General features: G+C 37.9%; 6 protein-coding genes across 11 annotated transcripts; 4 read left to right on the top strand and 2 right to left on the bottom strand.

The window, feature by feature from the left end:
* Window positions 1–12,990: 12,990 nt before the first annotated feature.
* On the top strand, window positions 12,991–17,198 carry LOC104421724 (putative receptor-like protein kinase At4g00960). 4 transcript variants are annotated; one of them, XR_005548000.1, is made up of 7 exons: window positions 12,991–13,364; window positions 13,971–14,181; window positions 14,302–14,539; window positions 14,687–14,837; window positions 15,565–15,947; window positions 16,726–16,797; window positions 16,880–17,197. XR_005548000.1 is itself a non-coding variant. In XM_018867752.2 (6 exons), the coding sequence occupies exons 1-5, from the start codon at window positions 13,116–13,118 to the stop codon at window positions 15,934–15,936; spliced, it is 1,221 nt and encodes a 406-aa protein (XP_018723297.1). In that variant the 5' UTR covers window positions 12,991–13,115; the 3' UTR covers window positions 15,937–15,947; window positions 16,726–17,198. The 4 variants fall into 4 exon arrangements, 3 of the variants coding, with proteins under 3 accessions (XP_018723297.1, XP_018723299.1, XP_010032095.1); XM_018867752.2 differs by having other exon boundaries at window positions 16,726–17,198; XM_018867754.2 differs by lacking the exons at window positions 16,726–16,797; window positions 16,880–17,197 and adding an exon at window positions 16,384–16,718.
* A 2,501-nt stretch (window positions 17,199–19,699) lies between these two features.
* Window positions 19,700–23,681, top strand: LOC104421712. The gene is made up of 10 exons (XM_010033773.3): window positions 19,700–20,218; window positions 20,835–20,930; window positions 21,079–21,163; window positions 21,382–21,503; window positions 21,852–21,876; window positions 21,977–22,060; window positions 22,173–22,202; window positions 22,281–22,383; window positions 22,521–22,585; window positions 23,330–23,681. The coding sequence occupies exons 1-9, from the start codon at window positions 20,126–20,128 to the stop codon at window positions 22,582–22,584; spliced, it is 702 nt and encodes a 233-aa protein (XP_010032075.1). The 5' UTR covers window positions 19,700–20,125; the 3' UTR covers window position 22,585; window positions 23,330–23,681.
* Window positions 23,682–24,543: 862 nt separating this feature from the next.
* LOC104421702 (40S ribosomal protein S7) lies at window positions 24,544–26,919 on the bottom strand. Its single transcript, XM_010033762.3, has 6 exons — window positions 26,819–26,919; window positions 26,072–26,156; window positions 25,881–25,954; window positions 25,617–25,740; window positions 25,131–25,313; window positions 24,544–24,956 (listed from the first exon to the last, which is right to left on the bottom strand). The coding sequence occupies exons 2-6, from the start codon at window positions 26,144–26,146 to the stop codon at window positions 24,837–24,839; spliced, it is 576 nt and encodes a 191-aa protein (XP_010032064.2). The 5' UTR covers window positions 26,147–26,156; window positions 26,819–26,919; the 3' UTR covers window positions 24,544–24,836.
* A 13,314-nt stretch (window positions 26,920–40,233) lies between these two features.
* Window positions 40,234–41,928, top strand: LOC104421695 (transcription factor BEE 1). Its single transcript, XM_010033749.3, has 6 exons — window positions 40,234–40,694; window positions 40,780–40,896; window positions 40,989–41,054; window positions 41,134–41,202; window positions 41,320–41,397; window positions 41,509–41,928. Exons 1-6 carry the CDS (start codon window positions 40,323–40,325, stop codon window positions 41,590–41,592), a joined length of 786 nt encoding a protein of 261 aa, XP_010032051.2. The 5' UTR covers window positions 40,234–40,322; the 3' UTR covers window positions 41,593–41,928.
* Window positions 41,929–47,082: 5,154 nt separating this feature from the next.
* Window positions 47,083–52,224, top strand: LOC104421683. 3 transcript variants are annotated; one of them, XM_010033726.3, is made up of 9 exons: window positions 47,083–47,840; window positions 48,338–48,575; window positions 48,678–48,847; window positions 49,405–49,547; window positions 49,789–49,966; window positions 50,109–50,685; window positions 50,832–50,944; window positions 51,290–51,533; window positions 51,664–52,224. In XM_010033726.3, the coding sequence occupies exons 1-9, from the start codon at window positions 47,650–47,652 to the stop codon at window positions 51,889–51,891; spliced, it is 2,082 nt and encodes a 693-aa protein (XP_010032028.2). In that variant the 5' UTR covers window positions 47,083–47,649; the 3' UTR covers window positions 51,892–52,224. The 3 variants fall into 3 exon arrangements, with proteins under 3 accessions (XP_010032028.2, XP_039163570.1, XP_010032038.2); XM_039307636.1 differs by having other exon boundaries at window positions 47,726–47,847; XM_010033736.3 differs by lacking the exon at window positions 47,083–47,840 and adding an exon at window positions 47,888–47,948.
* A 1,375-nt stretch (window positions 52,225–53,599) lies between these two features.
* On the bottom strand, window positions 53,600–54,389 carry LOC104434410 (VQ motif-containing protein 20). The gene is made up of 2 exons (XM_039306744.1): window positions 53,999–54,389; window positions 53,600–53,890 (listed from the first exon to the last, which is right to left on the bottom strand). Exons 1-2 carry the CDS (start codon window positions 54,374–54,376, stop codon window positions 53,600–53,602), a joined length of 669 nt encoding a protein of 222 aa, XP_039162678.1. The 5' UTR covers window positions 54,377–54,389.
* Between the last annotated feature and the right edge of the window lie 15,580 nt (window positions 54,390–69,969).

Here is a 69,969-nt window from a genome sequence, read left to right as displayed (position 1 = left end):
CGCCCTGGTGGTAGGTTTTGAAATTTCGCGTCCACACTGGGATTTACGTGGCGATTGTTGACCAAAACGGTTCCTCTAACACAACAAAAAAAAAACAAAATCCTCTTTTTGTCCTGCGGGTCACCCCGGATTTACGCCACTGGCTTCCGGCTATACGGCGGTTCCCGTATCACCAAAAAAAATAAAATCCTCTTCTCTGAATTTGAAAAACGAGTGTAATCTTTATGTGCCACGTACGACTCTTTATGCCGGTACGATGCCCCGTCTTCTTGACCACACCAATCATAATTATCACATTCCTTTGCCAAGTCAAATTTGTCTTTCAATGATGTATTCCTCCCTAATCAAGCGCGTCTTAGTCAAAATTCAAAATCCTCTCTATTGGTTTTCTTTAACAATAACGTGAATCTCATGTAAAATGCCTATTTTTAGGAGAGGGCGGCAGCTAGGTTCACGACCAGGTCAAACCTCGATCATAAAAGACAATGCCTGTTTTTCGTCGAATCCTCTGGTGTCTATGTTCAGGACAACCTTTAGTGGGAAAGTCAAAGTCGAGGGAAAAAATGAATTGTTAGTTTGACTTTGGCCTAGCTTTAAAAACCATGTTTTATTTAGGACCAGGGTTTGAATTGGTTGATTTGGAGTAGAAGTCGCGATCCTTGAAAGAACAGCTTGGGGTTGCTTTCGATTTGGAAACACCTACATTGACCCTGACCGAAAGCATTTTTGGTAGATCGAACGCCTTCTGAGTTTCAACCCCATAAAAAGTCAGGATCAAAACGACAGTAATTATAATTTATGATACGAAATTGGTTGAGATTATGTTTACCGCGGATTCATATGAAAGGAATTGAAGATACGGTATTAATTTAATGGAAATTAGGGTTTATTTGTTTCGTAAAAAATAGATGATTTGAAATATTTTTTTTAAAATGATCAATTATATTATTTACGAAAATATTTAAACATGCATTATTGTTGATAATGAAATCTTCAAATAATATAAGCGATTATTTCTAATAAAATATTTTTTAAATAATTTATTTTTCATGAAACAAACAAAATAGAATTCTAAGCCCGTCATCAACGCTATTGACCAAAAGCCCCGTTCATTTCATCATGTTTTTTATGCGCTCATAGTTTTCTTCCACGTGCTTCCTCCTTCAAAAGTGATCTTAATACGGTGTGTTTTACGACGGGGTGCAATTCAATTAGCCTTTTTGGTATACATTAAGCGAGAGGCCGTCAAGTCCGATGAAAATTAGTTGGGCACGAAGGTCTGCCGTCGGGGCATAAACAATTCCTAACTTCCTAATGAGATTGCTCATTTCATAGTTTAATTAATTCATCATAGAACTACGGACAACTCCATTAAATTATGTGATTTCTTTATAGCAATAGAGAACGAGTCCTGGAGAATTGGCGAGGGACGGCACAAATATTATACAATCTAAACTTATAATAAACTTATTCAATTTTTTTTTTTTGAGAAGGACACTAATGAGGATAATCATACAATCGATCCTGAACCTATTATATGGATGATAATTTAATCTCGAACTTTTCAATTTTACTAAAGTAGTCAAAAATAAATAGCCGACATGGTGTTGAGTCATCGTTGGTCGTCCTTCATGAACAATTTGTAGATTGTCACCTCAGCAATTTCTAACTCGGAATTTTGATAATTATTTAAGATTATATCAATGAAATTGAAAAAGCTTATTATTGATTTAGCATTTGTGTCACAAATTTATGACTAGATAGTAATTCTCCTTACGCTAATATGACGTAATATTTTCGTAATTTGATGGATGGGACCAAAAGATTTCCCTCATAGTTATTGATGTACTGTCACTGATCTTGGATTGAATGCGTTCTCATTCATGCCGGCTAGAGGTCGAAGATTTCCAGGAAGTCTGGAAAATTCCAATCCTACATAAGTCAAAGGGAATTGAAAAGCCCCACAACCATTTAGCTTTATGACGTGAAAATGATTGACACCATGTGCATCGCCAATTTATAGAAGAGACTCAAAGGTTCATAATGAATTCCGTGAAAATCAAGTTTGACCAAAACTTCCTCTTACACTTTTATCTTTTCTTTCGTGCATGAATTCATGCTTCGTGATTGCGGCTTTCCTTGATGTGCCCTCTCCACTGAAGGGTTGATTTTGATGGGACGCGAGTCCTTTTTCTCTCTTTACTCAGTGGCGTGTATCTTCTGTGTTCACATTGATGCGCAATCACGTTAATATTTTTTGTTTTTTTTATATGCATAAAGAGAGCCCGTCGTGTTTGTTGAAAATTGGGCATCGAGTATCCCATACGGCACCTAGATCATTTTTATTGGAAAAAAAATTCTAAATAAAGATATGAAGTATTCCTATTTTCCCAAAAATAGATTCAAAATAGGTATTATTTTAAAAAATACCTAAAGTGTCCAATCTTATTTTAGATAAGGGCCTCAACTTGTTGATTGACAAGAATATGATATTCCGGACAATCGAAACGAGGACATATTTATCCAAAAAAATATATATATGAACTAAAAGAAAAGGTCGAAACTCAAAATTAAAAATCTCAAAATCGTTAAACTTTTGTTAAATCATTAATAACTCTGTTAAATTAATGTATCGAGTTTAAATTAGATGAGGAAATTCGCTGGGCTTGTGAAGGAATTACAAAAAAAGAAGTAAAAGGAAAATGAAGTTTTTCCCTTCTTCCTGCACTTACGAATTCTTATTGTGAAGGGGAATCCGAACGTGGACCCAGGAGTCAAGTCAAAGTTGTTGACTCTGGGCACACCTGTAATAATGATTTAGGAATTTTCTTTCTTGGCGTGAAGTTGCTGCAAAGTCGCCGAAGTCTATGCCGTACAAGGAAAGAAGAGTCCGCACGCGTAACAAGCAAAACGGAGTGGGCCCTTGACGTGGGCACATATATATAAGAACAGAATCGTCCTTTTCATGTGCGCGTTGGATTGCCGAAAAAACCCTACGTAGCCGCACGTCTGACGATCAACGAAGCCGCGAGTCCTCTGCAAGAAGCTTGAAGAGATACGCGACTTCGTACGTAAGCGAACCAGGCGTACATAGAGAGTTGTGTTTTGAGTTTAAATGCGCGGTAATTTTGTACCGTGAGTTTATATCCAAATGACTTGTTTATTTATAAATACTTTGGGTTTTTTGTTAAATCTAGGTATGGGAAACATTTGAGTATTTTGAGTGATTATAAACTCTGATACTCTGATTATAGTGGATTATTTGTTGTTGGCTCTCCCTATGAACGTATATACCGATACTCGAACCAAACTATGTAAATTTCTGATGTCCTTATTTTTCGTTTATTTCTTTAGTAATTTCGCGTTAACATAAATTGTAAAATTCTATCGTTTCCGCATAAACCATCAGTCAACACTTTCTCACTAATCTCAGCTGAATCACATAAGCAAAATAAAAGACACAATGGAAACGATTTTGAATTTGAGAGGGTGAAGGTTCACTAAACTCGTCATCCGGCCGTCGCCCGATTCACACCGCCATTGGTTGCGCATCGCCAACACCCGCCCATGCTTGCTCTAGTGACACTTTGTCATTCAGGCATTTCTATTCTTTTAGGTTTGTTGATGAATAGGTTGGAGAACGGAAGAAAAGGAGAAGAGACTTTTTAATTTTGAGTTTTGGCCTTTTCTTTAAGTTTAAAAAATTTTTGTACAAAAATTTTGTTGTTCCAATCGCCAGAAATATCACGTCCTTGTTTGCCAGTGAGTTGAGGTTCTTATTTGAAATAAGGTTGAATGCTTCATGTTATTATTTAAAATAAGATCCATTTTGAATTATTTTTTGAGAAAATAATGGTATTTTAAATTCTTATTTTGAATTTTCTCTTGCTACGTAGAAGTTAACCATAGGAGACTACCCCATAACATGTATAGGGAGGCTATTTTTTTTCTTGGGAAAATTTCAAATAAGGATCCGAAATAAATTTATTTTCTCAAATAAGGACCCAAAGTGAACTATGTTTTAAATAATGACCCGAAGTAGACCCATTGTTTCAAATAAAGACCTAAAATGAATTTTGTTTCAAATAAGACCCGAAATAATCAAGTTAATCTCGATTAAGAACCTTAGCTTGTCAGCAAACATTTTCTGACGATTAAAATAGAGACAATTTTATCAGAAATTTGTCATTGGAAAAAATACAAAATTCTAAATTAATTAATTTTAAATTATTCATTTAGATGTTTACGTTTTCTTTTTTTTCTCCCCCACCGCTCCCCAACCAAATTGCTGCCTGGTCATTATCACAACTCAATTCTCATCTCCGCAAACAAAGAAAGAAACATCCGGTTTTCTTCTTGTTTTTGAATTCGTGTCTCAACCAGTGGAGAATTTGGGTATTCAACTTTGCGGATGATGGGTATAGTAAATGGGAATAACTTCGGTCTTTGACTTTGCAAGGGATTGGTACAGGGAACGGAGAGACCATAGAAAACCTAAGGTCTTTTTTGTTTCTATTTTAGGATTTATTAATTTTTCCTAGATTTTTTTTGGATAAAATTGCCCAAACTCCGATTGTCAGTCATATGCTTGATAGCCACCGAATATTTGGCTAACCAGCAAGCTCAGGTCCTTATTTGGAATTGATTTGATTATTTCGGATATTTGTTTAAGACAATGAGTCTATTTTAGGTTTTTATCTGATATAAAGTTCATTTCGAATCCTTATTTAAGAAAATTGGTCGACTTTGAATCCTTATTTTTTCTTTAACTTCTCTTGCTAAAAAATCATTCTCCTTCGAATGGTGGACCAAAACACGTTTCAATTGAAAATTCAACTTTCTAACTTTTTCTCTCTTTTATCTCCTCACTCGCCCGACTTTGATTAGTCGATGCTTTGGTCACGACTTGAAGTAACTTTTTTGATGCCTCAAAAGTTTCAACCAGACTCGTTCTTTCCCTTACCTCCATGCAATCGTCTTGTTGTGACGATAGACGTGAGTAGATGAACGATGATTTTGATATGACAGGAGAGGGGAGCGATCAAAGCATGGCAGACTCGACACGGAGCAGGGGCGAGGACGAGTCTGTCTGAATCTTTGAGGCGCCATCGAGGAGAGTGTATAATTATTTTGTGGGAAATTCTTTCAGTGGACCTCTTTGCTCATCTTGGTCAAGCCAAAAATAGGAAGAAACTTCAAGTTGAAGCAGAAACATCGGTTTGATTACGGCGGGATAGGAAGAACAATCAAAAAGGTTGAATTGTTTACTCGGAAATGGACATCTATATCTTACTCTAGTACGCCCATTTGAGAATTCAACAGGATGAAGATGGGACATCGACGGGGACAAATCAAAAAAACGACGGAAAGATTTGGACAAATCCAAGATTTGAGATCCTTGACAAAAGAACCTTAGACCATTTTTTTTTTTTTTTTTTTTTTTGATCGAAGAACTGGCGAAAATCACTCTTCGTGATCACACGACTCTTTGCTACTCGGTAGAACAGTCAAGTCTCGTCTCAAGTCGCTATTTAAACATAAATCTCGGAGGGCTGACTAGTAATCCACTCTTAGGACCCTCACTTAAGTCATGGAAATGCAACGAAAGAGTTCAAACTCCTAACCTCAGTGATGAGGGAGAGCACTCACGCCACCTGCGCTGCCCATGGGTATTCTTTATGAATGCCTTCGACCCAAATTAGCCACCTTGAATTTGTTTAGCCAATGTTATATCCCAGGTTAATTTTTAAAAAAAAAATGACCATGTTATTCAAGTCTTTGACTTTTCAAACTAACGTCCACTGAAGTGGAAAAAATTACCCAACAAATCATAAACCCTATTACGATTTTATTAATTCAATTCTAAAAACTTTCACTTTTTTATTAATTAAGTCCATTTGACTAATTTTGATTTGAAATTATTGATATGAACACCAATAGTATTACGTGTCACTGACATGAATAATTTTTTTTTTTTTAAGATCACATATCTTGCTTTGTTTATATCTCACAAATCTCTCATAGATTCAAAGTTGAAGATTGAATATTTTCTTATCATGCAAATATTTAAAATCGCAAAAATTTATTTCTTTAATAATCCTTTTTTTTTCATTTTTTTACGCGCACTCGCAAAACGTAGGCAATTTTTCGCTAGTGCACCATTAACCAAATGTTAAATTTTATGCACTAATTGAAGACATCATTGAACAAAAAGAGCAAGCAAACCTTTAAATCGAAATATATATAAAATATTTATGCGTTCGTAGTTTTCTTCCATGTGCTTCCTCCTTCAAAGGGTGATCTTAATACGACGTGTTTTACAACGGCGTCCAATTCAGTTAATCTTTCTGGTATACATAAAGCGAGAGGCCGTCTTGTCCGATGAAAATTAGTCGGACAACGAAGGTCTGCCGTCGGGGCATAAACAATTCCTAATTTCCTGATGAGATTGCTGATTTCATAGTTTAATTAATGCATCATAGGACTACGGGCAACTCCATTAAATTATGTGATTTCTCTATGGTAATAGAGAACAGGTCCGCAAGATTTGGTGAGGGACAGCACGGATATTATATAATCTAAACTTATAAGCTTATTCGATTTTTTTTTGGGAGGATGCTAACGGGGATAATTATATGATTAGTTCTAAATCTATTGTGCGGATGATAATTTAGTACAAAATTTTTCAATTTTGCTATATAGTCATAGAGCTTTACATGAAATTTTAATATAGTTTTTTTAGTCAATTACCACCGGAAATTGCTAAGGTGGCATCCAATCATCATCAATCATTCTATGTGAACAATTTGTTGATCGCCGCATCAGCAATTTCTAGCGACAATTTGCCAAAATGACCGAATGGGAATTTTGACAAAAGTTTAGGACTACAATGAAAAAATTGAAAAAAATATAGAATTGAATTAGTATTTTTACAACAACTTTACACTAACATGACGTAACATTTCGTAATTTGATGGACTGGACTAAAGGTTTTCCCTCATAATTATTGATGTACTTTCGTTGATCTTTGATCGAACGCGTTTTCAATCCTATTGGCTTGAAGTCGAAGGTTTCCATGCTTCGCGATTGTGGTTTTCCTTGACGTGCCCTGCCCATTGGAGGGTGATTTCGACGTGGGTCCTTTTTCTCTCCTACTCAATGACATGTATCTTCGATAATTATATCGATGTACAATCCCGTTAATTTTTTTTTTATGCGTAAAGAGGCCGTTGCGTTTGTTGAAAATTAGGTTGAGTACCCCATGTAGCACCTAGATTATTTTTATCGCTATTTAGAAGTTCACCATGAGGAAAAACTCGCCCTATAACATGCATGTTTTTACTACTCTTATTGCTAAATAATCACCTCCTTTGAGTCGTGGACCAAAATACCATTCAATTGAAAATCCCACTTTCTAAATTTTCTCTCTTTATCTCCTCATTCACCCAACTTCATTAGTTGATGTTTTTTTTTTTTTTTTTTTGAAAGATAATAAATATATTGACTTTAAATCAAAAGAGCTATATATAGCTATACCACAATAACTCAGTCCCAAAAACTTATACTCATGAAGACAACAAGTCAAAACGAGTGAAAGAGGGCAAGGTAAAAGAAAATCAAGCCGAGGGCAAGGTAAAAGAAAAAGGCCAAACAGTGGCACAAAACCAGCAAGTCTAAACCAACACAAACGTCAAAGAGAAAATTAGTTTGATGTTTTTGTTACGACTTGAAGCGGCTTTTTTTATGCCTCAAAAAAGTTTCAACCAGACTCGTTCTTTCCCTTAACCCTATGCAATGGTCTTGTTGTGACGATAGATGTGTGAGGAGATGAGCAACGATTTTGATATGACGGGAGAGGAGAGTGATCAAAGCATGGCAGACTCGATCTGGAGTGGGGGCGAGGACGAGTCTGTTTTAATCTTTGAGGCATCGTCGAGGAGAGTCTTTAATTATTTTATGAGAAAATTCTCTCAGTGGACCTCTTTGCTCATCTTGGTCAAGCAAAAAAAAAGAAAAAAACTTCAAGTTGAAGCAAAAACATCGGTTTGATTAGGGCGGCAGAATGAGATCCTACCACGACGAGGTAAAGGAAGAATAATTAAAAAGTTGAATTTCTTAATTAGGAAATGGATATTTAAATCCTACTCTAGTACGTACATCTAATAATTCAAAGGGATGTGGATGGGACATTTTTTTTTTTGGTCAAATGTGGATGGGACATTGACGGGGACAAATGAAAAACGACGAAAGCATCGGGACAAATCCGAGGTTTGAGATGGAAAAACAACCTTGACCAGAAAAAGAAAAAAACAATTGAGCATATATTTTGTTATTTAAGAAGGTCTCCAACCCAACCAAATTAGCCACCTTGAATTTGATTAACCTATGTTATATCCAACGTTAATTTTTAAAAATGACGATTCCATGCAAAAGGTTATATGGTCTTCTGACTTTTCAAACTAATGTTCATCGAAGTGTACATATTCATGAGAAAAAGAATATCAAAAATATCCTAAACATATTACTCATTTATTAATTAGCCCAAATTTGTTTTCACGTTTTATTAGCTGAGCTCGTCTAGCCAATTTTGACCGATTAACCAGCATTGACATGGACAATTCTAAGGTGGAATTTCAAAATCACATAAATAGCTTTGTTTATATCTCACAAATCTCTTGTAAATTTCAAGTTTAAGGTTGAATATTTTATTATTGAGCAGTTATTTACAATTGCACGATTTTATTTCTATAATAATTTTTTTTTCATTTTTAATGTGCACGCACAAAATGTGGGCGGTTTTTCACTGGTGCATCATTAAGCAAATGTTAAATTTTATGCACTAATGGAAAACATTGTTGAACAAAAATAGCGAGCAAACCATTATATCAAAATATTTATAGTATTTATCTTACAGTGACTCGTTAAATTTTTTTGGATAGATCGAAATTTGCAAGAAAATAGCAATGCAACCTACAATGCATGATGAAAAGATGATCAATTTTCAATATTTATAAGATAGCTTAAATCACAAGTCTTATAACTTTAGATCACGTGGTACTCAAATATAGAAAACTATAGCTAGATAATGGTTAAAAAAGAAAGAAATTGAGGACATTATATATATTGAATACCACACAGAAAGATAGGGAAAAAAAAGATTGCGAAAAGAAATTCAATGAAAAATAAACCGGGTCAGCCCTGTGTACGAGGGAGACTTTGTTACCCATTCTTCAATGACCTGGTTTTCGTCATTGCATACGTCACGTGCAACAGCCACCTTGGAATTTTCACCCAATAGACATAGAAAGCCTATGACCCAAAAAAAAGAAAGAGAGAGAGATAGAAAACGACACCTTAATATAACTTTTCGTTTTGGGTTAATATCCTGAAAAATCCAAACTGGTACATTTGTGACAAATTTATTTCAAACTATTTTTTTGACCACCAAAAACTCCAAACTGGTATATTTTTGATAAATTTACCTCAAACCGGTACACTTATGACAAATTTACCCTTTGTTATTTTTTATTAAATTTTACAGTTAAATTATTAAGTTAAATGACATGTGACAGTTAATTGGTATACCAATTTGGAATTTTACGCTCCGTTTGTCACAGTTTACAATTTTTGTGATTTTTTTGTGGTATTAATCCAATTTAGTGGAGGGTATATTTGTCACAGGTGTACCAGTTTGAGATTTTTTGCAGTCGAATAAATTAGTTAAGGGTAAAATTGTCATAAATGTACAAGTTTATGGTTTTTTATAGTTAGTTGGGGTAAATTTGTCGCGTATATACCAGGTTTGGAGTTTTTCATGATAAAAAAAAATAGTTTTGGGTAAATTTGTCACAGGTGTACCAGTATGGAGTTTTTCAGGGTATTAATCCTTTCGTTTTCCAAAAGAAAAAAGAGAATAATTCATCGATGCTACCGAAGTTAAAATATAAATAAGAAATTTATCTATTTTTGGTCGTGATAATTACGATTAATATTTTGCAAATTTATTATGTTTTATTAATAAAAAAATTTCCCTTATTCTTGTACTATCACGTAAATAAAATAAGGTACTCATTCATCATTATGGTTCTTTTAGGTACCATGAGTAAAAAAATGGGACCAGTACCAATTTTTAGCTGTCCTTTTTCTGAATCTATTCGTAATTTACATAAAACTATTGTAAGGTTGGTTACACTTGTAGGTAATATTTCAACTTTATGGCATTTAATTGTAATGGTAGTAACTCCTTTGTACTTGTGATTAATTATTACTTTTGAAAATGATAATATAATTATAGAATTCGTAAGGGCATAATATTACTACCCAATAATTAATCAACAATGTAGTATTTTGCCCTGATTCTAATTTTTCCTATAGGTCATTGAAAACGGCAAGTTAGTAACCATCCTTTTTGGACGTAATAATTCACATCGAAATCCTGTAACGTTGATTATTCTAACTTTATAACTTTTCCATAAAAAAAAATCTTCCTACCCAAGCTCTCCTTTTGTCTTATGATGTAATCTTTGCGTAACAGGTCTTGGGGTGAAAATCTCCATTAGGCCATAACCTTGCTTTTCGAGCAAGGACTTTTATAAATGCAATGCCCATTTTTCTTTTAGTGCGCTTTGCCGTATCATTTGGAAGAACATGAACAATATACTCTTCAAAGGGGAGCCGCTTTCCATTCCGACCATGAAGAAGCATCTTCTCAAAGTCGTCAAAAACAAGGTTGTCACCTTCAGAAATGTGGAGGACTCTAATAGGAATAGGAGGTTGCAGCGCAGTTGGGACATTGACCCAATCGTTTTCTCTTCTAGGGATCCTCAACTATCCGTCTAAGCTGCCTGGTGACCGTTCGTTTTGTTGGTCTTGTACCTCAGTGTGAGGCTGTCGTTGTCTGTGGTGGGAGGCAGTTGTTTATCATCTCCCTTGCCCTGGTGTTTGTGGTTGTTTGCTTCTGGTTGGCAGTTGTTTTCGCAATTCTTGTGCTTTCTTACTTCTAGTTTCTTGTTTTAGCTGCTTGCCTTTTTCCTCTCGGCTTCCTTCCACTTATAATGATTTTTTTCATCTTAAGTGCAAGTTTTTGAAGTCATGTTAGTTTGTATAGTTTGGCCTTTCCCCAATATAGTGCTTACTTTTACCCAAAAAAAAAAAAAAATGTAATCAGTATAATGTATTTTGAAGTTTCATTTGTTTTATGAAAAATGAATAATCTTGACGAGGTCGTCCCTCGCTTGTGGCTGACGAGGGTGACCTTTGCCCAGCCCTCCCCAGGCATTGCTAGTGGCCAACTATTGCTTGAGATTAGCCACTGACGAAAAGGAAAGAGCAAATCAAAAAAAAAAAAAAATCAAAAAAAGGTAAAATGACGAAATGTCTTTAACCAACTAAAAAGTCAACCTTTTATTAGAAACTCATGTCCTTCAACTCTTATTTAGACCAAAATCTACTTTAAACTCTTATTTGAAAAAAGGGTTGATACCTTGAAAAACTCCAAACTAGTACAACTGTGACAAATTTACTCAAAACTATTTTATTGACCACAAAAAACCCCAAACCGATATACTTGTAACGAATTTACCCTCTATTAATTTTCGTTAAATTTTATTGCCAAATTATTAAGTTAAATAACATGTGATAGTTGACTAGTATACCAATTCGAGATTTTACGCTCCATTTATCACGGTTACAATTTTTGTGATTTTTTTTTGTGGTATTAATTCAATTTAGCGAATGGTATATTTGTTACAAATTTATCGGTTTGGGGTTTTTTATGGTTAAATGAATTAGTTTTGGGTAAATTCGTCATAAATGTACCAAATTTAGGATTTTTTATGGTCGACGGGGTAAATTTGTCATAGGTGTACCGGTTTGGGGTTTTCATAATCAAAAAAAAATAGTTTATGGGTAAATTTGTTACAAGTGTACTAGTTTTGGGTTTTTCAGGATATTAACACTTGAAAAAATAAGAGCACTTTAAACCACCCGTGGTGGCGGCGAGGTGGTTGGGCGCTGGTTCCTCTCACGAAAGGTCCAAACGTTCGATCCACGGCGTCGTCTGCCTTACAGGAAAGAAACTCACGACTTACCCGACAGGCAAGGGTGGTCCTTAAACTTTGCCCAAAGTGATAAATTTACCCCAAATTTTTTTTTTTGTGACATGAACAACCCCAAATTTTACAAATCGTGACACATTTATCTCATTAAGGGCATTTTCATCTTTATTCTTTTTGTTTTTTCCTTTTTCTTATTTCTTTTTTTCTTTTTTTTTCTCTCTTCCCTTCGTCGGCTATGGCGAGCCGCGGAGGGAAGTCGGCGTCCGATGAGGGCTACCTTCGCCGGTGTCGAGCGAGGATGGCCCTTGCTAGATCTGGCGAGGGCGGCCTTCGTCGATGTCGAGCAAGGGCTGCCCTCGCTTGCGTCAGGTGAGGGTCGTCCTCACCCGCCCTTGCCTACGTCGGGCGAGGGCCCCACGAGGGGTGCCCTCGTTGGATGCCGGCTTCCTTCGTTGGCTACGCCATGGTCGGCAGAGGGGAGAGAGAAAATGAAGACAAAAATGAAAAGTAAAAGACAAAAATGTCATTTAATTTAGGATAAATGTGTTACTCGAATAAAAGTTCGGGTTTTTATTACGAAAAAAAGTTTTGGGTAAATATGTTACGGTTGGTAAATTTCAGAGTTTTTCATGTCACAAAAAGGTTTTAGGTAGATGTATCACTTTATACAAAATTTGGGTTTTTAGTAATTTTTTTCTTAATTAAACAAATCAAAATTAGTTAAAAAAAAAAAAAAAAAAGCGGCTTTGCCGGTGGGGATTGGGGAGTGTCCTTTTTTTCTGGAAAGTAATGAAGCGGCCGAGGTCAACCGTCAAGTCAACAGCCAACTATCTCTCTCCCTCTCTCGCGCCGACACGTGTCGCCTCGTCGAGGCCCTATTTATGCGAAAATCGAAGCTCCGCCAAACCTCGACTGCGAGCGACCATTCCCGCTGTAGACGATTCGCTCCGAAACTCAGCTCCGGCCGCCCGGACCGCGCCGCCACCCCCCGCCTCCCCCGCGCCCGCCGCCGTCTCCGCCTCCCGCCGGAAGGACCGCGGCGCCACACGATAGCCGCCGATGTCATGTCTTGCGCGAGCGGCGATGGCCATCTTCTCCAGCCTCCTCGCGTGCCTCAAGCGGCTCAAGGCGGCGGGCTGCGGCCTCCGTTGCGGCGGCAGGGGCGCCGCCGGGAGGGCCGCGGAGGACGAAGCCGAGGACGACTCCTCCTCCGGCCTCTTCTACGACCTCCGGTCGCTCCAGGTCGCCACCAACTTCTTCTCCGAGCTGAACCAGCTCGGTCACGGCGGCTTCGGTCCCGTCTTCAAGGTCAGGAGCAGTTCGCCGCCTCGATTTAGGTGTTTCGTCGCGATGTTTGCTTTTGCGTTCGCGGTCTTGAAGAACGTACGGATTAGTTCTGTATTCCGTCGCGGAATCGCTTTGGTTTTTCCGCTTGGTTAGCAGACGAGGACGCCGGAGAATCGCGTGCTTTCTTTCGTGGTGAAATTAGATCGATCTGCTTCGATTCGAGTCGTCCCGCCTGCTTTCAGGTTTATGGTGGGACCGGAAATTCTGTTTTGTGAGATGTTTTTCTCCTCAAGTTTCAATTTTTAATTGAGTGTTGTTCTGCATCGTGATGGCGTCTTCCTTTTCCGAATGTTTCTACCTGAACTTGATTGAGCGTGAGATTTTGGGGACGGCGATTCTAATGATGAGGGTTTCGCCGGTGCATGAGCTGTGGACTGCGAAAAGTCTTGCGTCTTCTTCTGAATTTGACGTTCTGCGTGGGGAAACTAGACTCCATTTAGCTGTTCAACGGGAGAAATCTAGGCAACGAATCGTTTTTTCAATTGAAGGGAACTGTGCTAGAAAGGCGGTTCCACGGTCCGATATGAATGCGTGCTGATGATTCCCTTGCCTTTTTCTTTTTTCCAGGGGTTGATGCCCGATGGCCAGGAAATAGCTGTAAAGAAGCTGTCTCAAACTTCAAGACAGGGGATGAGGGAATTCACCAACGAGGTGAAGCTGTTGCTGAAAATTCAACACAGAAACCTGGTCATGCTGATGGGCTGCTGTGTGGAAGGACAGGAAAAGATGCTGGTTTATGAGTATCTGTCGAACAGGAGCCTCGACTGTTTCCTTTTTGGTAATTCTTTTAGATACAAACTCCTAATCCAGCTGATCTAGGATTCGTAGATCTCTTGCCCGATTCACTGAGCATAGATCTGACCCAGAAGTAAAAGCTAATTCAGTTGTCTCCTTCCAGCTAAAGAAAAGTCTCCATTGCTGGATTGGATGACTCGGTTCCGAATAATTACTGGTGTGGCGAGAGGTCTGTTATACCTGCATGAAGAAGCCCCTGAAAGGATTATCCATAGAGACATTAAGGCTAGTAACATATTGCTTGACGATCAGTTGAATCCCAAAATTTCAGATTTTGGTTTGGCGAGGCTTTTTCCTGGTGAAGACACGCATCTGAATACAATGAAGGTATCCGGGACTTAGTAAGTAGTCACATTGCTCTCCTTCTGTATATTATTGTTAGCTTCTGCTTGTTAATGAAGTCAGGAAAAAGCTCATACTCTTTTGCTTCTACGAGACATGACTCGTGATGTAAGTAAAACTAAGGATCCTTTTGTTTTGAAATGCAGTGGTTACATGGCTCCTGAATATGCAATGCGTGGATATTTGTCCGTGAAAACTGACGTTTTCAGCTACGGAGTTCTGGTCTTAGAGATTGTAAGTGGGAGAAAGAATCATGACGGCCGACTGGGTGCGGAAAAAACAGACCTCCTGAGTTATGTAAGTTGCGTCATCGTGTAAAGTACTGTTACTCATTGTTATACTAGAGAATTAATATATGGTGACACTTCTCAGATTGCCTCGGTTTTGGTAGATTAAGTTCTTAATTTGGTTTTAGTTTTGGTTGGTTCCTGATGAGTTGCAGTGGTTTATATTGTCCATGTTTTAGTAGAAAGAAGGCAGGCGACATATTTTCATTACTTCAAATATAGTACATACTGCTTCTTTATATTTGCATTCCATTGCGGAAAATGCGAGTTAATATTGTTTGGTCAAGCTAAGCGCTGGATTCATCTTAGGTCTTACTTCTATTCAAAACTCTCTCTCTCTCTCTCTCTCTCTCTCTCTCTCTCAGGGTGTCTTAGGAAGTGGAAGATGCTTTAGGAAATAATCCACATAATCCTGGTATAAGCATTAGCAAACAGAGTGAAATGATCTGTTGTCGCTGAACAATGATGTGCTTTAGATGCATGTGATTCGAAGTAAATGCCAGATAAAATCGATGGCCCTCAGGAGCCGTATGAGGTGAAAATCTAGAGAAGTCTGGAAATCTGGACTTTTAGAACTTATTAAAGAAATCATGTTATGAGATAGACATCATTTGAATGAGTTGCCGAAACTTAATCTCCAAGTGCATATTGTTATCTTTCCTCTATGCATATGTAAAATGAGGACTGCATTTCTATGCATGAAGTCATTAAAACATTGCGCGCAATTCTTTTGGCAGGCATGGAAGCTCTTTCAAGAAGGGAAGTCATTGGATCTGGTGGACTCGAGCCTTGTCAAATACAACCCTGACGAGGCAGCAATGTCTATTCAACTAGGATTGCTGTGCTGTCAAGCAAGTTACGGAGACAGACCAGATATGAACTCGGTGCACCTCATGCTTTCCAGTGATTCATTCACATTGCCCAGACCAGGAAAACCCGGAATCCAAGGGCGAACAGCACGTTGGACAACGACTTCGTCTTCCGCATTCACCAAAACTAATCCAAGCAGTACACAAACTGGAGGTACTAAAGTTTCTACTGGTAGCAGCTTTGCCGAGGAGTATTCTAGAAATTCAATCTCCATTTCCTCCATAGATGAAGGCAGATGACCTTAAAGCATGTAAGATTCCTTTATTATTTATAGCAGGTCTAATATTCTTTTACAAATTCTTTTGTCGATATGCTTATAGAAAAAGAAAATAAAATCATGGGGTGCTCTAGGATCCATAGTATACTCATGTAACTTTTTCGGGAGGGACCAGGTACGTGCCCTGCGGATAGTCTTGAAGAGCTAGTCTAGAATGAATCCTGTTTCTACTACTAGTTCACTTCTAACTGATTGTCAACATGCGATTACTTCTGCCAACATTGAGAAAAATAGAACATTCTTTGTGGATTCTCTTGCATTATCATACCCTATTCAATTAATGTTCCTTCTTTTACATTTCAATGGAAACTAATGTTGACAAGAGCTGTTGTCGCTTTAAATTGAAGTGATTGACTAATAAATTTGCCAAGAAATGATTTCTTCTACTGTTGTGGAAGCCATTCATCAGTGAGGTTTTGCGAGAGCATGGTTGCCATCCCTATATACTCCAAATTCAGTCTGTCGGTTCGGTGGATTCTGTCGTTGGCCTTGATTCATGGGAATCAACTCACGGCCTTTAGATGGAGGTGTTGCCCGGGTCTTTGTGATCCAAAGATTAAAACGAGATCTCGTGGCGATACATTCTGTATTCGCAGAACAGGATGTCCACAGTCCAACTGCAAGTACACTTCATAGACACAGAATGGGTTCTCTAGACTGAATGTCCTTCCAGTTCCAATTTCTTGAGTTTCTGTCAGCTTTCTTACATGGTTCCTCAGTTTCACCTTAAACAAGCCCTATGTTTCGTAAGGTACATGAGGAGATGCTGGTCGCCGATGCACAGGGTTTGAACCGGGATCGTCATAGCTCATTCAATACATAGGTAAGAGTACCTACATGCATCGAACATGTGAGCTCACTTGATCTCGATCCTTGAATTTAAACACAGGATCTACATGATTCAGTAGTTGAGCTCGATTCCAGTCACATTCTCGAGAATGACCTGAATGTATTCTCGTCCTGTGCCACGGGGGACGCTCGAAACATAGTGATTTGCTTCATCAGGGAAAGGTTTTCTTTGAAATACTTCGTTTTCACTGGCCAAAAAGGCCTTGAGAGGTCGTATCCTCGTCGAAGATAGAGGTCATCATCGGCGGGTCCGAGGAGAATTAGTGATGCCCACTGCCTCTTCTATAACCGTTGGATAAGCGTAGAATTTATTTCATAAATTATTTAGCTGCATGTTTTAGGGAAAATTATAAGGCTCTCTTTATTTCATGAAAAATGATATGATTGAAAAATATTATTTTTCTTGAAATGATCTTTTATATTGCTTACATAACTAAATGAATGAAAAATATTTTGTTTTTATATTTAAATAAAAATTATTGTCGATAGTAAAACATTCTTTATTAACCAATTATTTCAAATACTATGGGCGATAATTTTTTGTAAAATATTTTCCAAATCTTTTATTTCTTACAAAACAAAATGAACCTAAATAAATATTCTTTTCCAACCCTCCTTAACTTATATTCATTTATCCTCTGACCTCATCTCTTGTTATCATTGTGCTTCGTGTGGTCTCGCTTATGCAATCCTCTAATTTCCTGCTACAATTCAAATTTAGACTTACCTATCCAAATTTTGTTCTCTCGAAACCGTCACATACCTCTACAAAGGAGTTATCTAATTCAACTGCCATATCCCAACAAGATGGAACACGCTAGTATTGGTGATATGTTTTTTTGAGAAAATTCTAAATAAAGACTTAAAGTGCTATTATTTTTTTAAATAAAAGTCTAAAGTGAACATTTTTTAAATAAGGATTTGAAGTGTTATTATTTTTTCAAATGGAAAAAATTTCAAATGAGACTTGAAGTGCTCTCATTTTTTCAAATAATAGCCTAAAGTGAACATTCTCCCAAGTAAGGATATGAAGTATCATTATTTTCTTAAATAAGAGTTTGGAATGGAACTTGTTTAAAGTAAAAGCTTGAAATGGGCAAACCTTATTGCTTGAAGGGCATTTTGGTCTTTTATTTATTCTTTTTCTTTCTTCTTGTCACTGGACTCAGGTGAGGGCCGCCATCACCCAACGCTAGCAAGGGCAACCCTTGCCCTTGCCCTTGCCCTTGCTAGCTTAGGTGAGGGCCATAGCCTTCATCGACATCAGGCAAGGGTGGCCCTCATTGGATCTAGCAAGGGTCGCCTCACCTAGGTTGGTGTTGCCCTCACTCACCCCACCTAAGCAAGGGTTGTCCGATGCCGGTGAGGGCAACCCTCACCCTTGCCAACCTAGTCAAGGGCGGCCTCACCCAGGCGAGGGCAACCCTCACTTGGGCCTTCACCTAAAGCCAACGAGGTCACCGGCCATCAACGAGGCATTGTGATGGCTAGGGGAGGAAGAGGAAAAAGAAAAAAAAAAAGAAAAGGAAAAGGAAAGGAAAGGAAAGGAAAAAAAAAAATGATTTTTTTTACTAAATTATCTCTTTTTTAATGGCCGATTCACTCGCTAAAAAATCCTCATTTGAGATGATTTGACTACCTCTGAGGCTCTTATTCAAGATAATTTGACTATTTCAAACCCCTTTGAACCATTATTTGAGAATTAAGGACATTTTAGGCTCTTATTTGAGATTTTTCATTTTTTTAATAAAAACTTGAAGTGAATCTTATTTCAAATAAGGATCTGAAGTGATTATATTAGTTTCAAAAAATGATTTAACTCTCCTAGGTTGATAAGGGCAATTTCTTTCTTTATTTTTTGATTTTTTTTTTTGCATTAGATGAAAAAATAAAAAATAAAATAAAAATGGAAGGGAATGGAAAATGGTGGTGGCGAGGGCTAAATTTCCTTCATTGTTGTTTTTAATTAATTAATTTTTATTATAATTAATTTATACCAAACAAAAATGCCCTTGATCGACTAGAACATTTAGTAGGGGCAAAGAGTCATGTTCTTATTTGAAATTGTTATGGCCACTTTAGGTACTGCTATGACCATTCCAAACTATTTTTTTTTTAAGAAAATGATGGCACTTCAAACTTTTATTTAAAATTTTTCATATTTTTTTATCATAATGTTAATATATCCAAAATTTTTACTTGACCAATTTTAGGAATGCATGTAAATCGACCAATCTATTTGCATAGGCAAGGCAAGTACCAAGTCTAATCCTCGAGATTATTTTGAGTGAAAGATGTGAATGAGATAATCAAATCTTAAATTCACAAATTACAAGGTCAAATTAAGAAGGTGAACAAGCACCGAAGGCATTCTAAACCCGGAAGTGGGCTTTGCCAATTGGTTCCAAAGATGTGGAACGATACCACAACTTATAACCGTTCCCTAAAGTTAATGGGTCCGATTAAACGCTCATTAAGGATCCGTGGCATCACTTTGAAAATCAATCTTCCCATCTGTGGCATTGCTCTGATGCTCTCACTTCTTGGTTTTCTCCTAAAAAAAAAAAAAAGGAATTGGCCTTAACCCTTAGAATTATGGATAAACGACTTCTCGCACATGGCGCCATAATTGCAGGAACCGTGTCGGCAATCATCAGATCGACAAAAGCGGGACCCATTTTTACTGGGGGTCGTCCCTTCTCTCTCTCTGTCTCTTTTACACTTCACCCATTCCTGACTCCGGTCGACAGAAGTGAACACGAAGCATCTTCCAAGAAAGAGGCACGAACGTCCAAAAAGCCAATCAAGAAAAGCTATTAAAAAAAAAAAAAAAAAAACTCAACTTTCCAGACTTTTTTATACAGTGGATTGCTTCCTGAATCTTAACGTTATTGCTTCCGAATCTCTCTGCCTTTCATATAATCAATAATTCATCGGGCTTTCTTGCAAGTATTGACCTACTCTCTCGTCATCATCTTCCAACCCTTTTTGGTTGCTTTAGCCTTTCTCGATTTGGCTTTATTGACTATTAAATTCATTGGGAGTGGGATGTGCCATGTAACCGTCCAATGGGACTCCTTTCTCTAATTCCCAAGTTTAAAAATTTTCAAATCTCACCAAGCAGAGAGAGAGAGAGAGAGAGAGACGGTGATCCCTCACTCACATGAATGAGCCTTTATTATCCTGTGATTAATTTTTTTTTTTCTGGGTATCCCCGCAAGAAAGATTTGAAGGGGGAATAAAGCTGGTGAGGAAAAAGATCCAGGTGGTGGTACTCTTGAAGCTTTCAGGTGGTAGGAAAGATGAGACCCAATTGGGAGCTCAGGAACTGTTGCCACCACGAGCAAGTCGTGTTCTTGATCACCATCTCTGTTTGCACTGTCGTTATACTTGCGGTATGGTCTCTCTTTCTCGACAGTGTCTATTAGATCAGCGATCTTGTGGCTGGCCTTTGAGGAATATGTGAACATCTGTGAGTTTTTGATGTATTCATGTTCGAAACATTGAGTGTTGCTCTTCTTCGAAGTGCCCATTTAGGAACTTTTGCTACCCAGGTTGATTTGCACCTGTATTGGAGTCTTACTTCGTTCTGTTTTTCAGTTTCGAAAGATCAGAGCTTGGCAGATTTGGCTCTCTCTCTCTTTCTCTAGTTCCGTTAGTACTTATGCTGCAGATTCAGTAATTCATCGTAAAAGGATTGTTGGGTATGTGAGATTTTGTGGTAAGAGCTTGGACTGAAACCACAAATCCGTTGAAATCGTGACATTGCAGAAAATAACTCTAGGGAAGGTCACTGAAGGCCGATTTTCCCCAAGTACATATCAACTAAAGTTTAACTTTACTACTTTGAAACGCCATTTGCGCATGCCATCTCTCATAGACCTAAGTTTTATTCATTCACAAGTGAAGAGATTCCAGGAACTTTTGATCATATTGCTTGCCGCCCTTTTATGTTCTCACTTGTAAGCCTCTGTATCCCTTTTGTATTCTGACAGATCCTTCCTTCTGTAGCTATGGAGGACTGTATTGCTGAAGCCATTTAAACTCGTGACAGTATTTCTTCACGAGGCAAGCCATGCCATTGCTTGTAAACTAACATGTGGCCATGTAAGAATCTTTCTTTAGCCTCATCTTAGATTTAGTAGGAGGTCATACATTTGCATAGAGCTAAATTGCTGCGTTGCTTTCACTGATTGCTTTTCTTTGCTGTTGGCAAAGGAAAACATGCGACTCATTGCTTTAAATACACTCTCAGGTGGAGGGAATTCAGGTTCATGTTGATGAAGGAGGAAGTACTCAAACCCGTGGTGGAATATACTGGTTCATCCTGCCAGCTGGATGTATCAATTCTAACCTCAACATTTTCCTCTGTTGTCTCAACTTACACTGGTTGCCTTAACACAAAAAATATCCGTTTCAGTTGTTGGAATTCCAGCATGACATGAGAAATTAATATCGGGTCATTTGAAATCTAGATTTACAGGATTGGGTGTATAGATTGTTTCTTCGGCATCGCTACAAATTATTGATTTATTCTGTAATTGTCATTGCCTTCCAGATCTCGGCTCATCATTCTGGGGAATGCTCTTTATTCTTGCTTCGACAAATCTTCTTACAGCTAGGATTGCAGCAGGTTGTTTGCTCGTCGCTCTTGTTATTGTGCTATTTGTGGCTAAAAATGTGAGTCTTTGTTCTCCTATTCTAGCCTTTAGATTGAGGGATCTTCAAAATATAATGTTGGATTCTTCTTTAGTTTTTAGTTACATGCTTATCAGGTCAATCAATTAGAACTGGTGGGAAGTTAACATATATGCACTCATGCTAATCAATTCATGCTGTTAAATGAAGTTGGGGAAAGAAGTTTTCACAAGTTGCAAAATTTCTATTCTTGAAATGAATAAGATTTGCTTCTTTTCATTTGACCTGTACCAATTTGACTTGTGCCTTCCCATGTTGCTTATCCTTTTTTTGCACTGTTCTTGACTGATTGGTCATTCTGATTTATATAATTTTCTCTTGTTTATACAGTGGACACTTCGAGGGCTTTGTATAGGTATGTAGTCATATGACCCAGATGAATGCTGGCTTTCCGGGATACAATATTCACCAGGGATATGATTGTTCTTCCTGAATTATGAATGTGGAGTTATCAGGATTTATTGTATTCCTTGGCGTGGTTTGGCTTCTCCAAGAAACAACAAAAGTTCGAGGTCTTCGCTACGTCATTATGTTCATTGGTAAAAGAAACACGTGAATTTAGTGTTCTTCCTCTATAGCGATTTTCTAGTCCATGGAATTCCTTCTATGTAACATAATGACTGGAGTTTTGTCCATTTTTAAAACCTGCAGGTGTAATGAACAGCTTGTTTTCTGTTTATGGTATTTTCTGAAACTGAAGCATAGTTATTGATTTGACTAGACCATTGTTCTGATGCCCTTTATGTTCTGGTATCACAGATATATATGATGATTTGATATCTCGTAGAGTCCACACCAGTGATGCAGAAAAATTTGCGGAAGTGTGTCCTTGTTGCAATGGTGCTGGATGGGGTGTGATCTGGTGAGCTCACTTTTAGAGAGAAAAGTCGTGCTTGATGACAATTTCTTCTCCTTTTTGAATTTCCGCTTAACAGTTGCCTGCTGTCTCATGCATGTCTTCTCGTTTCACTTACTAATCATGGTGAAATCTTCTCGCAGGGGTTTGATATCATTGCTGTTTCTATCTGCGGCCATGTACCTTGGTCTAGTTATCTTGTCCTGAGGTAAAGTCTGTAATTTGTCTTTCAGTCAGATCTTTAGTCCTGCAAATCCTTCAGCAGGTTCTGACTAGAGCATGATCGCATTCTGCTAGCTGAAATGAATGAATTATTTTCGATGATAGTTGTCTGAAAAATGATGCTGCTGATAGACTTTTATCAAAAGTTCAAAGTACTTGCGCAAGGCATTTCAAGCCTAAACAATATGGTTTCTGCTTTCATCAAATCCTCTGAAGAAACCACACCATGTATAATTGCTGCCCCCTTTTTGAATGGACTTGCAAGTTTTGACTCTAAGATTATCACCCTAAGACTTGTGGTTTCCAGTGGTTGAAGAATTTATCCTAAGGCCTTAAATGTGGTTTTGTTTTCTTGTCCCTAAATATGCGCAGAAGAATAATCAATATCTGAAGCCACTTTAATCAATGTCGTTTGTTTGTTAGGATTCGTCCACCAACAGAAACTTGTATTGATGATCTAAAATCTTTTTTCCACTTTAGTTCTCCTGATTTTGACCAGTTCAGTTTTAGTCCACGGTCCACAACAATAAATCATCATACCTTACATGATTTCAACATATGATATGCACATACCAGATATGCTTCTGTTAAGAAGTTTACCAGTGCGAATCTAGTCGGGTCCTGACTCCATTTTTCAACCCTGAGCATTTTGGTCTACTCTTTTGCTGCAAAAACTTAGTAGCATTCTTCAAGCTGCTTCTGCTAAAATGTTTTGATTGGATCTCTCCAGGTACTGCATTCTGGTCCAGATTCTGAAGTTGCTATGAAGCCCTGACACCACTTGACTCCACATGCCGATTTCTTGTTCCGACATTACATTGAATTAGGCATATACAAATTACCCGACTTCTGCGGCAGGCATCCTCTCATATGTAGTCCTCAGTTATAGGGTCTACAGGACAATACAGTGCTGATTGTTTGATCATACAGGGAACTTTTACTACAAAAGCTGGGCAAATATAACATAGTGATCTCAACATTTCCAATTGCCTGTTGATATTTTGCACCCCTTGCTGCACTCTAAGCCTAGCGAATTAAACAACATTCCAAATTCTAATCCATAGCAGAACTACATTCCGCTCTGCCGCTTGTGGAGTTATCTCTCCAACCCCAAACCCAAAACCTGACTGAAACTTGAACGAGGAGTGATGAGACTGACAGTCCAATTGCTTTTTCAAGACGACTTTTCATTCAATGAGTAATTTCCACTACTGCAAACTTCCTTGCCTAGGGTTGTTCTTCATCCCCTGCTTAAATGATGACCTTTAGAAAGAAGAAATTATTCGGTGATTTGCAATCATCAGCTCTGAACCCAGCTGATGTGATGGTCATTTTCTTTCTCACGATCAGCAAAAAATTGACAAGCGTGCATTGACGTGGAATTAAATTGGAAACGTAAAAGTTGCCCAGAGTTCATTTATGAAAGTTCAACCATGGAAGTTTCTTTGCTTCACTACCGACGGAGTCATCAGCACACGTCCTTCGCGTCCAAGCTGAGCAACCCCTACTCATGGCCACGAGCGACAGATCTCAGGATCGACAAAGCCATCCCTGTCGTCGCTCATCTAGATCTGAATTTGCATCTCGATCAGGGCAGGCTTCTAATTTTTTGTTATTCCACATTAGCTGCGTGTCGATATAAAAGAAAACAATGACTACCACGTTCGCTTATGATGTACTGGCTGCAAACCGCTAACGTCACTTCCAATATTTTCCGTAACTTACGCCACTTCTGATTATGTCATGTTATCCATATACAACTCATCTAATTTTATCAACAGGAGACATTTCTCATGCAAACTGCAAAGGAACAAAAACAGATAACCTACACATAAAGTTGGCATTTAACTGGCTAGGTAGCTTGAATCAGGGCCATAAATCTCCTGATCCATGCAATAACATCGTGTGGTAACCTCTCAACTTCCAAATTTCCAAGACATGGAATTCCTAACAGAAATTTTAAAGAAGTCCAAGAAGCAATAGTTAAGCAGCATTTTCAAGAACCGCATAGTAATTGTCAACTGACATTGGCCTCTACTAGAACTTGAGAAGAACCAATCAGATCAAAAGTTGAGGATCATATGCCTGATGATTCATGGGACAGACAAAAGTTTATAATGAGATAAATAGTAAAAACCTCCCAACAACGGTTCACTCATCATAAGCCAACTTCTCTCGACACCAAAATTTGGAAATGTAACTAGAAGAGAAACATCTGAATGTCTTCGCTAGCAGATCTATGCCTCCGTAATTGGGTACTCAAACACAACTTCTTTCCCAGCAAGTTTCCTGTAGACAGATGAAAATGTCTCCAGCTTGTACTCTGTGCTGTTCCGTTCTTTTGGGTCCAACAAAACCTGATAACAGAGGGAAGAAAAACATTGACTCAGTATCAACCCACTACACTTGGGTGCAAAGTCAAACAAAGCAAGTAATCACAATAGTGAGTAGCCAACTACATTCATCAGAGAGTGGCATAGGTACTCAGAATTGAGGATGATCACTTAAGATCTAATGTGAAATTCCCTTACCTTCATAACTTTGGAGCCATCAAGACGGTACCTAACGCGCTTTCCAACAATCTCAGCAGGCAATACAATGTCCTCAAGCATGGCATCATGCACCGCTGTGAGTGTGCGGCTGCGAGGGCGTTGAGCTGCAGAACCTTTCTTTGGGGGTCTTGTAATCCTGCGGGTAGCAATCAAGATCACATCCTGCAAAACCAACCGCATGTCACATACAGAGGAACTTATAAGGTTAGGAATTGAGAATAAGTTATAACATTTTTCAACTAGAAACGAACACAACATCTAACAGGACAAGAAAAAATAGGCAGCATGTCAAAGGAAAGAGAACTTGGAGAAAGGGAAGAAAACAAAATAAAAGTAACTGAATTTGGAACTTCATTGCTGCTATTCATGGGGAAAAGAAATATTTAAAACATTTAAGCTAAGATGATGAAAAGACACATGAGTACTAATATAAAGAGAAAAGGAGAGAACACGCCTTTACATTACCTTCCCACTAAGTTTCTTCTCAAGCTCTCGCACAAGCCTAACATGAATCTTGCGGAAAGCTTTTCTCAATCTATATGGAACATGAATAACAACAGCCTTTTTGCTCCCAGAAACATCAATTTCACTGCCAAAGGATAAAACAACCCTATAAGTAAGAATGCCTATAATGCAAAAGAAAGATCGACTTTCTTTCCTATCTATCAATTAGAACAAAAGCATTTCTATCTCAATGGTAATAATGAAGCTGGATATATGCACTCTTACACTGCTGAGTTTATGTAAAGGTCCTTCAAATCACTTTTCAGCTCCGAGTTGGTGTTTTCCAAGTCAAAGAAGGACTGCAATAGATTTTGAAAAAAGATGAGCATCAGCCAAGAGAAAACACATTTACAACAGATAAATAGTTCGGCCAAACAAAAAATATGACACTAATATGAACTAGATAGCAATCAAACCTGAGCAACAGACTCCTCAAACTCAGTGGGTTCAACATCCTTGTCCTTGTGGATCTTCCTCCTTGACGTGTACATCTTGTCAAACCTGCTCATCACAACAGCCGATCAGCTCGATCCTGACCAAATAAACGAACTCACGCAACCAAACAACAAGCAGGTACGCAAAGGGCCTTTCCCACACAACGTCATCACTTCCTCAAAAACCAACACCATCTAATCCGACACGCACGGGACATCACGCATGCTCTCCACCTCGTTACCGTTCATTTGAAACCCGGGTTCTTCCCCTTCATTTTTATTCACTTATTTCCAACACGCATAAGTTAAATACATCCACCCCAGTTCGTAGACAATGTCCACGCTAAAACTAGACAACAAAACAAACATACCCCAATTGGGTCGATCGTTCTCGGTGCAAAACGAGCTCCAACACCTTCCAACCTCGCTCTTCCTAATCCAGAACATAAGGAACACTAAAAAAGACGCAAGCTTGCGCTCTCAACAGAACCACCCAGAACTCCGTCTGATCTTTCTGGACAAAACCCACTCCAAAAAAGCATCTTTCCTCCTTCCCCAGCAAGAAAACATCAAATCTCCCACAACCCATCACGGACACAGATCCCCTCGACCTCTCCGAAACAACAAAAAAGCAAAATCCACGCACGCAAGCGCATCCCCACGCTTTCGCAGCGATGCCCCCGAGATCGAACGAGCGACGAAAGGATGATATTTCAGAAGAGAAGTTACCTGGAGCTGGAGGAGAGAGAACCTGCGCGCACGGTCGAGTGAAAACCCTACGGCTCTTAGCTCTCGGTGAAGCGTCTGGTCTGTCTAGGGTTTGGGGATTGAAGAGGCCGCGGCACTTATATGGCGAAGATTGACGGCTCGGATGAGGGCCGACCTCCCCCGAGAAGACATCTAGGCCGTTGGTATGGGGGCGAATCCTAGGGGCCCAAGAGGGATGAATTGGGCCCGCAGTACCGGCCATGGCCTTTTCGGCCCGTATTCGCAGTTGGGCTAAATGCTTGGGCCCGTTTACCTCTTCAGCGGGCCGAATGTCGCTACCCGAAAGGGCTTTACATGCCCGGCACGAAAAAATGCAACTTGAGCAGCAAACTAAAACTCCGTTTATTTCGAAAAAAAAAAAAGAAACTTTCTGGAAAATATTTTTTAAATTTTACAGCATTTTTTTACAAACAATAAATTAGTTTAGAAAATATTTTTTATCAACAGCAAAAGTTTTCAAAAATAGGAAAAGATGTTATTCACTTTTCAAGTTGTAGAAAATATTTTCCTTACTCACTCTCTCTCATCTCACATGCATAGCCTTGCTAGCCCCTCTTCTTTCTTTCTTTTCTTGTTTTCCTTTTTTCTTAGACAATTGCCGACAACTGGCCATAGGCAAGCTCGAGCTGGCCACTTGCTAAATTGGCGAGCGCAAGCATCAAGCTTGCACAAGATGACAAGGTTTGGTTTAACCCACAGGTCGTACATGTTGGAATTATAATCGAATTTAAATTTTTTTAAAAAAAATCAGATTTTTTTCTTCTAAATCTAGTTTTAATTTTCTTATTTTTTCTTCAACTTCAATGTATGGTTTGTATTAGTAAGGAAGAAATAGGTCATATATGGATCAGATTCTTGTTGATTATCAAAGTGATCTATTTTTCTTCAAATGAAGCAATAGCTCAAATAGGTACGATTTAATTTCGCTGTGCTTATCGATCTCGGTATTTTACAGTTATATATGGATCCGATTCTTCTTGATTATGATAATCAAGATCTATTGGAATGTCAGATCTTCCTTTCAATAACCTATTTCAGTATAGCAACTTCCAATGGAATTCAAGCAACTGATAGGTATAATCTATCATTTTATAGGCTAGAGAGGACCTAGCAAACCCTAATCAATAGTATGTCAACTTGCCATTTCCATTACGGATTTCAGTTAAACACAATTACCTACATTTTACTATTCAACTAGGCCCGTTATTAATAGATGCCAATACCTAATTCAATAAGATCATTGTAGGGTTCAACAAATATTGAAATATCCATTAACCCGATTATTTAAAATAGAATATTAATTAATTAATGTAAGCCCATATTATAGAAAATTTCTAACATTCTCCCACTTGGGCTACATTAATCAACTTATTTTATTTTGAAAATGATTTTATATTAAAAATGACACTATTGGGTTAATAACTGAAAATTTTGATGCTTTCGCCGTGAGTCAACGATGGCTATGGGTGCTTTTATTGTATCAATCATTGCCCCTCTCTCTCTGGACTTCTTCATCCTGACAAGTCCAGCCTGAAAAATAGCCTAGCCCAAAAAATATTAGGTGAGTGATATACTGCAGCAAACCATTTTTATATGTTGAAACGTGTTGTCCGGACCCACACGAAAATCATTCAAAATTGATGCAAACCCTCTCTCTCTCCTCTCTCTCCGAGCCCACGTTTGCAGCAAACCCGATGCCGTCTCTGCCTCCGCCTCCGCCATCGCTTCCGAGCCCTGCCGTCACCTATTGAAGCCCCATTGGTGATTCTGATACCCGAAAGTTAGGGTTTTCTGCAGATTCTACTCCGTAGAGTTTAATGTGATGTTAATGTGGTGTTAGCAACCGCGCATTTTTTAACTATATCTCAACCTATCTCCCCTAATCCCTTGTCAGATGATGTTTCCACATCTCCAAAAGCCATTTTCTTAAATAAGTCCCATGACTTTTATGCAAATAAGCCACATAGATTATATTTAATTGAGTTGGCATCTGTAGCCTCCACGACTAATAAAGAGCACATGTTATGAGTATCTTGCTCCCCCTTGAACCACCCATTAGCAAAGACCAGAGTTAAACTCTCGTGCGATTCTCATTCCACAAGTCATCCAAAACAAGCAAGTACTTCTTTCCATCTAGTAGCTTATGAAGGAGCCACTGCAACTCTTCCACACTTTTATTCTCAATGTCTTCTAGATTTTTCTTCACCTTAGGATCAACTTTGGCAAAGTTTAGTATTTTTTTTACAATTAGATCCACATCAAAGATTTGGCACACCCACATCTAAGCTCGAAACATTTTTTCACGTTTTCATCCTTGTATACCTTATCAGCAAGTGTGGTTTTTCCATTCCTCCTATACCAAGGATGGAAACAACCGAGACACTCTCTTCGGAGGAGGAATCAAGCAAACGTGCGATGATCTCCTCCTCATCCTTTTCTCTACAAATTATATTTTCATCAAGCTCAAAAGTGGGAGTTCTCCTCTTAGTAGGAAGAGTTGCCTCACAGTGATGGTTCTCTAAAGGGAAATTCCTTAATTTTTCAATCTAAACCAGTTTTTCCTAAGTTTCTAATCTCATTACCCACTTTGAGGCCATGTGCAAGCTGATTTGATTTAGAGAAGAAAAATGGGCACCTCTTTCAACATCTTGCCGCTAGGAGTGACCTTCCGCCTCAAATCTTCGGTTGTGACGTCGTCAAGCAAATCTTGTACATCGTACAGCACGTCCTTAACCTTCTTGAGCCAAAGCTTGACATGTTGGTAAGGAATAAGAATAAAATGTGAATTCCTACACAAAATCATCATGTTGATGACAAGATTTAGTTTAACTTGTAGGTCGTCCATTTTGGAATAATAATTGAATTTAAATTCATTTTTAATTTTCTTATTTTTTCTTCAACTTCGATGTCTGGTTTATATTGGTAAGAAAGAAAGCATTTTGCTTTTTGGCATGTTGGTAAGGAATAAGAACAAAATGTGAATTCCTACACAAAATCATCTTGATGACAAGGTTTGATTTAACTCGTAGGGTCGTCCATGTTGGAATTATAATTGAATTTAAAATTAAAAAAAAAAAATCGGATTTTTTTTTCTAATTCCATTTTTAAATTTCTTATTTTTTCTTCAACTTCGATGTATGGTTTGTATTGGCAAGGAGGATAACTTTTTGCTTTTTGGCATGTTGAAAAGGAATTAGAACAAAATGTGAATTCCTACACAAAATCATCTTGTTGATCACAAGTTTCATCGGAAATAAGCTAATATTTTCAAGGATAAGAAGAAAGGGGTGCTTGCTCACTGTAGACTGCTTGCTCGGCTTGCTCAACAAATGGAACTCATGCTTCTCATGTTTTGGCATATCGGTATATTTTTTTAACCATAATCTTGAAGATAAGAACAAGAACAAAATGTGAATTCCTGCACAAAATCATCTTGTTGATGACAATGTTTGGTTTAACCCGTAGGGTCGTCCATGTTGGAATTACAATCGAATTTAATTTTTTTTAAAAAATCGGATTTTTTTTTCTAAATCCATTTTTAATTTTTTTTTGTTTTTTTTCTTCAACTTCAATGTATGGTTTGTATTGGTAAGGAAGAAAGCTTTTTGCTTTTCGGCATGTTGACAAGGAATAAGAACAAAATGTGAATTCTTGCATAAAATCACCTTGTGGAGTTTCGTCGTGGAGGGAAATAAGCCAATATTTTCAAGGATAAGACGAAAGGAGTGCTTGCTCACTCTGGATTGCTTGCTCAGCTTGCTCAACAGATGGAAGTCACGCTTCTCAAGTTTTGGCATACCCCGGTATAATTTTTTGACCACAATCTGGAAGATAAGAACAAGAACAAAATGTGAATTCCTGCACAAAATTATCTTGTTGATGACAAGGTTTGGTTTAACCTGTAAGATCATCCATGTTGGAATTATAATCGAATTTAAATATTTTAAAAAAATTTGGATTTTTTTTTCTAAATTCATTTTTAATTTTCTTATTTTTTCTTCATCTTCAATGTATGGTTTGTATTGGCAAGGAAGAAATTTTTTTTTCTTTTCGGCATGTTAGCAAGGAATAAGAACAAAATGTGAATTCATACATAAAATCATCTTATTAATAAGAAGGTTCATTGTAGAGGTAAATAAGCCAACATTTTCAAGGATAAGACAAAAATGGGTGCCTACCCACTCTGGATTGCTTGCTCAGCTTACTCAATGGAACTCATGCTTCTCATGTTTTGGCATACCCAATATATTTTTCTGAGCATAGTTTGCAAGATAAGAACAAGAACAAAATGTGAATTCCTACGCAAAATCATCTTGTTGATGACAAGATTTGGTTTAACCCGTAGGGTGGTCCATGTTGTATTATAATCAAAAAAAAAAAAAAATCGGATTTTTTTTTTTTTTTTTTTTGTAAATCAATTTTTAATTTTCTTATTTTTTCTTCAACTTTGATGTATGGTTTGTATTGGAAGGAAGAAAGTTTTTTGCTTTTCGGCATATTGGCAAGGAATAAGAACAAAATGTGAATTCCTGCACAATTTATCTCGGAGGGAAATGAGCCAATATTTTCAAGGATAAGACAAAAGGGGTGTTTGTTCACTTTGGATTGCTCAACATGGAACTCATGCTTCTCATATTTTGGCTATATTTTTCTAACCATAATTTACAAAAAAAAAGAACAAGAACAAAATGTGAATTCCTGCACAAAATCATCTTGTTGATGACAAGGTTTGGTTTAACCCGGAGGGTCGTCCATGTTTGAATTATAATAAAATTTAAATTTAAAAAAAAAATCGATTTTTTTTTTCTAAAATCTATTTTTAATTTTCTTATTTTTTCTTCAACTTCGATGTGTGGTTTGTATTGGCAAGGAAGAAAGCTTCTTGCTTTTCACCATGTTGGCAAGGAATAATAACAAAATGTGAATTCCTACACAAAATCATCTTGTTGATGACAAGGTTCATCGTGGAGAGAAATAAGCCAATATTTTCAAGGATAAGACGAAAGGGATGTTTGCTCACTTTGGACTCTGCTTGCTCAGCTTGCTCAACAGATGAAACTCATGCTTCTCATGTTTTGGCATACCCAGTATATTTTTCTGACCATAATCTACAAGATAAGAACAAGAACAAAATGTGAATTCCTGCACAAAATCATCTTGTTGATGACAAGGTTTGGTTTAACTCGCGGTCATACATGTTGGAATTATAATCGAATTTAATTTTTTTTTTTAAATTCGATTTTTTTTCCTATATCCATTTTTTATTTTTTATTTTTTCTTCAACTTCGATGTATGGTTTGTTTTGGCAAGGAAGAAAGCTTTTTGCTTTTCGGTATGTTGGCTAGGAATAAGAATAAAATGTGAATTCCTGCACAAAATCATCTTGTTGATGACAAAGTCATCAGGAAATAAGCCAATATTTTCAAGGATAAGACGAAATGGGTGCTTGCTTGGCTTGCTCAACAGATGGAACTCATGCTTCTCATGTTTTGGCATACCTAGTATATTTTTCTAACCATAATCTTGAAGATAAGAACAAGAACAAAATTTTGATGACAAGGTTTGGTTTAACCCGCAAGGTTATCCATGTTTGAATTATAATCAAATTATAATTTTTTTTTTTCTAAATCCATTTTTATTTTTTTTATTTTTTCTTCAACTTCCATGTATGGTTTGTATTGGCAAGGAAGAAAGCTTTTTGCTTTTCGGCATGTTGGCAAGGAATAAGAACAAAATGTGAATTCTTGCACAAAATCATCTTGTTGATCACAAGTTTCATTGCAAAGGGAAATAAGCCAATATTTTCAAAGATAAGACGAAAGGGGTACTTGTTCACTCTGGATTGCTTGCCAGCGAGCTCAAGGCTCATTGGAATATGCAAGCCTTGAGTGTGCTGGCCATCGCAGTGGCTCGTGACCGATCGAAGAAGATGGAGGAGAAAAAATAAAATTAATAAAAATTAGATTAAAAATTAATTAAAAAATTATTAAAAGTAGTGCACGGAAAAAATCAAATCAAATTTTCCATATCAAATAGTAGAAAATATTTTCTAATTCGTTTTCAGATTTCAAAAAAAATTGAAAAATATTACCGTTTTTCAAAAATGATTTTATGAAAAATATTTTCCAAAATGTCTCAGTTTCTAGCGAAACGAGCTGAGCTAAGACCAAGAGCTTCCATTTCACTTAAGAGCGTGGAATGATGAAACGCACGTTCAGGAAAGCGAGATGCTTTGACTCCTCAATCGATGCCAAGTTCTCCGAGTCCGAATTCCGCTAGCATAGGGTGAACCCCGGCACCGCTCCACCTGCCTTACCAAGATGTCCCCATTTCGAGCGAAACCGTAGGGTAATTGTGCCGGTATTGCGGACTCTGCAGGGACGCGATCACGGGCGCGAGCAGCCCCCGGAGACATAACCACGCCGATGCTGTCGCGGGCGACGATGCGAGACGAGCCTCGTGTTCTCTGATGCGATCTCGGCATCCGAAAGCGACATAGATGTAAGAGCTGCTCTTCTGGAGAGAAGCTTCCTCTTCGTCTGCAACTCTTGCAAGTCCTCTTCTACCCTCGACCCGCACAGTAATCAAACACAGAACCACATATCAGTAGAAGAAATGAAGCTGAAAACGAGAAGATGGAATGTCACGCGTTAGGGCGTCACGTGCTCCTCCGCCAGCCTTCGCCGAGATAGGGCGACGCAGTGAAGCGGGAGGCCGTCTTCTTCGAGCGACCACAGGTCCTTTCCTCAGCCGATTTCGAGGTCACCATCCGTCCTGCTTAGGCGCTCAGCCTTTTTTTTTACTGCGTTTATATGAGCAGCAGGCGTGCATCATGTACAACTTACAGACGAAATAGTTTGATATATAGTATTTAAGACGTTAGTATAAGCAAACCCTGGCACTGTGTTTGTCGCGATTTAAGTCCTATTGTATGGAGATCACGTAACAAAGACATATAACTAGTACATACTTGATGAGATTGACGCCGTGGTAACTTGAGAATGGTGCTAGCTAGCATTTACCGAATTACTTCTTTATGAGTAAAAACGCATATTTTTAGATCGAACAAAATCGGGTATCATCTCCTAAGTCGCGACCAGATCGTCTTGTACCATGAATACACATGCCTATCCATTCTAAACATATGCAAAATTAAAAAACCCTAAGGAAGGGTTGAGTTTGTACGATGGAAGGATGTCAAGAAGGCTTCATGATTTGGTTATATTCTCTTTTTGCATCTTAGTAACCCTCAAGTTCTACATGCTCCGAAAACAATAACATGCAAAAATAAATATTTTTTTCCGAAAATAACCACTTGTATCGCTTGTAAAAATGAACGAATAATAAATATATTCTTTTGACAAAAATATCTAAACATAAAATTTTCATTAAATAATTATTTTAAGTGATTAATTTTAAGAAAATATTTTTAAAATTATTCATTTTTGTGAAATAAATTTATCAAATTTCTTTGGGACCAAGCCATGACACTAACACTGAGGTGGTGATGCCGATGCTGATCATGATTGACAATGACGAAGGGTGATTAGTGCCAAAACCCTAGCCACTATCAATGCTGATCATGATTGACAATGACGAAGGGTGATTAGTGCCAAAACCCTAGCCACTATCAATACCTTCGTATAATTCCTAAGCCACTAGTTTCATTTTATTGACGACGGTTCCCATTTTAGTGGATCAGCTAGAGTTATCGATCGGTTTGATACGTGAAAGTTCACTCCGAAAGGATCGTGTCGTCGGAATTCTCCACAAAAAAATAAAAATAAATAAATAAATAAATAAATAAAAATAAAAAGAAAACGAAAAAAAAAGAAAGGAGAATGCTTTCCGCGCGAAGTAGATCAAACACTTCTTCGAGCTCTTTTTTAATTGGGCCACATCTAATTTGCAGGCATAAGGTTCTTGCCTGAGCAATTTCTCTATCTTGGCTTTTATCTTCATCATCTGTTCATGTAACATTAAAGTCCCTCAAATGTGTCATTTAGTGGACATCCAACAAAGCTATGCATGTCAAGGTAATAACATCACAATAATAACATTAATAGTAATAATCACAGGAAATGTTGTCACTGCCAGAAAAAAAAAAAAAAAAAAAAGAGTTAGTGAATTGAATAATTTAGGGATGTTAAAAAATATAGTCCATGAACTTTGATTTAATGTGTAATTTCGTCTTTGAACTTCTTTTTTGTGTAATGTGGTCCCTGTAATTTGGCACAATGTACACTGTTATCTTAAGACTTCTACTCAATTCAATTTGGTTCATGAAATATTGACAAATTTCAATGTGGTTGTTTCATTTATGTCATTCTCACATAATTTAGAGATTAAATTGACCATTTACTAAATAATTCATGGACCATAATAAATAAATTAAGAGTTTAGAAATAATATTGCGTAACGAGTCAAAGTTCAAATACTATTTGCGTCACAAAAGGGATGTGTACCAATATGAGACCTGGCCATAGTTGTCAATCTTTTTTTAATTTTTTTAACCCACATGTATCCAGCCCGGTCCTTGACCTATCCAGCAACGAAGCCCAAGTTCATTAGGCCCCTCTCAAAACCAAGTTTCATGTCGGCTGATTTTGTTCGTTCTCAAACCCCCAGATTCCCTCTCATAAAAACAAATCGTCTCATATAATCACGCGTTTTATTTCGCCAAAAATTAATAATCTAAAAAATATTTATTTTAAAAAATAATCACTTATATTATTTATAAAAATGAATCAACGAACAACATTTTCAAGATCAACAAAAAATATTTAGGCATATATGATAATTGAAAACCAAAATATTATAAGTCAACTAAGTTTTTAAACCCACACAAACATTCATTTTTTATGAAAAAATTTCAAATTATTAAATCCAGAATTCTCTGCTGGTGCTGGGAAAGCCGAGGGAGAAAAGACACAGGATCTAGAAAGCAGAATATTTGCTGTCGGAGAAAGATTCCGAGACTCCCCGTCTTACGTCCAAAAGCTGTTTACAAAGGTTTGGTAAATCCATTATGTTATCAAGACTTTGATTATGCTGGTCGGAAGATCCATAGCCACCGATCCCAACATAATCCTCACAATATACTTTTGACTTTTTAGATCTCTCCTCAACTTTGTAATATTTGGGGCAGCAAGTGGTTTGTTAGGGCACCTAATCTTTAGGTTCGCATTAATTTTTTTGTTGTATCATTTTCAATCTCAAAATTAATTGTCACCTAATTAGTTTTCTATCTTTATGCCTGCTTGTCTCAATCGGTCAAATGAGCTACCGGCCAAAAACTTCATAACAGCCGACTAAAAACAAAATCAGAGGAGAAGGAGCCTTACCAGAAATGAGAGTTGTCCTCTTAGAGGAAAAAGAAAAAGAATTTTATATCTTTAAAAATCCTAATGCAGTACCTCATAACACGTCTACCTTAATCTAATTTTAATCTAATGAAAAATTCCAAGTCAGTACCTCATGATACATGTATGCCAAATTAATTTTCATCTTACCAATACTCCTAAACCGATACTTCCAACTCAAACCTACCCTTTATTAGTATTTCATCATATATAAATCAAAATGTATATGTATCAATACACATGGCATACACCTCAAGATGAATATGACAAGAAGAATCATAGATTCAACGTGAAAAAATTCATATATTGACCCGTATGCATTTTGACGGGATGTTTAATGGAATGTCAATAGAGTGTAGATTTAGTTTAGGAGTGCCGGTTTGAGATTTTTTGGAAAGTGGAAATTAGTTTTGAGTTAAACATGTCGTGAATTGTCGGTTTTAGATTTTTAATGACATTAAAAGAAATAAAGAAGTAAGAATCAAATTGGGAGACCGTCAATCTGGCAGCAAAAATTGAATGCGACCATTTTAGATCAAGAAGTACAACTCTCCCCTATAATTGTTTCCATGCATAGGCAGAAAAAGCTGCCATAGAACTTTTTGTTGGACCATCCACTCATTCACCTCCATAAAACCTTCATGGGTCAAAGTCAAACTCCTCCCAAATCAACAAATATCTCGCTATGGGAAATGGGATGTGGCCTTTTTAATTGTCTAGCTAAAAATAACTTGTAGTACCATAAGCATGGGCAATTTGGCATCGATTAGGGTTTTGTTTGCGAAGAAATTTGTGGTGATTGGAAGAGGAGTAGAGAGATGGGAGTCAAATGTAGTTGAGATTTCCAAAGAAAAAAGGTGTGGATAAGATTGCATTATTGGACAATCGAAATCAACCGTGAGATTCACGGAAATGTGAAAGATGGTATCCTTATTAGATTGAGACAGAGTTGAATTGGTTGTCCACCTTTATTGGACGTGCTCGTCTTAATATTAGATTCAAAGAAAATTTTAGGATTAAGAGTTCTATCGACATTGTCATTGCCACGTGTCAGAACCCTATTGTCCTCTGCATTAATCCTAGGTCAGCTTTCCTATGTTGGAAAATCCTCTACAAGTCGGTCGATCGAATGCAGTGTAGGTCATTCACACTATTAAGCTATTATCAAGCAATTAATTGTCTAATTCAATTTTCAACCCCAAGGACAAATCTATATTAAAGTAAATTATGGGGAAGTTGAATGTTGACCGTAGAATAAATGCAACAACATTATAGCCAAATATATATGTTTAACATTGGTTATTATGTCATTTGCAAAATAGAAGGACTGTCGTAATAACAAATATATCTTTAAGATCTGTGAAGACTAAAAAAGTTGACACTGCTAAAAGAATTAATTAACATTTGTATCTAGACATAATTAGAACCTTAGCCACATGTTCAAATGCCACATATGTGACTACAATATAGGAATGATTGGAATCGAAATGATATGGAGAACCTAATAACAATAGTTGATGGTCACTATAAGATATGATATTATGCCCCGATTTGTGTCTCACTTAATAATTTGATTTTCAAGAGATTTGTCTCATTTATATGATCAACATTGGTTCTTCGAAGTGATAATATGCAGAATGTGTGATAAATTTGGAAACTTTGATCGAGTCATTGACTGATTGATTTGGATGCAACAAAATTCGTGTGGAAATTTTGTCTCTCATTCATAATGATTTTAAGTGTCACACCCAAAATCCCATGAGTAAAGGCTACATCTAGTAATTATGATAAAGTTAGGATATGATAAGATTGGATATAAGAGGGATGGAGCCTAAATAAATAAAAAAAATTACAGGGGAGGTGGGATAAAAAATGGATGAGATTTGTCATAGGTATAAAAATATTTTTCTTAAATAACAAACGTCTTAAATTAAAAAAATTAAAATATATTTGTAAAAATTTAAATAATATTTAAAGTCTAATATAAAAAATAAAATGGAAATTTTTTTATATATTCCTATTTTTATTTACATATTTATATAAATGTATTTAGTATTTATATCTATTACATATTTTAGGTATACTTTATAATTTATCATTTAATAAAAATTTTATTAAGGAACAATGGAAAGGAATAAAAAAGAAATTAAAAAGAGAGGGAAAATAATAAATAATTAAATAAATACAAATGAAGTAGAAGAACTCATATTTTAAATAAACAAATTCAAATTTTAAAGGGATATTTATAATTTTAAAACAAAATGAGGGGCAACGAGATTTCTAGAAAAAAAAAAACCTCATCCTCTTCTCCTTTGTATCACTAGTTCATGAGGTTCATGACTTCTTTGCAAGTCTTTGGTTCATGTCAAAACTCCACGAAAATGGCCAGAGAGCCAAAGTTCTTTCTTCTCCATAACTCTCTGGTTTACGTCAACAGCTTACAAAAGTAACAAGAGTCGAAACTCTTTCTCTGTAGCTTTATGGTTCATATTAAAGTTTCATGAAAGTGGCGAGGGAGTCAAAATACTATACCTTTTGGAATCGCAAAGGTGAATGATTGTGTTTTCTCTCTTACTAGATTTGACATTCACTAGGTACTTAATCTCGTTGATATTGCCGGTGCTTGCTAAAATTTCTTGTCATAGTTATGTGTGTGGCCCTAGAATATGCAATGAGCTTCTTTGTTGTTTAAGATTTAGATTGTGCAATAATTATGGGGGATTGATAGATGCTATCTCCATTTGTGCATTCGTGGTTTTTTTAGTACTGGATCATGAGATACTTTTACCATCTCCATTTGTACATTTTCAGGTTTATATACACCGATATGGTATTTCCACCAAACAATGGACATGATAGGATATATACGTATTCGGTTTTATTACTATAATTCAACATCGCAAAATTCTTGAATTTCATATCTTATCCTGACTAAAAATCTATACAACCAAACACGATGTTATTAGATACATTTGGATAAGATAATTCACGAGCGTTCATAGAGATTAATTGAGTCGAATGATTTAAATATATATCGTATTATAGAAAATTAACTTTGAATTTTTTTTGGAAAATTAGAAAGAATAAGGAACTTCATTTTTTTTTTACCTAAAAAACTAACTAATGTAACATATAAAGAAATTTGTAGCTAAGCTGTTCTTTTCATATCATTGAGTTGGCCCCAACAATTTTCATGGGGTAGAGCTTTTGGATATACATCCCCTTACCAAGCTAGTATGGGGGCCTACAAGGGAACACAACAGTGGAAAATGGGTGCCACGTGGGCTTTCCAAAATTCAAAGCTTTACTACTCTTTTCTCAGGGCATATTACATCCTCTTGAATACATACAAAATTATTTTTACTAATTTTTTATGTATTATGATACAAAAAAAATGACTTATTTTCACAATACTAAATGTCTTTGGATTTTTGAATAAAATCATGGTGAAATATTGAAATGTATTCTAATTAAGTTATGAAGTTTCTCCATTTCAATTGCATAATCAAAAAGTATCGCATGCACTAAATTTCGCATGACCATATATAAATAATTATATTTTGTGAGTAAACAATTATGGTGTTTAAAACGATTGTACATCATTTAAATTTTCTTGACAATGCGTTTTAAGTCGATTGTATCTTGCACGATATAAGTGATGAACAACTTGATACATTCTACAAATTTCAAATATATTTCTAAAAAAAAGGGATGTACCTATTATGAATTCTGCTCTAGCATCTGTGTTCAAATTCGAACCTTCTCCCATCTCAAACTCTGTTAAATTAATGTGATTTATCATACGATAAAATGAAAATAAATTTTCTAATAGTAGATGCCTCTCTTTACCTTATTAGGTATGATATCACGAAGAAAAAAAAGGATGCATTTGAAGAAAAAAAATTAGGTATTCCTTGACTATTTTTTTCTTATACTTCAAGAACTTTATTATTAAAATGAACTTATCATGTAAATTTGTCGTTAAGTAACTAACGTTACCATATAAGTACACAAACCTTTCGAAAGCATCTCCAAGAGCTCCAAATTCCCGTTCTCTGTTGGCTAATACAAGAAAGAACACAGAAACTCACCAAGCTCCATCAATGGCTGAATTCGCAAGAGAACTGCAGTGCTTTCAACCCTTCTCTTCTTTGCTCGACATCGACATGGTCGAACCCACGAACGACTTCACTGGATCAAACCCGAGTGCCATCAATTCTCATCCCTCCTCCGACTTTCATAGCTCTGCAATTCTCTCTAGTGACAATCCCTTGTTTTTGCAACCGGTGGTCCCTGATTTCCCCAGCAACTGGGCCAACGTTTTCCCGGGCATTTTCCATCCTTACGAGCAAAATCTTGCACCGCTCAGTGCCGGAGACGATTCGTATGAAGAAAGAAAGCGAAAGGTGTCCGGATTACCGGCTGAAAGCAGCTCAGGAATTGTTTCATCTCCACTTCAAAAGTCAGATACAGAGGTTAAGAGAAAAAACCATGTCTACATATATCACATCACTTTACTTGTGCAGTAGCTGTACATGACAAACTTTCTGGTGTTCTCAGAGTTTAGGAAAGGCAAAGAGAAGGAAACGTAGCGAGAAAGAAGAGAAGCCAAAGGAAGTGGTTCACGTTAGAGCTAGAAGAGGCCAGGCCACTGATAGCCACAGTTTAGCAGAAAGGGTAAGTAATTTTCTCTCTTTCTATGGCAGAAAACATTGATTAAGCCCTTCATGAATTACTGGTGTTGATTTTTCCTAGCTGTATCTACTCAGGTGAGAAGAGGGAAAATCAAAGAGAGACTGAGGTATCTGCAGGATCTTGTTCCAGGGTGCTATCAGGTAAAGCAATATTCTTCCTTTCTTGCCTAAATTTCATTATTATGTCCAGATCTGATCAGATTGAACTTCAAAATTGCAGACCATGGGAATGGCAGTGATGTTGGATGAGATCATTAACTATGTCAAGTCATTGCAGAGTCAAGTTGAGGTGAGTGGTAATACCCAACAAAAAAAAAAATCATTTTGGTCCTTCATTTTTCTTTTACTTTCCATTTATATCCAAAAATAGTAAAATAATGTTCCATTTCCTTTTTGTTCTATTTAGTTTCTCTCCATGAAACTTGAAGCAGCAAGCTCATATTATGATTTCAATTCAGAGGCAGATGCAATAGAAACACTGCAGGTGGTGGTTGTTTTTGTATCTGAAATCATATCTTTGATTCACTCCTCTAATATTCTTTTAAATTTCGAATTTTCCTTGAAATTATTAAATGTTGGATGTTGTACATTGCAGAGGGAACAGATGTACGGGAATAGGGAGTTGGAGAGTTTGATGAGACTAGGACATGCCAACTTCCATCCAAGTTCACACCCTTGATTTCTCACCTCTTCTGATGTTACCCAAAAGAAGCATGAAGAAGCTCAGTGGAATTTTCCATTTTAGAGCAAGTTTTTTCCATACCCCTTTGGCTCATTAAAAAAAAAAATTGTATACTTGTAATATCCCTCATAGAAAATGAGGGATTATGATAGTTCTTCTCTTCTGAATCAGATAGATTCATATTTAAAAGAGGTTGACAATAAGTAATTTTAGAATTATTATCGATTACCTAGGGTTTATGGAGACCACATATGACTTTTGATTGTGATTAGCTCCTGTATTACTCATATATTGTGCTTCAAGATGAGGGTTTAATCCCGTTATTTGTGAAAATGTGCGCAACATGTAGCATTTAATATAATAATAATTTGATGTTCTAAATTCTAATTTGGCGTCTCTTTAATAAATAAATAAAAAGACTTTGTCGTACCTTTCATTCGTTCGTTGTCTCAAATTTCTGATGCTACGCTAGTATGCACTCATCTAGACATAATGCAATCTGGTGGGCAATTCTCACTCTAATTTTCGTTGTGGCTTTTTATTAAAATTGGCTTGGAAGCATGTTCCCTAGCTAGACAACATGATATGAATATATCCAAAAGCATTTCTAAAGGGCACATTGATTAAAGATTGAACTTGAAAACGAAGCATTGCATGAGACTCCACAATCATGTAGTGATCGCGAGATGACCCCATGAATATATTTTTTAAGAGATTCTCCACGGCTTTTGACCTGGTTTGATTTGTCTAATTATGCGCACTGGCGTAGATTCCCTCCCACATTAGCCCACGAGCTTAATACCTTCCCCTGCTCTTTTGTTTTAAGAACATGGCATTAATGACCTCCTACTTCTATTCGAAATTTAAAATCATCCATCTAAAGTATTTTAGTCCAAACCCGTTCATATGTTTTTTTAAAAAGTTACACCTTTCGTCCTTCTTTTAGTCTGGTGATGAATTTTGTTGACATGAACATAACAGCATTAAAGAAATATTGACTTAGGTCTCTCTCGCCAGCGCTTTTTCTTCTTTTTTCTTCCATGGCTGTAGCTTTAGCCATGGTGAACACACAGCTTGAGCTCGCAGCCACAACACTTCTCTCCTCTTCTCTCTCTATGGTGCCGGATAATGGCATTCATGTCTTTTCACTCTTTCATTCTCTCTTTCAACGTCTCTCTATATCTCTTCTCTTGCCACCTCAAGATCGCAGCCATAGCTACTTGAGTTTCAAGCTCATGGCCCTGGTCAACCGAGCTTTGAACTTCCCATCAATGGCCACTACGTCCAAAAACTCCTGTCCATTGAGGAATGACCTTAAATTGAAAGAAACAACTCCTTTACACCTTTTATTATGAATGTAACGTGACAACTCTCTTGTTCCAATAATGAGGTTTAGAACTTTCCTCCTAAGTAGCAAAAAAGTATCAAATCAAATCAAATCTTAATTCCCTGTTTTTTGGCGCTAGTATATATGTGTCTCAATATATATCGAAGGTCCACAAAGAATTACAAATGGAGTGGACCCTGAGGCAAAGGAGCTTTTGTAGCTAGCCCATTCCACGTCGACCAAAAACCTAAAGAATACTATATCCGCAAAATGGACGAAATGCTCTCATGGATGTGGCCAACTCAAAGGAGTGAATGATTGGATTTGAGAAGCCACACAAACCAAGATTTCGGGGTTTTTTGTTTCGTTCCTTTGGCTTAAATAATTGAAGAACAGAAAGCGAGATGCAATGTATATCCACGGGGGGTCTCGTCGATAGTGAGAGGAGGACAGCTTGAATGGGGCCAGAACACGCTAGTAGTTGCAAGTGCAAGTACTAGTGCAAGCTTCTCTCAAAAGAAAAAGACCATGAGTGCTCATGAGAATTCAACTTAGTACATAGACATATGAATACTGATTTCAAAACTATTCTATAATTGAATGAGTTGGAGAACCTTTTCATCGACAAAATATTTCAAGTGATACGTACGATTATTTTTAAGATTTTTTTTAAGTGATTCAGATTTCACGAAACAAATGGAGCCTAAATAGTATAGCGATCTCTTCTTGAACATTGAATGTGATCCACTTACATTAATGTCCACCTACTGTCCGTCTCGTTACTTACTATGTCGACGTTGTGGATCTTGCTTTTCTCTACCTGATATCGCTTATTAATTTTAAAGATGCTTTTGTTTCCTTTTGCACACAATCGCTTTCTTTGACCCCTTTTGACCCTTCTGCTAGGGTCTCTCTCTTTCCTGTTGGAGTGTGCATGAACAAGTGTGGTGGGAGAGGAATTCGAGGGTCCCAAGGGCAATTGAATAGGAAGTGTTATATTCCCAAATCTAGATTTGGGGTCAAGTCGAAAAGATGATGACTACCTGCTAAGATGGGCAAGTTCAAGGATCCAATCATGAGGTTGCTCATCCTCCATCATGAAGTTATCTCCAATGGAGTCGTTGGTGCTTGTCGAGAGGTATGGAATAGTTTTGGGATCGATTCACTTGGGAAAAATGGACAAAAGAAATAAATAAATAAAAACCATTTCCTGCCCTGCGGTTCTGCCTATTGCACGCAAGTTGGATCGGGAACGACATGGGGAACTGCACACACGAAATAGGCTGAAGCAAAACCTAACTTCGATACTATGTTCAAAAGTCCTATCCAAAAATTTAATTCATAGACAAAGGAAAATCATATGTATACAAACCTATAATGAAGTGGTGTGTGATATATGCATATTTGAAAATCGATAGTGGATGCTCTCTCATCTAAATATATTAGAAATCAGATCCAAAAGTTTGACTGATAAGTGAAGGGAGATCACGTATATATAAAGATTATACAAAACCCATAAACAAGCGATGTGTGATGTTTTAATATAGAAATAAAGATGCATATTTGAAGAAGATGCATGCCTGAAGACTGATAGTGATAGTAGACGCTTGCTTGTCCAAACATGTTCGAAAGCCCTATTCAAATATTCAGTCGATAGGTGAAAAGAGATCACATATACATAAAAAATATACAAATCTCGTAGACAAGTGGTGTGTGATATTTTAACAACAAAGATAAATATACATATCTAGTAGATACTCCCTCATCCAAATTGCACCAAATGCTGCTCTTAAAGGCGTGATTGGATAATATACTTGGATGAGACATTTTGTGGTGAAGAGAAATTGACTCATAATATGCTTGGATGAGACATTTTGTGGTGAAGCAAAATTGACTCATAATATACTTGGAGGAGACATTTTGTGGTGAAGCGAAATTGACTAATGAGGTTATGATTAGTAATAGCGTTAACGGGAAGATAGTACTAAAGACAAGATTAAGGTCCAACTCCATCTTAATTATTTTTTTGATCATCAAAGATAAGATTCAAGCAATTAATTCATTAGGGAAACATTCTCTTTTGATTCTTAATAATTTTTACACTTTGATTTTCAAATGGGCTCTGTATTTCGCATTTTCCAATGCGAGTCCTATAGGAATTAGGCCTAAAGTACCAAGCCCAAGAAGAAACAGATACCGGCTTAAATTAGATTGCAAGCCCAAGTCCATTGTAAAGTCTATGATCTTCAACTTTGTGCCCATCATTGCCACGTTGGTGTGGCTTGATCGCAGAGATTGGTCATGAATGGACCTGATCAATGGTCGAGTCTCGATGAATAGAGTCTTGGCATGTTTGACTTGGCTGGCAGGCCCAAGCTAGGCTTGACCTAATATCGAGCCTGACAAGCTTCTCTCAAACCCATTCGTAACTCAAAACATGTTAGAACTTCTTTTTCCCTTGGAAATAGATTGAGAGTGTTTGGATTGGGTTGAACTCGTGAATGGAGCCATTTGCTTGGATTCATCCACCTCAAGAACCCAGATGGATCGGGAGTCTAGCCCTACACGGGTGGATCGGGAAGAGAGTTTGATAGACTCGATTGGGACTCGACTAATTAGGAATTGTTAGTAATAGACTGGTAACTATAATAGTCATTTAAAGAACTATCTAGTTTTCGTTTCAATTGATATTTTAGTGATACTAATTTATAATTTGACACTATAGTCACTTCTCTCAAATTACCGTTTGATATGATCTTCACATACTTTCAAGATTGTATGAGTCAACTTTTTATAGTTTAATTTTTCTCAGTCAACTCTTTCCATAGTTTTTTTTCTCTAACTCTTTCTATAGTTCACGTCTCCTCTCATGTTAAGTTTTCATTTTCAATATTGATAAAACCGTCCGTGCACGTCATTCCCTTTGGCAAAAATTGACAAGTAAATCAATTTGCTCCTTCCTCGTCCAGTTAAAAATAACAATAACAAAATAGAACATAAATACATCGGACCGATGTGGTCGAGTAAATCACCCGCAGAGATAAATTACATGCAATCTAGTCCTTACGCCACCCGACCACTAAAAAGAAAAGCAGCTTTCTTATTCTGTCGGCAAGGGAAAAGAGTATATTAATCATTTAAAGCCAAATCGATAATTTGATTTTTCTTAATTGAACAAGAAAATTGATGAACAGTATAGAGGTAATGTAATTTCCTTTTTGGAGAAACTACACACGAAAAACCCTTGAACTTTGTGGGTAATACACGCCTTTGAACTTTCTATTGTTACAGAAAACCTCATTGACTTTTTTTTTCGGAATAATGACATGATGATCCTGAACTTCAGTGTATAATATAATAATTAGACTTTTAATTTTTCTAATATAATCTCTGAATTTTTAGTAAATGCTCAATTTGGTCATTTTATTTGTTCAAATGACAAATAAGACATTATTTGATGACTAGAATTCTTATATAATGAATTAAATTTAAAAAAAAAAATGATGAGTCAATATGTCCATGTTTTTAATCATCTACCTTAGAAAAGGAAAAAAAGAACTTAACATGTGACATGAATTATTATATCCTAATTTGACATGAGTATTTTACGTGGATGATTCATTTGTAACTTTTTTTTTAATCTATTGCTCAAACTTAACGGATTGAAAGTCAAATTAGAAAATTTCATTAAATTGAATTAATAAAAGGATGACATTCAATATTTTTATATAAGATTAGATTGAACATCTACAAATACTTTAGAATCCAAATTGAACAAATCAAAAGTTTAAGAACAATATTACATATTGAACTAAAGTTCATAAACTATTTATAACATTTTCCCTTCATTTTATTATAGCCATCAACCCTTCATCTATATCTTTTATTTACAAGTGCACGTTAGACACGTGCATTTGGAAAAAAGAAAATAGAAGGAGGGAAAATGGTTGCAACAAAATGAAAATTGAGGAGAACTCGGCGTAACGGTTTAAAATTCAGGGGCAAACGTGAATCACCGAGAGTTTGGGGGATTTGTGTAATTTCGATTTCTTTTGTCGAGGCGAAAATGCAATTTCCAAAGTTTAGGGGACTAAAACCTCGAAAAGGGAAAGTTCATAGGACCGGACTGAAAAGGGAAAGCCCCCCCTCGTGACTGCGGTAGTTCCTGATTCTGGGGAGGGAGATCAGATGGCGACAGGACAAGTGGCATTCCTTCTGTTCTGTTCAGGGATCGAACCTTCGCAGATTCGCATCGTCAGAGGAACTGGTAACTGCGGCTGATCAGAGGCGAAAGTTCTGATTCTTGAAACGACCCAGAGAACACGACCGTCCAATCCGCTCACTCGAAGAAGCAAACGTGTGTTAGTTGGGTCTTTCTGTCGAAACCCGTTGTTTCTTTTTGGGTCGGGATCGGGATCGGGAACGGGAAATGGGTGTGGGGTTGAAGGGAATGATGGGTTCGCAGCAGTGATGGAAATGATGATCTGGGTCGGGTCATTTTGAGGGAATCTTGGCGTTGATGGATTCCCTCGTGCTTGGTGGGGCAAGAATGGCGATGCTGGATTTGTCGGGGGAGGAATTTGGATGTTCTTTATCTTTCTTAGCGAGCTTCTGGTAGATGGGTTCCAGCTGTGATTGCTGTTAAAGTGTTTTTCTGAAAAGGGTTTGGCTGCCATTGGCGCGGTGTCTCGTTTGGCCTTGATTGCGTGCTGCTGAATAATCAGAAGATGGCTGGGCCCAGCGAAGCGAGAAATTGGCTAGAGGGTCTGGTGAGGGACGGATCGCTTGGGCGGTGGATGGGAAGGCGGTCCCCGTTCGATGATGAATTCGTTGATGCGGGAACGTCTGCAGCTGCTGGGAAGAACTGGATGGTGGAGCTCTCTCCGATTGCAAACATTGTTGTTAGAAGATGCTCAAAGTAAGCTGTAAGCATTTTAGTGGCACCAGTTTATACTTTTCAAGCTTTAGTTCTTTAGACCAGTGAGCTCTCTCCGATTGCAAATATTGTTGTTAGAAGATGCTCAAAGTAAGCTGTAAGCATTTTAGTGGCACCAGTTTATACTTTTCAAGCTTTAGTTCTTTAGCCCAGTGGGCCTTGAGATGGTTATGTAGAATTTCGTGGCATGATTCGTTCTCTGTTTTACGTGCTCTGAATTTTTGGAGATGGTTAGAAGGGTATCCAGGTAAGCATGTTAATAATACCGCATGCTATTTTAACTCCTAAGAGCGAGTGCACCTGGAGACAGATAAGTAGAATCTCGGATCTTTTTTTCCGGTTTTTCATAGCTAGTAGACTTTATTCTAACATCTGCGATTTTGTACTGCTTATGTAGACCATGCGTCTTGTACGTGCATCAGAGATTAGTGGATAGATAGACATTGTAACTGTGTCAACAACGGAACTAAATGATGCAGGGTACTTGGCATTTCTATGAGTGAACTTCAGAAAAGCTTCGATGAAGAGGCTCATGATAATGTGAAGCATCCACAACGTTATGCACGGAACTTTCTGGAGTTTTGCTGTTTCATGACACTTTCTCTTTCTGTACGTGCTACTGCTCATCTGGCTGACAAGAAATTCCGTCGACTGACTTATGACATGATGGTTGCCTGGGAGAGTCCTGCAGCGTCCAATCTGCCTTCCCTTAACATGGTTATTGCTGTGACAACTGTATTATAGTATCGTCTTCATTTGATACTCAATTCACCCCTTTTTTGTGCATTTTTATGTTACTTTTCATCTCATTGCCAATAGGTAGATGAAAATGTTTCAGTTGGAGCAGAGGCTTTCTCTCGTATAGCTCCTGCCATTCCTATTATTGCCAATGTGATTATTTGCAAAAATCTTTTTGAGGTGCTTAGCACTTCAACTGGTGGAAGGCTCAAATTTCCCATCTATGACAAGTTCCTTTCTGCATTAGAAAGGTATATCCTCTCCGTTTGATATCTGATGTCCTTCCTCTGTTTACATTTCTGTCATCCTTGACGGTTGTTGTTGACAATTGGCTAATTATTCTTTTCGAAATACCTACGGCCATGAGAATCTTAATTGTTGCTTCTTGTAATGATGTTAAATACTGTAGTTTCAGCAGCATATCGTCCAGGGATGTGTTACTGATATGCTGATTTAAGTATCAAATTTTTAAATTAGAGGGTAGATAACTAAAGTACAGAACATAATGGTAATTTTGTAACTGATTTTAGTCTGTCTGAGAGGCAATTTACTATGGATAAGGTTTGAACTCATATTTTTTGGCTTGTAAGTAAGCTTCTAGATAATATTCTAATAAATATGTATGCAGTATACTATCTACTCTTGATTGATAAACATGCAGCATTTATTACTATTAATGAGGAAATGTTCAGAGGCAAATGTGTATGAGTTTTTTGTTTGGTACCGCCACACTATATAGTTTCTTGTAGGCATGTTATTGGCTACTAATCACTCATTAGGTTTGGCACTTGCATTTATCAATTCATAGAGCTCTGAGGAGATTGAAGAGCCAGACAGCTTCATCCCGCCTTTCTGCTGTCAGATCCTTGAGAGGAGAGCAGGTCCTTGAAGTAGGTGGAAAAATCGCCAGTCAGCCAATTCTTGAACATGTTGGAAGATCCACATGGCCTGGTAAGTACCTCTATACGTTGTAATCAGTTTTCTAACCTATCTTACTGTGAGTAAACAAGCATAAGCTAAGATGACTACATATCACTGTTGCTACCTGGTCAAACTGGCTTGTGCATATTGAGGTGTGTAGCATGACACCATAAGAGCACATACTTTGAAACATGGAAGTTCTATAGTGGAGAAGAATTCACATCTCCGTTTGCATTGGATGTCCACTTAGTTACTGTTATTGGTTGTGTAGGTCGGCTTACCCTGACAGATCATGCACTTTACTTTGAAGCTTTTCAAGTAGTATCCTATGACAAGGCAAAGAGATATGACTTGTCAGATGAACTAGAACAAGTTGTTCGAGCAGAGGTGACTGGTCCATTGGGTACTCGATTATTTGACAAGGCAATCTTGTACAATTCAGTATCCTTGTAAGGCATGACACTATGCTTGTCTCAGCTGATCTTTTTTCTTTTCTTTTTTCTTTTAGGTGTTTAACTGTCTTTCTTTGTTGGCTCTGAATTTCTCCCTATTTTTAGGAGTTTGGATGTTGACTTTCTTGAGTTCTTGCAGATTAGAACCAGTCATTATCGAGTTTCCTGAGATTAAAGGTCATAAACGCCGGGATTATTGGCTGGCAATTGTCAGAGAGATTCTTTATGTGCATAGGTTCATAAACAAATTCCAGATAACTGGTATTGAAAGGGATGAGGCAATTTCCAAGGCTATTCTTGGAATCTTGCGTGTACAGGCCATTCAAAATATGAATACCTCTGGTCCTCTCTGCTATGAGGCTCTTTTGATGTTCAGTCTTTGTGATCAACTTCCAGGGGGAGACTTAATAATGGAAGCACTAGCAAAGCTGTTATGCTTGAGGGAGTCGGACAGAAGTAATTCTAAGTTCAACAGAAGGATGTACTCAATGTCATCTGTCTCCATGATTTCCAACTTGGGCTTTTTATCTGGTAACAGTTCAAGTCATCTCAGTGAGGAAGGCCTTCCAGTTGGTGAGATCTCTGTGGGGCAGTTGAGTTTTCTGGAAAGAGCAGTAAAGGAATCTGGGGACAACTACAAGGAAGTGGTAGTGGCGCGAGAATCCTGTGATGGAGCTAAAGTCAACGGCATTGATACAAATTTAGCAGTAATGAAGGTATCACTAGATGGTTTTGTGTTTGTTTTCATTCTTAGGCTTCTTTTTATGATGCTGAAGTACTTATCTTCGTGTCTCCCCCTCCCATCCAGCATCTTTAAAACTGCAGACTACGTAGTAATTCATCAATTATTTAACATTTGTAGGAGTTAATGTTCCCCATTAAGGCAGTTGGAAATTGGCTTCTTTCTCTGGCATACTGGGATGATCCTTTGAAGTCTTCGATATTCTGTCTGAGTTTCACTTTCATCATTTGCAGGTAATATGGCTGTACAAGAGTGCTCTTCCTTTGTTAATGTTCCTTTTTCTGACTGTTTGAGAAAAGCCTTCTTGTCATCGAGACATGCAATCTCGTAACTCTTGTTTTGTTGCACAACGTTTACTTTCTTCTACATCGTTCAAGCCTAAAAGGGGAGCAGGAAGTTAGGGGGGTCCTCTTTTTGTTTCTCTTCCCACCAAACGAATTTCACAAACTTAAAAATCATCGAGGGCAGATTTGGTTCTTCTAATCCAAGTCGGATCATTGAGCTTTTGAACAGGTTATAATAAGGCACAGATTTATTTTTGTTGGTTTGAGTTTGGACTTGTTTGAAATTCACTGCAGGGGGTGGCTCGGCTACTTCTCTGCACTGGTGCTCACTGGTATTGTGGCTTTCGTTATGCTCGCACGGCTTCAAAACCGAGGGAGGCCCGCTCTTGAGATTAAGGTAACGGCACCACCAGCGAAGAATGCAGTCGAGCAGCTTTTGGCTGTTCACAATGGAATCTCTCTAGCCAAAGGGCTTGTCCAGGATGGGAACATAATCCTTCTCAAGCTACGTGCATTATTGTTTTCTTCGCTTCCTCAGGTAACAGTTCTCTCTCTCTCTCTCTCTCTCTCTCTCTCTCGCGTTCGTTTTCAGCCGATAGTCGATTGACTCTTAGCAGTTTGGATTATTCCAGAACTAAGATAAATTTTTTAATGCTCCTGTTCTCCAGGCTAGCGAGAAACTTGTCCTTGCTCTCATTGTCTCAGCTTTGATAATCGCCTTTTTGCCTGGAAAGTACACGGCGCTACTCGTTTTCTTGGAAATTTTCACCAGATATTCTCCCTTCAGAAGAAAAGGCACGGAAAGATTGATGAGGAGACTGCGGGATTGGTGGTTCAGTATCCCAGCGGCTCCAGTCATCGTGGAAAGAAAGGAAGAAGAGAAGAAGAAAAAGTAAATGCTGTAATTACGCGCGTGCACAGTTTTTGTACATTACATCTTCTCCAATCTGTGTATGTCCTCAAAAATTGAATGGGGCAAAAAGAACATAGATAACTATAGGAGCTGTAATATTGAAAGGGAAAATGATGATTTATAACTGATTTGAAATAGGGATGAGCACCAAACCCTGTCCAACCCAGTAATTGGACTGAATTGGCAGGTTCTGGGTTGTTCCTGGTTTCTTGTGTGGAACCCAACGGACGGAATTACTAAGTATACTGATTCTTTTGAAGTGAGTAAGAGAAGAGTTTTGCATAAATAGAGTCCAATTTTTTGGACCGTTTCTTTATGCTTGTGTTTCGGGGTTAATTTATATTTACCTTTTCACGCATTTTGGAACGACCATCTGTTCTTGTCTTGTTTCTTTCTTTGTTCAAGCTCAGTGCACGATTGCTTAGTCGAACTAGTTCTCCTGTCTAGATCAAAACGGAAAGATGGTGAGGGCCGTTCTTGTCCTTAGGAGTAGGCGAGGGTGTCCGCAGGACTGTCAACTTCACTCAAGAAGGAGATGGTAGTATCGTCTTCCGGAAGATCTTCTCATTTCTGAGGCTAGAGTGATCGAGAAGCTTGGTAAGATGAAGCACTCAGCTGATTTCTAGATTGACACCGGAACTGGCTTGGATCGATCGGTTCAGTTCCATGATTAACAGGGTCAATTCCCAGCTCCACAAACTGGGAACTGCCGGGAATTGATCCTGTTTGGGAGGTTCCTAGGCAGGAGACAATCATAGGATTGATCATGATAATTACAATATTTTTTTTATCCTGGGTTATAAAAATGGAAAGCAAAAAAGCTTATTCAGGTTCTGGCGAGTGGCAAGAAGCATTACATCCTTTTTGCAGTCTCATCTCATTGGACTACTATTGCATACACTCAATTGAACATGCAAACTGCACTGTAGCATGTATACTACATTCATCTCACGTACGTCCAGGACACTACTTGGAATTTCTCTACAAATATTGACAGTTAATGATCCTCGAATGCTCTTAAAGGTAATTTCATCGCATCGATTTCAATGATTCCAAAACCAACACGTATGTGTACTAGTAAGTCACAATCACCGCACATGATCAATCAAATATTGCAAAGAGTCCCGGTATCTAACGAAATTTCGCTCTATACCGGCACTGTGATATCAAATTGGGGAGGAAGATTAGAATTAGAGATTGATTAGAATGCAAGGATCTGGGCTCGTGAGAGTAGGAAACGGAAAACATCTATTCTAGTTCTCTCATCAGTTATATGGATTCGAATCTAAGAGAAATTCTAAAGATAATTCGAGGGCGGCTTCAATCAATTGACAAAGAACACCAAAAATTTCACAAGAAGAACAGCTGGGTTTCATTCCTGCTCCGATACATTGAAAAATCTCTAACGGGAACGAAAAGAGAAAAAGGATGAAAAAAAAAGGTACTATTTACAAAAATGGAGTGAAGAAGGGGAAAAATAACATGCGAATAATTTCATCTTCTGTGAGAAGGTTCGTCTATATTATTCAGCAAAATATTTGAAATTTCTTATTGGCATTCAACGGATCCCCAGAAAACGCCCAATGAAAAAGAATTAATAAATTTCTCACACGTATCGATGCTTAATTAAAAAGAAATAAAAATCGAAAAACCAGATTTCGAGACCCAAAAAAATATTTTCTATTTTTTTTTCAAAATTCGCGAAAATTGTTCGTCCTTTCAAAACTGGAGTAGGACATGTAGTTCGTCGTCCTCATGCCGTTCCCCGGAAAACCAAACGCCGTCGCCTCGTTGAAATCATAGAAATTAGGCGGGTTCGAGCACAGGAAATCCGCCGCATTATTCGGCAAAAACGGAAGATGATTACTCAGATACGCGCCGCCGCCGTTCGCGGCCTCGAAGGTGGGCGGCGCGGCGGCGGCGGCGGCGGCGAAGCAGGAGTTCACCTGGCTGCCGTCCCCGACGCTGCTGCTGCAGTTCTCCTCCGTGATCACCGACGAGCACTCGTTGTCCTCGCCGGGGCCCCCGCCAGCGGCCGCGGCGGCCTTCGAGCTCTTCGCGTCGCCGTCGTCGCCGTCGCCGCTGTTGGCCGCGGCGGCGGCGGCGGCGGCCTCGTTTGCCGGCTGCTGCGTCGGCGTCTGCGTCGGCTTCGGCTCGTCGTCGGGGGACGAGCGGGAGAGGCCGGTGAGCTTCTGGACGAGCGCCATGAAGTCGCGGGGCTGCGTGTGGATGATCTTCGGCGAGTGCGTGTAGATGATCACCGGGTGGCGCTGCTGCTGCTGCTGGTGCGACGGCCTCGCGGCGGAGGCGGAGGCGGCGGCGGCAGCGGCGGCCGTGGTCGAGGAGGAGGAGGAGGGCGGCGACGGCTTCTTGATGGAGCGGGAGTCCCGGTTCGTCTTCAGCGGCGGCGGGAACGGAGGGGCGTGGCGGTGGTGGTGGTGGTGGTCGTCGAGATGGGCGGGGCTCATGGTCTGCGCGATCGGGAATGGCAGGTTCAGGAAGAAGGCGACGAAGAAGAAGCTCCTCTTTTTTTGCAGCTTTTTCAAAACAGCTAAGAGAGAAAAATATATTTTCGGATATTTTCCTTTTTTTCTTTTTTCTTTTTTTTCTGTTTCGTTGCTGTGGCCTTTTTTTTGTCTTCGGTTGGAGAGGGAGGGCTGGAATCTGGTGGTTGATGACGATCGACACGAGGCGGTACGCGCGTTTTATAGGAGTCGCGGGCCCGAAAGATCGCCTGCGGGCGGGCCCACCGGTGGGGACTCCCGCTATCGAATGAAGGACCTCCACGTGGCGGGGATGGAATATTGAGCACCTGGAGTTTGTTTTTGGGGTCAGTATCGTGTGGAGAGGGGAGATGACAAGTGGGAAGGGGGGAAGGAGGGACCGTTGGGTGATGACGTGGCCCGCCCGAAGGTTGAGATTTTGCAGGGGGAGGCCGTTGGGGAGTCTGCCACGTGGCGGCGTCTGCGGGGTTTCGGGTCGGCCGGTGGAGGCGGATTTGGCGGGAAAAATATGGCTGGGGCCCGAGGGCGCATAGGTTTTCTCTCTGCTCTTTCCTCCTTATTTATTTATTTATTTTTATTACTTTTTTTTTTCTGATTTTAGTGATAAAAATTTTATGAATTTGCATGAGGATGGAAAAATATTGAGTGTTTATCCAAAATCTTTTGAGAAAGATAAATGACTAAAAGGATGGTCTTTGCCCTTCGATGAAAAAAGGTGTAAAATCACACAAAATTGACTTGCGATTAATAATTTTTTTGGCATTAAAAAAATTAATTATAACCAAATGTGGATAGCTGCGCTAGTATTAAAGTTCCTCCCTCGTTGTTGAGGTCGAGGCACAACGTTTTCTCTCCTCTTTCCTTTATTTTTATTTTTAATTTTTAATTTTTATTTTTCCTGAATTTAATGATGAGATTGCATGAGCTTGCATGAGGCTGAAAAGGGTTATGAGCGTAATCCAAAATCTTTTGAGAAAGGTAAATGACCAAAAGGGTGCCTTTTCTCTTCCTCGTTAGTGTCTTTTCAAAGGAAAAAAAAAGAGGTATAAAATCAAATAAAATAGATTATGATTAATAAGCTTTTTGTATAAAAAAAATTGATTATAAATGTGGTAGGGATTGGGAAATTACTGTTTTTTGCCGTTAACTTGGCATTAGTAAGTATAATTTTCACTCTATCTATTATTAGTAATTTCTAAAGATATAATGCCAGTAATCCTTGTGTTGAGTAAGCTCTCCCTAAAAAGGAAAAACAAGAGGATATATCTTGAATATTCGCCATATAAACATTTGTATTTCTTTTTTACAATGAAATGGTATTTAAAGCCGATAAATCTCAGATCGTTGGATAAAATTATATTGCTGTGGCGACGGGGTTGGTAGCCCTCACCTCTCGATTGAAAAGTTCATCACCAGTTCTCATTTTGATTAATTCCTTGCTTCCTTTCCACCTTGAAATTATTATTATTATTATTATTTTTTATTTTTTTGCATCCGCTAAGTGATATATTAATGACGAATGAGACTCACCATTGTTTTCCTATTATATCCCACGTGTTACATTTAATTTGAGAAGGTTCTTATAGATTATGAAGGTGATGTCCAGATCATTCTTCCTGATGTTTGAAACCGTGTATCTTGCTTTTCACACGAGCGCACGAAACGCACGCCAAAAAGAAATGTTAAACAACAGCGAGGACTCTCCTTTTGGAGTCTTGCTGCCTTTCTTTTACGAGGATTTTTCACGCGTGAATGTTCCGACAATGAAAGAGTTTCGTTTGGACCGTAGTTTAAGTTCAAATAAAATAAATAGGAATGTGACTGTCTAATATACTTTGAACTTCCCATTCTTTAGTATTTTGTAATAGATGAATACATTACAATGGAGAAAAATTCATTAGTATCTGCTTCATTGATTGTAAGAAAGTAAGAGATATTTGTTAACGTCAAATTTTAAATCAGTGTTTGTCATTATATATTTTAGACATAAAATGCTTTTTTTTTTTAATCTCATTCGGATGGATAGGGTTTAACTGCGTTGTTATTTAAAAAAGCGTCTCTTAACAAATTTCTTGAGTGTCGAGCCGTATTGTTCCATTGAATTTTGCGACCATTATTAATATTTTCAGTTTCTGCTGTGGAAGTCCTCCGATAAGGGTTTCTCCATTCGGAAGACCTGCATTTCGTGCCCACAAGGGTTAAACTAAGGATGCCGTTTCATAATAACGTTTTTTTCATTTTATAATATTATTTCTTTTCATAAATAGTTTTTCCTATTTTTATTTTGAAAATAATTTTTGAGTAAAATAAAGTAATTTATATTCTTAAAAGAGAAAAAGAATAAAAATGCATTTGGTAACAATTTTCGAAATTGAAGTATAAATTTTTGTATTTATTTATTTTTTCTAATTACTCACGGAGCCCATTAGCTCACTTAACAAAAAATGAACCTATTGTTAAGAGGAACCGCAACAAAAGTGAAGAGATCAACATGAATTGGCACGTACCATCGCACAACCGCAACATGATTAATACTATTATTGCCAAACGATTACTTTATGTAAAATTACAACCACTAGATTTTGGTCGCCAATCGTCTTTATCGACCACCGCCATAGGATTGCCAAGTTTTTACCAATTTATTTTGGTATTTTCATTATTCATACAAAATGGAGAAATTTTTTACGCTTGCATGAACTGACACTTTCGAGATGGGTTGCATAAATGTCATTTTCGCTGTAAAACATCTTTCAACCCGATACCTATGTTGAATTCCACGTCAATGGAAAGTCGAAGAAGGGAATGATTAGCTCTCATTTTAATGCTGAGGAAAAACTCGGTCCATCGCATCATGACCTTCATATGCTCGCATGGACAGCATAGCAACTCCTAAGCAGGAACGTTTTACTCGTGAAGGATATCTAATTCTGAGCAGAATCGTGAAGAGTATCTAATTCTGAGCAGACTCTAATCATGGCGTGAAGTGTTTCGTTACTAATACAACAATTACAAGATTTCTAGATTAGTAATCATTTCGTTTTTACCCATCATAAGAAACGGCCGGTAGGTAGGGTCTTTATTTCTTTCGAGGAGAATATATAGACATATATATTTTTTAAAACTTTTTTTTCTTGATTTTAGTGGTAAAATTGTATGAATTTGCATGAGGATGGAAAAATATTGAGTGTTTATCCAGAATCTTCTGAGAAAGATAAATTACCAAAAGGATGGTCTTTGCTCTTCGTCGTTAGTGTCTTTTTCAAATGAAAAAGGTGTAAAATCACACATTATGGATTTGCGATTGATAATTTTTTTGGCATTAAAAAATTGATTATAAATGCGTAAGTAATTAGGAAATTGCTATATTTTTGTCGTCAACTTGGCATTAGAAAGTATGATTTTCGCTCTAACCAGTATTATTAACTACTAAAATTATAATGAAAGTAATCCTCACGTTAAGAAAAGAAGAAAAACAAAAGGTGATAAGATACACTCCACCACTCTAATCTCACTCCACCATTACGATAGAACACTGGCAAACTCGAGGGGGCGGCGGCGGTGGCCGCTCCCTCCTCTCAACCAAAAAGTTCCTCATTGATTCACCACGTGATTTACTCCCCACTTCATTTTTACCGTGAAATTAAGGGTCCGTTCGTTTTGCATAAAATTGATCATTTCCGGAAAATATTTTCCCAGAAATATAACAATATTTTTTAGTGTTCGGCTAAAATCTAAAAATGTTTTAAAAAATATTTTTCCGGTATGTTGGTAAGGAAAACATTTTCCGTTCATTAGTTTGGCGAGCGTGAGATTACCCAAGAAAGAAGAAGATGAGAAACAAAGAAAAAAAAGAAAAGAAAAAGACAAAAGAAGAAGAAAATTAAAAAATAATTCGAATGAAAAAAAGAAAAGAAGAAGAAGAAAGGGGAGGAAGAAGTGAGGATTTGTAAAGATGTGAGGTAAGAGAGATCAAGTGAGGAAAATGTTTTCTACTTTTCAAAAATGGAAAAAAAGTGAAAAACATTTTCCCTTATTTTAGAAGATTTTTTTCTTTTGATGGAAAATATTTTCTCAAATAATTTATTTTTTGTGAAACGAATGTCGGAAAATTCGAAAACGTTTTCTCGAAATTATTTTCCGTGAAATGAACGGAGCCTAAATTTTTTTCGCATTCGCTAAGTGATATGTTAATGACGAATGAGATTCACCATTATTTTTCTTTTTATATTCCGCGTGTTATATTTAATTTGAGAAGGTTCTTATAGATTATGAAGGTGATGTCCAGGTCATTCTTCTCGATGTTTGAAACCGTGTATCTTGCTTTTCACACGAGCGCATGAAACGCGCGCCAAAAAGAATTGTTAAACGACCGTGAGGACTCCTTTTGGAAGTCTCGCTGCCTTTCTTTTTACGATGGTTTTTCACGTGCGAATGATTTGACAAGACCATGAAAGATTTTCGATTTGGACGCGTGGCTTGATCCATACCGTTAGTTCGTTGACAAGATAACTTGAACAAGTGAAAGCGTGATGCGCGCGCATTAAGATAATCCATCGCCAATGTAGTAGTGTCCAATCTTTGAAATGGTGGACCGCTCTTTAAATCGGAGCCTTTTGATTCCCTTTTTCCGCCCGCGGGGGGGTGGGGAAGGTTAAATATGATGAAAATAAGACGTCTTATTATGATATTATAGGAGAATTTATGAAATTATTACTAATTATTTTATAAATTTAAGTAGTTAAATAAATGTGTGATTTATTATTTTGAATATTCTATAAAAAAATATATTATAAAGGGAAAATTTTGTAATAAGGGTTTTGAGTATGGTTGTTTCCTTAAAAGAAGGTTAAAAGTAGAATTTATCTCAAATAAAAGTGTGAAGTAGTTTTATTTAATCTCAAGTAAGAGTTTGAACCGATCGGCCGATCGACTCTTTATTAGCTTGCTTATTCCGATGGCTAGAGAGGGGGCAATTTTGTCATTTAGAAATTTAAGCTTTTGACTCTCTCTCTCTCTCTCTCTCTCTCTCTCTCTCTCTGTCTCTCTCTCTCTCTCCATTCGGGTATTTTATATTATTTATAAAGGTTTCATTTTCTTTTATTTATAAATGAATTCATAATCGCTATCCCTAAAATAGCGGTAGAGTCTAGTGAATGCCTTTGAAAATCCGAGAGTGTATGAGTTTATGCTAAGTTTTGTAGTCAATAAAAGTTAGGATATAATAATTTCTATCTTATCCTGTATTTGGTTCTTGCTTATGACATGATAAGATTGAATATAAGAGAGATATAACCAAAATAAAAATATCTCAGAGAGAGATAAGATAAAGATGGAAAAGATTTCATATATCTATAGTATGAAAACTATCTTCTCATATAACTTATTAAATTATTAAAGAATAATAAATAAATATAATATTTGAATTCTAAAATAAAAAAGAAAATTCACAATAAAAAAAAAAAAGAGTAACAATGAGTATTTATATATACATTAAAATTCCTATTGTCACCCTTAAATATGAGTACTCTCCTAATTCTAACAAGTGCACTTTGGGAATTTGAGAGTGAGTATGAGCCTAATTTCACTTCTTAGTATGCACATTTGGAGTGGTGTGGTGTGGTGTCATATTATATGTCCTTGTGTGTCTCTGTGTCATATCTGTAAGTGATAACTCGAGGATCATCATGGTCGTCAATTTTGTAGAACTAATCTTTGTAGTAGACTATCCAACTGTTAATCTGTTAAATTTATAAGATGGGACTTGGTGATGCTTTTCTCCTCCTCAAAAAAAGTATTGAAAAAGTAATAAACCTATTGTATTGGTGTCAATTCAATCCTAAACTTTTCAGTTGAACTAATATAGTTTTCAACCTTTTTATGTCGATACCAATTTAGTCCATATTGTGCTTGGACGGCCAACACTCCCCCTTAGCCTAGTGAGGGCAACCTCACCCAAATGAGGCCAGCCCTCGTTGGCCATGGTTGTGACCGATGGTTGGCCACTAACAAAAAAAAAGGGCAAGAAAAGAGAAAAATAAAAAAATAAAAAATAAAAAAATAAAAAAAATATTATTAAAAATATCTATATTAGTGTCAACTAATGTCCATGTCAACAATTTCTACCCCAATTGGTGGAGTGAATTGAATTGGTGCCAATGTGAAAATGTATAAAACTAAATTAGTTTTATTGAAAGACTTATGATTGAATTGCTCTCAATATAATAAATTTACTTTTTTGGTATTTTTCTTCTCCATTTTTTTTTGTTTGAAAAACTACTTTTATTTGTCATCACGAGTTCTTAGACAAAAAGCTCAAAGATGGGACATCAAACTAAAGCAAATTCCATAAAAGTTGGGGCGCTTGAGTTAACCAAGCTGATGGAAGAGTATCTCTGGCTTCGGCTAACCAATCTGCTATCTAATTCTCCGTTCTTACACGATGGGCCAAGGATATTTTCTTGAAATGGATCAGTTGGGCTTGGGCCTCCAAAATGAGTGCTTCGACCTGCCACGGCATGTGGTCGGCTTCCGAAAGAAAACTAATGATTGCCAAGTTATCAGACTTGAAGTACAGTTCCGGCTTCACTTCTTCTCTTTATTTATTTATTTATTTATTTTTGTATTTTCCCTCATTGCCAATTCATAGGATTGGAATTGGTTAAAATGATGGTGGTTTTGTCCAATCTGTAGTTCACTCGTTGTCCGACCGCATTATAAAAGAGAAATAAAGTTGGGAACTTTGTTCTTCTTCAGGGCAATAAAATGGATGAACATGCTTTACTTTGTTACAATGCAACTCCTGAAATGTGCATGCTTTGTTTTGTTACCTCAAGCACTTATTTAAAACGAGAATTAGTTCGAATAATCTTTTGAAAAAAATGATTTCACTTCAAGTTATTATCCATACTTTTGCTGACGATATAATTTGAAAAAAAGAAAGTGCATTGTGCATGTGTTAAAACAATTCATTAACAAAATAACTTGCACAATTTATGAAATACTGGATCACCCTTTAGATTGGAGCATTTCAATTCCCCTTTTCCGAGGTCCCACTTCACAATAACATACATGTGAGAACGTGATGTTATATAATAGAAAATTAAGGAAAATGGCAAATTAGTTAATTTCAAAATGCATATACTTGATGGTGGACTCTTTTAGGAACTAGAGCATGCTTGTTCTCATATCATAGGAGAAAAGGGGCACGACCATAGCAGAGAGAGGTCGAATAGGTGGGCGGAGCAAGAGACATAATGTATGTAATTTCTTGGATGGCCGTTCATAAAACTTGACGATCGAATATTGAGAACAAAAGCCGTCGCCATTGTTTATCATAGGAGAGGGTAGACATAAGGTCAATGAAAAAAATTATGGTTGCGAAAATTGCTTCAAATAACTTAAAAAAATTTAGTGAAAATCATCTCATTTGTAGAATCCTTTGGATGGTTGGGCAATGCGAATGGCCCAATGACTCAGGCCCACACGTACGATGGCCCAACCCGGCCCACTTCATTTCTCAGGCCCGATCCGTCTCGACACCTGAAAAATAGATAAAAATAAAATAATAAAACTATCCCCAAAGAATCAAACATCTTCTTCGTCGTCGTCATCTTCTTCAACCTTTCGTTTTTGAAATATTCGGACCATGGGAGACGCCCCGGCAGACACCTTGCTTCGCTAGTAAGCTCCGACCCCAGGGAGAAAATAGCCACCGTGAGATGCTCTCCCTCACACCTTCTCATCCGGCAAGAGCTCTCTTCACCTCCTCTTCGCTTCTCCGACACCGCTGCGGCCTTGCGGTGTGGATCAAATATTGCACGTGTTAATGAAGCATCGACGCTTTTTTTTAATCTTGCGCCGGATGGAATGTCCATTGATACGTTGTCTTCTCTTTTCAGTAAAGAAGTGGGAAGAAGGTGCTGAATTGTCTAACGTGCAGTGCACCAGCAAGAGCAACCATTTCTAGGGTTTCTGATGAACTTGCATGATTTCCTGAATTCATACGAAGCATCGTAAGTTCACCAGCTAGTTCCTTTCGATAACGCAACGGATTCAGCGCTGCTTAAAAGAACGAGAAAGGATTCTTTTTAGGCTCGATCCTCAGCCTTCAAACAAGAAAAGTTCAGGTTATTTTATTTCCTTACTTTCTAATAACTTCTTGCGAGCAATTCAACGACGCACGACTCGCACAAATTTTTTGGATCAAACACGAACCCACTATAATCTCAAAAGCCACGTATCTATCTTGCTATTAGGAACAAACAATTTGATCGATACTGTTTTGGATTACTTCAAGCCGTTGACATAAAACCGTTTTCGGAGGGAAAAGTGCCAAAAAAGTTCTAAACCTTTTGTCTTTGTGTCAATTTAGTCCTAAACCTTTTTACGTTGTGCCAATTCAGTCATTTCCGGCTAATTTTAACCGGATTTTGCTGACTGGACGCCGACCGACCGACGTGGTCCGATCGGTCGACGTGGACAATTTTAATAATATTTTAATATTTTAGAGTTTTTTTTTTTTTCTTTTTTCTCCTTTTATTTTTTTTATTTCTTTTTTTTTTTTTTTCTTCCCTCTTCTTCCTCTAGTCGGTCGCCGGACCTCGGCGACAGCCGAGGCGACGGCAGCGGCGAGGTCAAGCCCCGCTAACTCGGCGCGAGGCCAGCTCTCCCCGCTTCGTTCCCCGATCCCAATCTTGCCCTAGAAATTTCCTCCCTCCGCTCATCGTCATCGTCTCTAGGATTTTATAGGAGCTCGAGGTGTCCTCGCCGCGCGGCTTCAGCCCCGGATTTTCGCTTGGTTTCTCCCGTGGTGGCGATCCGTCGGGCGAGGCTCTACCCTCGCCCAGTCTCGGCGAGGCCGAGCCTCGTTGCCCAAGCCTTGAGGGCAGCCTTGCGCCGAGCGGGCGAGGCTCGCCCTCACCGGATCTCGGCAAGGTCAAGCCTCGCCGTCCATGGGCAAGGCTCGACCCTCACCGCCTAGCGCGAGGCTGCCATCGTGGCCACTAGCGAGGTGGCCGACAAGGTCAACCTTGAACTCACCAACCGTTGCCTCTGGCCAGTTGTCGAGGTTCGGCGATCGGCTGGAGGAAGAAGAGGGAAGAAAAAAAGAAAAAAAAAACGAGAAAAAATTTAAAAATATTAAAATATTATTAAAAATTGTTCACGCGGCACCAATCGTGTCATGTCACCGGCCGACGTCCGGTCAACAAAATCCGGCCAAAATTGGCCGGAAAAGACTGAATTGGCACAACGTAAAAATGTTTATGACTAAATCGGCACCAAAAAAAGATTTAGGACTAAATCAGCATAAATACAAAATATTTAGGACTTTTTTGGCACTTTTCCCGTTTTCGGACAACCCGTTTACCCCGCTGAGATCAATAGGGTGACGGAAGAGGAAGACGAGCATGATCAGGATGATGCGTACAATGAGGAACTAATTTTGCAAGCAAGGCTAGAGATTTCATTTGTCCTGCTTGCACTGATGCATGAAGGTGATATGGAAGTGTGAATCGCCTCCATAATCAGTCACCATGTCAAAATGCCCCACGGTTTGATTCGGCCGTAACATCCACGACGGTCGTTCGTGAAATTTTATGATCAGATCTTCAGAGCAAAAGCAGTCGCCGCTAGGGCTTTTGTGACGGTAAGAACCGTCTAACGTCAACCACATCTTTTATCGAGGAAATAGGGAGATTGGCTCCAGTGATTTTTTCTTTTTCCTTTTTGACTTCCCATGGCTTCCTATTTTCTTGGCTTTATTTAGGATTAGATTGGGGTAATTGGAAAGGAAAATTATTAGCTAAAAGCTAACAGTACCAAATCACAAGTGGAAAAATTCTAGTAAGTGGAACATTTTGAATGTGAAGAATGGAAAAGCAATTTAAGTACCGTAATACAGATGATCATAGGAGAAAAAAACATTATCACTAATTTAAAAGAAATCATTAGTATCATTTATTAAATTTTAAAGATGAAAAATTATTTAAAATGTTAGCTGTACAACTAATAATGAAATCACTCTGCAATGAAATGACTCTTCCTTGCGCTCAAATCAAATTGTAGAAAAATGACTCTTCGAACATTCATAATCAAGAACCATTTATATCGATTATGCATATAAATAAATGAATTTTAAAAAAGTTTAGATTAAGAATAATAATTAGTAGATGAAAAAATTATCTCATCACTACAAATCTAGTAGATGAAGATATGCAATACAAACTCCATCCATCTGAATGAGATTAGGAAAAAAAATTAACCATTATCTGTCTAAATATATAATGACAAACACCAATTAAAATTTAATAGTCAACAAATATCTTTTACTTTCTTATGATCAATGAAGCAGATACTAATGAATTTTTTCTCCATTGTAACGTGTTCATCGATTACAAAATACTAAAGAATCAGAAGTTCAAAGTATATCAGATGGTCACATTCCAATTTATTTTATTTAAGTTACTAAGTTTATTTTATTTGGGGACAGTAGTCCCTAAAAATTTTCTTTGGTGGAGAATGACATTCACTCCTTTAAAGTTTCAATTTAAAATTTTGAGTTTACTTAAAACTTTTCTTTGATTGGAAAAATATCCACTTACGGGGATTTTTCTATTTGTGATTTGGGTACTGCTACCTTTCCTTTTTAAATTCTCTAATCTAATTCTAAATTAAGCCAAGATAATAGGATGTCATGGGAAGTAAAAAGAAAGTGGTACAACCGGTCTCCCTGTTTCCTCAACCTCTGTAGAAAAAGCGTGGCTGATTTTGCAAAATGATGGTACTGATAGCTAATCATTTTCCATTAAGGAGACATAATCGTGTAAGAATTCTAGAGAAAACGAAGTCGCTTGTAATTGGTTCCCTCTAGCATGATGGTACGTTTAGGCTGCGCATGACAACGCTTTTGTTCCGAGGAAGAGTTTTTTTTTTTTTTTTTTTCAGAAATAGTTATTTTCTATTTCTGTTCCGGAGAACAATTTATGAGTAAAAGAACCCATTTGGTAACTACACAAAATTTCTACTCTTGGAATAGAAAAATAATAGAAATGCGTTTGGTAACGCAATAATTTCTTTTTGTATTTATTTATTTTTATTCTTGCTCACGGATTGTCGCCGTCGCCGACCGCCCGTTGCCCAGTGGCTGGCGGCGGCCGATGGGCTTCCAACGGCGGTCGACGGCTATGTAGCACGAATACTTCTAGAAGCCTTCGTGTCGTGTCCGACACTCCGACACGTGTCTGACACGCTCCAACACGTCCTGACACGTTCCGACACATGGTCAACGAGTGTCGAAAAATCCGACACGTGGTCAACTCTCTCCGACACGCTCCGACACGCGAGTCCAGAATTTCGACACGCGATTCCGACACGCACGGGGTCAATTTTAAAAATTTCTAATACTTGAGGAGTCAAAATATAAATATACACAAAATAAGTAATAAAAGAAGTAATAAAATTGCTATAAATATACACTCACAGGGTCAAATTTTTTTTTTTCAGTTTTTTTTTTTTAGAATTGTTTTAGTTTTTTTTTAAAAGTCTTTTACTATGAAAGAGGTAATAAAAAATGCTATATATGATAAATAAATAAATTTAAATTCAGCATTTTCTTTAAACAATGTTTTTTTCCTCTAAGTTTTATGTATTATTATAACAAATTAAAATAATGAATGATATTATTTAATATTTTTTGTGTAAATCAATTCTAGCCTATTTTATTATTATTTATTTATGTATTTATATATAAATACATATTTAATATATAACGTGTTGAAACGTGTCGAAATTCTCTATTTTTAAGAAATGACGTGTCGGCGTGTCGTGTCGTGTCGTATCGCGTGTTGCGTGTCCGTGTCGGTGCTACATAGGTCGACGGTGACGTTCGGTGGCTGGCGGTCGTGCAGCGGTGGCGGCGGGCGACCGTGGCGCGGCTGATAGCTTGCGGTGATGGCGGTGGCGGCGTCGGCCGGCGACCGTGACTGGCGGCGACAGTGGTGGTGGCCGGCGGTGGGCGGTGGCTCTAGGCTGTTTACGGTGGCCGCGGCAAGAAAAAAAAAAAAAAGAAAAGAAAATTAGCTTATTTCTAGAAATTGTTCCCCGGAACAATAAGCAACTTTTTTTTTCTCGTTTCTGCTCCAAATCTATTCTCAAGCTTTCAACTTTCTATTCCTAATAAAAAAACAACTCTGCGTTATCAAATGGGTTTCTGTTTTTTTTTGTTCCGAGGAACAAAAGAATAAAATCATTAGAAACGGAACGTTCTCATGCGCTACCTTAGCTAACGGTGGAGGGACCCAGCACAAAGTTTTCTTGCTCCAGCAGATGTGGTGGAGGGTTCGCAATGTGTTTCGTAAGCTAATGGTACGGTTAAGCTAATCATTTCCCCTTATAATTAATTGTTTGAATTTCCCGGTATTTTCCTTTTTTCTTTTTCATTTCATTTCCTCTTTCTTTTACTCTTCATCATGAACTCGCAGCTTCTCCGAGCAATCTAACACGGATTACTAACCAGAATGTCCTAAGGCCCTGACAACTCATCCTCCTTCAATTCTGCCCTTCCATGCCAAGCCCGAGTTCAGCCTTCGCGCCGCTCACCCAGCTCCACGTGCAAGCGGCCGTCGCTCGGTTGAAGAGACTTGGCGTCCAGGGCTTCGGGATCAGACTTTCTGAAGTCATCGAGCAACAACTTCGCGCTGCACTGCGTCTTCAATGGAGCTCTGAAGTTGGAATAGGCCTGCCACGCCGCCACCTCGAGACTCTCCGAGACCCTGATCCTCTTCCTCCCCAGACCCTCGCGTACACTTCACGCCCCGAAACCCTAATCCCTCCTCCTTATTGCTCAACTCACTCTGTCCACATCCCTTTACCGCATAAAGTCATTTTTCTTGATCTCTGAATCAGAAAAAGGTCCCTACGCAAAAATCATATCGGAGTCAATTACAGGGTTCCAAGGTCGACTGAGGAACTAGCCTAATACGTTTCTTGATTTCATTTCATCACTGGATGCTATGATCTCTTGAATGGGAAAAACCCTATCCTCATACGATCACTTTATTCATCACAGGATTCAGTATCGGGGTAGTGGTGTAGACGTGGTGGGCTGGTTCATCATCTACGACCCAAAAGCTTGGCCAAACTGGAAAAAACCCAGAATTCATTGTTCAACAGCAAATGTGAGCAAAGGATGGCCATCTTTATGCCCTAGCCAAAGAAGAGGACCCTATGAATTCGAAACTACCCTAATTAGAGATAGTTTAAAGAGGAGAAAAAACAGATGTGGAGGCCCTTTTGTGGGCCAAACAAATGTTTTAAAATACTTAGAAAGTATTTTGCAAACAAATCCATTAAAGTCTGCAAAAATCAGTGACCGCGATTCTAGCACAGAAAGATGAATTACTTTTTTTTTTTTTGGTAAAGAAGATGAATTACTTTTAATCTCCAATGACTTCAAAAAAGTAAAAAGAACAAGAAACAACAGCCCATGCAATTTCCAGGTTAAAAAAGAAAAACAACAGGATCCTCCATTTAAAAATAAAAATAAAAAACACAGCAACAACAACAACATCACAGACCATCAATGTTGATCCACAAACTAAACAACCGCAAATCCTCAAAAAAAAAAAAAAAAAAAAAACAACAACAACAACAACAACACCGCCACCACCACCACCACCACCGACAACAACATCACAGACGATCCAAGTTGATCCACAAACTAAATGACAAACTAAATGAGGATAATCTACTTCCAAACTTGATCCAGAAATTCATGAAACAGAATAATTATCACTCCTGATTACCCATATTTTCCACTGCAGCTGGGGGTGCTTCAACGTTCACGAGGCAGAAACAAAGGTCCCCATTCGCTCTAAACGACCAAAGCTGGACGAGGCCACCCTTTCTGAGTCTGTTCCGCGCAATCGGGTGTGTGACAGCGGTCCACTCCTTGGTCAATACATAAGAAAAATGATTCCTCACGTTATTCCATTTCTGGAGCTGCAACCCATAGCGTACTTGTAAACAAGGCTCGATTACGGAAATTGTAATGTCCTCCCTGTTGTCTAGGGCTTGGATCTCTCCACTGGTCAAGAAATTCGCTCGTATCTGCCCCCTGGGTATAGAAAGCCAACCATTGCGTCGCTTCAAGTCGGTGGCACACAATCTCTTCTCTAGCACGAGCATCACTCCCTGGCCATGCATCTCCAGTATTTTGTTCCAGAAGATTTGCGGCAATTCGGTCGGTCGGGTTTGAGCCGTGGGATAAAGACTTAGCAGTCCCTCGTGAACTAAGTGAGAAGTTTTCGCCAAGACATGGAAAGATGACCAATCGACTTCCATCTCTCTCCCCCCCATGAGACTGTGACGGCTTGGGCTGCACTCGCACGAGGATTTGTCAATTTCACAATATAATACTGACATATAAAAAGCCTCAAAATAGAAGTGCTTCTACGATATTATTTGTTAAATGAGATGCTAAAACAATGAGTTAAACACCCGTATGAGGATTTGCTTAGGAGGGTACAATCTTTGTCAACTTCACAAAGTGAGGATTTGCTTAGCAAAAGATCAAGTTCACGTTCATGACGAGTTGCACCATGAACCAAAGAGAAGATGAACCCTTGTAAAGGGCACTTAGCAGATATTTGAAATCAAGTGAGCTAAAGAAACCTTCAGTTTTTTTTTCTCCCTTCGGATCATGTTTTTTCCTTAAGTGAAACAAATGAACCCTACATATCTCTGTCAACTTCACAAAGCGAGGATTTGCTTAGCAAAAGATCAAGTTCACATTTATGACGAGTGGCGCCATAAACCAAAGAGAAGATGATCAAGGACACTCAGCAGATATTTGAAATCGAGTGGTTTAAATAAAGCCCTTTTCTTTTTAGATAACTTTTCCCCTTAAGCAAAAAACAATCCTGAACCAAAAAGCAACAACAAGCCACACTAAAATGAACAGATCTTGACGAGTGATGAACTTAAGAGAGAGAATGAAAGGGTAAATAGGATATTCAGATATCAACGTCCACAAGTTTGTGCCCTTCAATTGAATATGTCCAAGTTTTGAAAGCTTACCATCGACGAAGGCACAATCTACTGGCAGGTGGTGCAGAGCAGCACCGCCGTGGCCACTAAAACCCCAATCTGATCACCAAACGTTTCTAGCTGTTTCAAGGGAGGAGGAAGGAAAATATTAAAAAAAAAAAAAAAAAAAAAGAGGAGGAAGGAGGAAGAAGCGCAATGTTAAACGGAACAGGGGCCTGAGAATTCTTGGGAGTTGGCTTTGCTCCGCCTTCATATATTTATAGTAATGTAACTGCGGGAGAGCCCTCTAACATTGAAGAAATTCCTTCATTTTACACCGGGTTTGCCTGATTTATGCTTTTGACCCTCTAATCGTGTTTCATTATTATCTTTTAACCCGAGTTTTTTTATCACGTGACCATCGCTTGACCCGTGGTCCCGCATTTTTGCAATCATGACAGAACTCTATAGTGCGTCATAGGACAATTCTCAACATGCACATTAATTAACATTATGTCAATATCAGACCGCAT

The sequence above is a fragment of the Eucalyptus grandis genome, chromosome 2 (genome assembly GCF_016545825.1).
Source record: "Eucalyptus grandis isolate ANBG69807.140 chromosome 2, ASM1654582v1, whole genome shotgun sequence".
Taxonomy (NCBI): Eukaryota; Viridiplantae; Streptophyta; class Magnoliopsida; order Myrtales; family Myrtaceae; genus Eucalyptus; species Eucalyptus grandis.
This window is presented reverse-complemented; position numbering and strand designations above follow the sequence as displayed.

Bases quoted from the DNA above. Each gene is read 5' to 3' on its own strand.
- LOC104421724 (XM_018867752.2), top strand. From the start codon at position 13,116: ATGTCATGTCTTGCGCGAGCGGCGATGGCCATCTTCTCCAGCCTCCTC. The intron at 13,365-13,970 runs GTCAGGAGCAGT...TCTTTTTTCCAG, and splicing joins GCTTCGGTCCCGTCTTCAAG to GGGTTGATGCCCGATGGCCA. The intron at 14,182-14,301 runs GTAATTCTTTTA...GTCTCCTTCCAG, and splicing joins CCTCGACTGTTTCCTTTTTG to CTAAAGAAAAGTCTCCATTG.
- LOC104421712 (XM_010033773.3), top strand. From the start codon at position 20,126: ATGAGACCCAATTGGGAGCTCAGGAACTGTTGCCACCACGAGCAAGTC. The intron at 21,504-21,851 runs GTGAGTCTTTGT...TTGTTTATACAG, and splicing joins TGCTATTTGTGGCTAAAAAT to TGGACACTTCGAGGGCTTTG. The intron at 22,384-22,520 runs GTGAGCTCACTT...ATCTTCTCGCAG, and splicing joins GCTGGATGGGGTGTGATCTG to GGGTTTGATATCATTGCTGT.
- LOC104421702 (XM_010033762.3), bottom strand. From the start codon at position 26,146: ATGTACACGTCAAGGAGGAAGATCCACAAGGACAAGGATGTTGAACCC. The intron at 25,741-25,880 runs GTAAGAGTGCAT...ATCCTTTGGCAG, and splicing joins CTTTACATAAACTCAGCAGT to TGAAATTGATGTTTCTGGGA. The intron at 24,957-25,130 runs GTAAGGGAATTT...CTCTGTTATCAG, and splicing joins ATGGCTCCAAAGTTATGAAG to GTTTTGTTGGACCCAAAAGA.
- LOC104421695 (XM_010033749.3), top strand. From the start codon at position 40,323: ATGGCTGAATTCGCAAGAGAACTGCAGTGCTTTCAACCCTTCTCTTCT. The intron at 40,695-40,779 runs GTTAAGAGAAAA...TGGTGTTCTCAG, and splicing joins TTCAAAAGTCAGATACAGAG to AGTTTAGGAAAGGCAAAGAG. The intron at 41,055-41,133 runs GTAAAGCAATAT...TCAAAATTGCAG, and splicing joins TTGTTCCAGGGTGCTATCAG to ACCATGGGAATGGCAGTGAT.
- LOC104421683 (XM_010033726.3), top strand. From the start codon at position 47,650: ATGGCTGGGCCCAGCGAAGCGAGAAATTGGCTAGAGGGTCTGGTGAGG. The intron at 47,841-48,337 runs GTAAGCTGTAAG...TAAATGATGCAG, and splicing joins GTTGTTAGAAGATGCTCAAA to GGTACTTGGCATTTCTATGA. The intron at 48,848-49,404 runs GTATATCCTCTC...ATCAATTCATAG, and splicing joins TTCCTTTCTGCATTAGAAAG to AGCTCTGAGGAGATTGAAGA.
- LOC104434410 (XM_039306744.1), bottom strand. From the start codon at position 54,376: ATGAGCCCCGCCCATCTCGACGACCACCACCACCACCACCGCCACGCC. The intron at 53,891-53,998 runs GCCAACAGCGGC...GTGATCACGGAG, and splicing joins CCGCCGCCGCCGCCGCCGCG to GAGAACTGCAGCAGCAGCGT.